The sequence below is a fragment of the Pelodiscus sinensis genome, chromosome 4, assembly GCF_049634645.1.
Source record: "Pelodiscus sinensis isolate JC-2024 chromosome 4, ASM4963464v1, whole genome shotgun sequence".
NCBI lineage: Eukaryota > Metazoa > Chordata > Testudines > Trionychidae > Pelodiscus > Pelodiscus sinensis.
Window position 1 is genome coordinate 125,051,726 of NC_134714.1, and position 68,399 is coordinate 125,120,124.

A 68,399-nucleotide genomic window follows, 5' to 3' on the forward strand; every position below is an offset into this window, starting at 1 on the left:
CCTATCATGGGTACCAAAGCCACCGTGCTCTGCTTGTTCACAGCAAGCTCAGGTGAAATCTTCCTCTGCACTCTGTTGTGAAAGCTCGCCCGTTTGTGTCGAGCACTCCTTTTAGGGAATGAAATGCTCGTCAGGCGTCTGAAGAAGGATGTGAAAGTTATTCATATTTCCTTTCTTGGCAAAGACAAATGATTTCTAGTCCCCATTGCATAAGCTGACAAACTGTTCTACCAGGACAATCCTTTATCTTTATTTGTCAAGAGCACACAGCCACCTCTGCTTCTTGTTTCTCCCTGGAGACTTTCTTTCTGGTAGATTTTGAAATCCCTCAATGTGTTTCAGGGTGCAAATAGACGTCCAGAAAGACGCACACAATACACAAACGGCCTGACAAAGAGAGAAGTGTCTATTACTTCTACATATCTGAGGTAGTCACTGTCCAGTGACCAGCCTTGATCCAAGACTTTAAGAAAAATAGTTTTTATTATTTTAGGTATTAGATAATACGTGTTTACTTAAATATTACCCACTTCACAACGATGGTCACAACCAATAGGACACTGGCTCTCAATAGCCTTCAGTGAGCTGACCCTTCAATGAACTGTATGCAGACAGCCATCTTAGAGGATCCCTTATAAACCGTGAGGTCCCCCTAGGCCCTCTGCCAGAGGACATCTAAGGCTCCCTGGGTCACAGGGCCATGCTACATACAGTGGATAAACTGGGGATACAGAGGGGCCTTCAAGTGCCCAGGGCTATGCTGTGGGGGCACCACAAATTCATGGAGAAACGGTTATTCGCATTGTTGTTTTCGCCCTGCATGTGCAATCTCCAGCTCCGGAACATATTGTTTTCTCTCTTACAGGCACCAAGGTCTGCTGATCCTCCCCCTCTGGGAACCAGGCCAGAAAGGCAGATTTGGGGGAAAAGGAGCCCTCACACATGTCCACAGACACACTTCCTGTCAGCGCCGAGCTGCCAGAACAGCACTGAGTTCCCCTGTCAGGCTCCCTGCACTCCCGCCCACCCCTGGACACCGGCCAACAACCTCTCGAAAGCTACCAAGGCAGAGCGAACCCTGAGACACAACACAGCAGCCACAGCACAAGGCAGAGTAAGTGAAGGCAGCAGGTCAGCCCCCGATGCTCACTGCACTAGGGAGCCCCTGGGGAATGGGAGATCCCCAAGCAACTGGGGGGTGATTGTTAGGTTGGTGGCAGGGGACAGAGAGAGATCTCCAAGCAGCTTGGGGGGAATTATTAGGTTGCGGTGGAGCTGTGGGTAGAGGGACATTCCCAAGGAAACCGCGGGGGGGAAGGGAGGGGGAGGAATTGTTAGATTGACACTTGCATTGTAGCCTTTTTGAATCCATCAAGTGTCCTGAAAGTGTCTTTGTCGACTTCCCTCCTGAGTTGATCATTTCATTTCTCCCTCCAGCCGCCTTTTTTCCCTCTGTGCTTCTCCTTCCCTGCTCCAGCTCCTGCGGTCATATTGCATCTCTCTGATCTGTCCTCCTCCTCCTTCTCACCACTCGCTGTATCCCTCCCTCCCCTAGGGAGCTCTGCTCCGGGGTCCCCATGGCTAGCAGAGCCGTGCGATCTGGTCTCCTAAATACTTTGTCTCTGCTCCTCACATTTCGTCTTTCCTTTTTGTTTTCTTCTCCCGTCCTGTTGCTTTTCTACTGTGGCTTCCCCTCCCCGCCAGTTCAGTTTCTCTCTCTCCCCCTGTTTCATTTCTCACACTCTTCCCCCCATCTCTCTGGTGTGTTCCCCAGACTCTGCTTTCTCCCAGCGAATGGCAGGGTGGGGTCCTAGTTCCCTGTTTTGGCCTCTCTCAAACCCTGCCCACCCCTTTATGCTGATCAGGGGAGGACCCGGGAATTTTTTCTCCCTTTGCCAAGGCAGGGGGCATGATGGGAAGTAAACAGTGTTTGGCAGGGAATGGATCCATGCTGCTGTCACAGGTCTGTGGCATATCCACGCTTGCTTTGATCCAACTAGCGTAGAGCAAATTGCCCTGAAGATGTGGCAGGCTCTAGTGTGAGCTGCCCACGCCTGCCCTGGGTCCTAGGGATGTTCTCGTATTGCCAGTCTGCCAGTCATCACCGCGGTCTACCCAGAGAGGGGTTATTAGCCTGCGCTCCATGACCTCCTTCCCGTACCCCAAAGCCTGTAGCCTGATTACTTCCAGGTGCCTGGGATAAGATCTGACCTGCTGTCCCCACAGGATGCAGCCACAGCCCCTATGAGCTCCCTCCTGGGATCTCTCCCCCAGGATCCTCTGGGAAGGAATCAGCTGCCCCTTTCCACTGGCAGGAGGCAGAGGCCTCCCCTCTACTTGATGTCCACTGCAGGGAGCTGTTATTCCCTCGGCCCCGTCTTGTCCTGCTGCTGACCCCAACTTGCCTCTTCTCTCCACAGCTGGCACCAAAATGGCCACCACGGTGACAGAATCCCAGGGGGTGAAGCTGGTCACGGAGGTTGTCTCACAGACCGACTCCCGGGCTGCTCAGCTGGCCTCAGTGGTACCACAGCCCACCTCAGCCCAGGTCAAAGGCTTCCGGAAGGCACAGCCCAAGGCACTGGGGGTGAGAGTCTGATGTTTGTACCGGACGAACGGGTGACTGAGGGGGAAGGACAGAGAGCGAGGGGCAGATGGGCCTTTGTCCAGGGTCACTGGGAGACTAATGGACTCTCCTGCCCTTCACTTGCAAGGGTGCTGTGGGTTAGGCCTAGAGAAGCAACAATTAACTCTTCATTGGGTGGAGGGTGGCAAGAGGTGGCATCCACGCCCTGCACTTTCAGTCCTTGCCTGGCTGCTGAAATGGCCCAATTAGCACTAGCTTGAACGGTAAGCGTCAGACCCACTAGTTGGTCACCCTTGCCTCCCTGAAGATCCCACGCTGCGGCTCCTCCAGCTGCCAAAATGCAGCCACCTCTGGAGTGGTGCCAGCAACTGTGAAGCAGCTATTTCCAGGTGCGGGGAAAATCTGGGGAAGGCAGCAGGTAATTGCATGGGCCAGGATGCCTGACCTATTCCCGCATTGGCATCCTGAAAGGCCAGAGCAACCTCCCTTTTATCTCTGCTCCAAAAGGTAAAAGCCTCACCAGGGATGAACATCTCTTACATTTCTTACAGGTGCTGTTGGGTTGCAACACCGCCCCCCCTTTGGCGGGTGTGAGGGGCTTAGAGCACAAGTATGTGTGTGAATGGGGGGGTAGGCTTTGGGCAGTTCTAGTAGGTGGGCTCAAAGTTGGGGCAGGCCCAGTCGTGGTCAGTTACCTAGTCCCTGCCTTGTGCTGTTCCTGTTCCCAGCCAAAGGGAGTTGACGGTGTGAGGGCGCTGCATGCAGGCAACAGCAGTGGCATGTGGCGACCCCCTGTCACTTCCTTAGCCCGCCTTGTAGGACTACCATACCATAGGGACAGCCTGGTAGCCCCACCGGGAGCTAGCGGGAGCACACACTTCCAACTAAAGCTGAGCCCTCCAGGACAGACCCCTTTCCCACCAGTGAGGCACTCTGGGGCACATGGGCCTACTTTCACCTTTGCCACTTCTCCCAGGCAGCCGCTTTTCCAGAATAAGCTGCACGCTGTCTACACTGGCCCCTTGAATTTCCGGAAAAGCACTGACGATCTACTGTAAAATTGTCAGTGTTTTTCCGGAAAAACTATGCTGCTCCCACTCGGGCAAAAGTCCTTTTTCCGGAAAGCTGTTCTGGAAAAGGGCCAGTGTAGACAGCCCAGTAGTCTTTTCCGGAAAAAAGCCCCGATCGCGAAAATGACGATCGGGGCTTTTTTCCGATAAAGCGCGTCTACATTGGCCACGGATGCTTTTCCGGAAAAAGGGCTTTTCCGGAAACACATCCTGCCAATGTAGACGTTCTTTTTCCGGAAATACTTATAACGGAAAACTGTTCTGTTTTAAGCATTTCCGGAAAAGGGTGCCAGTGTAAACGTAGCCCTAGGGAGCAGATCTGAGGTGAAGCCCAAATGAAGAGTTCCCCTATTGCATCCTCAGCCTCCCATGGCATTATCAACCCAGCTGAGCCCCATTTAGCTGGTGAGACTATTATGGAAGAAAACAAGCCTACAGTCTGCATTTGTGAGCAATGAGTAGTCAGAGACAGTTTATTTGAGCAATATTGCAAGGGAAGAAGCCGCTGCTAGTCAGATCGTCGAATACAAGCAATTATGAAGCAGTTTATATACTAGCCATTAGATATAATAACATTAAACAATTAGGCTGTGTCTACACTGGGCCACTTATTCCGGAAAAGCAGCCGCTTTTCCGGAATAACTTGCCAGCTGTCTACACTGGCCGCTTGCTTTTCCGGAAAAGCAATGACGATCTACTGTAAAATTGTCAGTGTTTTTCCGAAAAACTATGCTGCTCCCGTTCAGGCAAAAGTCCTTTTCTGGAAAAACTGTTCTGGAAAAGGGCCAGTGTAGACAGCACAGTAGTCTTTTCCGCAAAAAAAGCCCCGATCGTGAAAATGACGATCGGGGCTTTTTTCCGGAAAAGTGCGTCTACATTGGCCATGGACGCTTTTCCGGAAAAAGGGCTTTTCCGGAAAAGCATCCTGCCAATGTAGACGCTCTTTTTCCAGAAATACTTATAACGGAAAACTGTTCTGTTTTAAATATTTCCGGAAAAGGGTGCCAGTGTAGACGTAGCCCCAATGTAGACATGCTTTTTCCGGAAATACTTATAACGGAAAACTGTTCCGTTTTAAGCATTTCCGGAAAAGGGTGCCAGTGTAGACGTAGCCATTGACTCCTTCCCATTACAAACACCAATGGTTAACAGTTATTTTAATTCCACCCAGATGCTCCTTATCTCAAGGTCCCTGCCAGAGTCAGCATTCTATCCTTATCTCCGTATGGAGGCGAGAGGCGAAGGCAGCATCTTATTACAGCTCTCCCGTTGTCAGGCCACAAACTTAGCCTTACTCTTGCTCTCTTGCTAACACAACCAAGATAGCTGCACACAAATTCCTTTATTCCCTTTTCCCTGCCTCCACACTGGCAAGCACACACCCTAAGGTGTGACAGCTGCAGGATTTCCCAATTTAACCCTGGCACCCAGAGGCATAAACATCTCCCCATGTGTCCAGACAAGTGCTGGCCAGCCAGGCAATGGAAGAGAAAGGGGAAAGCTCCAAAGGTGGTTTTTGGTGCTTCAAACCTGATTTCCCCTAACTGATTTCATTCTATTGATAAGTTTAGGGTCTGTGGCTAAGCACACCAGGGGTTCTCAGGAGACTTGTTCCTATGGGAACAGAGGCCCAAAGTGGCAATGTGATGGGGAGCTGCAACTTGTTCCTGAGGCGGAGGGGTGGTGAAAAGGGGAAATAACGATAACAGCAGCAGTGAGGGTGTTGGAGATGGAAAAGACGATAGTTAGCATTGGTGGTAAGGGTGAGGGCAGGGGCAATGTTGGCAGGTGAGGGTGATATTAGTGGGGGTGACGACAGTTGCAGGATGATGAGGTTAGCAAGGTTGATGGCGGTAATGATGTTCAATGGGTATGTGATTGGTGGCAGTGATGACATTAGCAACGCTGGTGGAGGCGATGGGGGTGATGTTGGCAGGTTGACAGAGTCAGTAGGGGTGATAACGGTCACAAGGTTTGTGGGGTGATGGTAGTGTTGATGTTGGCGGGGTGATGGGGTTGGTGAGGGTAATGGCAGTGATGATGTTGGTGGGGTGACAGGGTTGGTGGTGTTGATGTCGGCGGGGTGGTGAGGATGATGGTGGTGACGGTGATGGCGGTGTTGATGTCGGCGAGGTGGTTAGGATGCTGGCAGAGTGGCGAGGGTGATGGTGGTGTTGATGTCAGCGGGGTGGTGAGGATGATGGCGGTGACGATGTTGGCAGAGTGGTGACGGTGATGGTGGTGTTGATGTCGGCGGGGTGGTGAGGATGATGGCGGTGACGATGTTGGCAGAGTGGTGACGGTGATGGTGGTGTTGATGTCGCCGGGGTGGTGAGGATGCTGGCAGAGTGGCGAGGGTGATGGTGGTGTTGATGTCGGCGGGGTGCTGAGGATGATGGCGGTGACGATGTTGGCAGAGTGGTGACGGTGATGGTGGTGTTGATGTCAGCGGGGTGGTGAGGATGATGGCGGTGACGATGTTGGCAGAGTGGCGAGGGTGATGGTGGTGTTGATGTTGGCGGGGTGATGGGGTTGGTGAGGGTGATGACATTGACAAGGTGATGGAAGGGTGATGGAGGTAATTATGTCAGTGGCAGTATCTATGGTGATAACAGCAATGTCATAAATCATGGCAGTGCTACCACATGCACTGTGTATCGGTGGAACCGAGCCCCATCTCCTCTTCCCTTTTAGTCCATACAGATCATGTCCGGATTCACGCACATCTCCTTTGGGATTGCCTTGGTGATAATACAATCCTCAACCCCAGCCCTTACTGTAGCCAGCGGAGTCTACTTCTGGATCGGCTTCCTGGTAGGCACAGCCAGCTGCAGGACTGAAAGCTTGGCCCTCTGACCCAGTGTCAGGGGCAGCTGGGGGTGTCTCTGCAGATCTGCTTTGGGATATTCCCTGGACTCCAGTGCTGAAGGCTTTGAGCATAGCCAGGCAGGCTTTCAGAATAATGGAGGGGTAGGGGGGTTAGCACTGAGCCCAAGGAAGAGAAGATAGCAGTGACCTTGCAAAAACTTTCACCCCTACATTCAAACAGGCTCCACAGTGTATACACCCCAGCCTGAGAGATGAAGGATCTTTGCCTCCCTCGCAGTAAGTGTGCCCCATAAGGCACTTCTAAAACTGATACAGCCACCCCCGGGGACTAAATTGGCCCTCATTTCTAGATCAAGAGCCTGATGTGATTTTTTTCTGTGGGTCTGAGGCTCAGAGACAGCTGCACATACAAATGTTAGGCTCCTGTCTATCTGGCATGGAGGAGATGGATCCAGGTGGTGACACAGAAGGAAAGCAAATCCCTTTTGGAGAACTTCAGAGCGACCCTGCTATACTGAAACACGTACTGTGGGACCTGATTATGGGCCTTCAGCTTCAGAGAACTCTTCAGAGAACTCTTCAGGGCCCCTCTGCAGTGGGATCAGAGGAGAGGGGGTCCCACGAACTGGGACTTGAGAGCCTGAATTTGGATCTCATACCTCAGTCCTAATGAGGATCTTTGTGTTATGGGGACAGAGCTTCCATGGCCCATAATCCTGTGGGACTTGTTCCACATAGTTCTCAATGTGCATGTGATTTGAGGTGGGATGGAAACTTGCCAATGAGTCTTCCCCTGTTGCTGTTCCCTCGGCAGCTTGTGTCCTCGGGGTCCGTGCTGGTGGAGGCTCAGAGAAGAGAAGGCATGTGGCTGGTAAATATCCTCCAAACGTTTTTGTTCATGGGCGTGGGTCTGGCGAGTGGCTGCACTCCAGCTAGCCTCCGCTCCCAGGAGGCCCCATGTAGCCTGGACACATTTTGGTAGCCTGGAGCCTGCCAGGTAGAGGAACATGCACTGGGTCTGCTCGATCTGGCATGCTGGTGGCAGCACAAGTTATGGCTCCGAGTCCAGTGCTGTCCGAGATCCCTGTCAAGATCTGCCCGAGCGGGGAGCCACGCTCCTCAGCTGCTGTGAAGATGGACCCTTACGCAAAGTGCCAGGAAGTGCAAGAGTGGCTTTAAACCCACTGGCCACCCTCTCTGTTCCTGCATCCAATGGAACGAAGACTTGGGACTTCCCTGGGAGTTCATGAGGCTCTGAGCCTCACAAAATGGGGCCCTCTGAATCTAATCCCACAGCTGCATAACCGTACAGCCTCAGCCCCAAGCCTCACTGTCCCTGCTAGAACAGACATGCTGCGGCCTCCAAGTCAATGCACTCAGACTCCGTAGGACCAGCACAGGATGTTCCTTCCAGACCCCAGAGCTCCCCCACATGGGCCGCTCAGCCCCAGCTGTCCCACCCCATAGATGTGGCAGAGTCATGTGTCCTCCCAACTGTGACGTGTTGTGTGAGAGGACGTGGACACAAACGGACCGCCTGCCTCTGCACAACAGCAGGATGCTCAGAGATTCACCCCAATGCATTTGCCGTGGGGATGGGCTTTGTGGTTAAGACTGTGGCCTGGGGCTCTGGAGAGCCGGCTTCTTTTCCCAGTTTTGTCACAGATTTGACCTCACCTACCATTTCTGTGCTCCAGGCCCACACCTGGAAAGTAGGGGGAGAGTGTAATAATAGTTCTCTCACCCTCTCTGCCTGGTCTGTTTGGACAGTCAAGGGTATGTCTAGACTACATGGCTCCATCGACGGCATAGGCAAAGAAATCCCCACTTCATTAAAATAAACATGGCCACCACTCTGTGCTGACGATCAGCTGATCCGGCACAGCGCGGCAGTGTAGACGTGGATCAGTTGGCTGGGGAAGCCTTTCCCGACAGATCCTGTAAGCCTTGTTTCACGAGACATAAGGGATCGGTCGGCAAAGGCTTCCCCAGCCGACTGATCCATGTTTAGACTACGGCACTGTGCCGGATCAGCTGATTGTCGGCACAGAGCAGCGGCCATGTTTATTTTAATGAAGCAGGGATTATTTAAATCCCTGCTTCTTTGCCTATGCTGGGTAAACTAGGGTACGTCTAGACTACCGGGTTTTGTCGACAGAAGTTTTGTCGACAGTATCTGTCGACAAAACTTCTGTCGACAAAGAGCGTCCAGACACATTGAGTTCTGTCGACAAAGCAAGCTGCTTTGTCGACAGAACCCTGTAGTCTAGACGCAACCCTACAGGCAATAACACCTTCTGTTGACAGAACTCAGCGGTAGTGTAGACGCTGGTATAGTTTGTCGACAAAAGTCCACTTTTGTCGACAAAATTCAGTAGTCTAGACACACCCCTAGTCTACATGACCATGTAGCCTAGACATACCCTAAGATCTTTGGGGCAGGGACAGTCTCCTGGGGTGTGCGTAGGGCTGCCATCACCGTGGGGTGCTGATCTTGGTGCATCTGTAATGATTAGATTTGTGCCCTGCTCTCCTCTGATTGGCTATGATTGATCCAGGTGAAAGTCTGCTGCATTATCAGCAGCATAGTCATCGTGGCCACCCTGATGGCCGTGATCATCCACGGCGTGGAGATCGGCCAAGCCATTCCATGGTGCGACACGTTCAAGAACGACGACGGGACCGTGATGAGGTGCTCCAAATCTGCCTACGTGGGTACCTCTGCCACGCCCCCCACTCCTGCAGCAATCCACAGCCACTTTGCAGGGAGCTGACTGGATCTAGAGCACTAGGAATCCTTCTCAAGACCCACCTGCCATGTAACCTAGGGAAACAGCGGAGCCAACAAATCCCCCGGGCAAGGAGGGGGGTAGGCCTGGCTCTGCACCTCCAGAAGGGGCAGGGCTGCGATTAGCTTCCCTCAGGCAGCCTCAGCCCAACCTAGAGACTGCTGCACGGGGCTCTGTGGTGATTTAAAGGGCCTGGGGCTCCTGGAAGCACTAGGGGCCCCTTTGAATCACTAGGCTCCATGGCTTTTGCCCCTTTGCTCCCCCGTCGGGAGGTCTATGAGGAAACTCAGCAAAGAGCATTGAATCCATCTGTCCACCTGGTGAGGAATGAGGACTGAGCAGGGTTTCAATCAAGCAGGAGAGGTGGGAAGCTGTAGTAGTTATTCACTGGACCAGGGTGGGTCAGGAGATCTCAGCTCTGACACTGACTTGCTTTCCAACCACCTCTGTGCCTCAGTTTCCCCATCTAGGAAATGGGGCTAGTTGTGTCTTCCTTTGGGAGCTAGCCATCATAATGGTTTTGAAGCCCTATTGAGAGGCTCAGAGACAAACCATGCTGCTGTCTCTTGACGTTTTAGTTGAGTGGCACAATACTTGGTGTTCTTCTTACAGCCCCCATTGATTAGGGCCGATTTTCACCTGCCATAAAAAAAAAGTTAAGGTTCCTCTGCCCTTCCTGTTTGCAAGGAACTGGGAGACAAATAAAATACACCCTACATTTGTTGTGTTTTTTTTTAACAACATTGTGATTTTTTACAACAATATTGCAACTTTTTTGAGGCCTGACTCCTGATTTTTGCTGGCTTGGGGTAAGCAATACAGCTAGAGAGGCACTAAAAGGTTAACAGCAGTGTTATCTCAGGAATGGAGGTTGGATCACTCAGAAGCTGTATGGCCTTGTGGGAGGCTCAGTGTGTGGGTGTTATGGGCCCCCTCAGCACCTGGTGCACAGGAGCTGCTTGAGACCCAGCTCTTTAGCTAGACCACTGTTTCTTAAAGTGTGTTCTGTGGCACACTGGTGTGCCGTGAGGCAGTCGGAAGTGTGCCGTGGAGAACAACAGAATTCAAAATGGCCGACCTTAAAGGAGCAGGCGACTTTTTTTTTTTTTTTTGGTCAACAAAAAATCCTTGGTGTTCCTCATAAAAAAAAATTATTGTTTAAGAAACACTGAGCTAGATCTTTAAAGATTTAACAATTTAGAGCTGGGGGTCCTCAGGGAACAGAACTGGGGGACTAGCATAGATGATGACTCATCCCCTACAATATAAAGTAAGCACTTGTAATGTTAACACCATTTTCAGTATCCCACATGCCAGAGACTCCCAGCTCAGGCCCTGGTGTTGCAGCCATTACAAGGGCTGTTGTGGGGGGAACAGCACAGAGGCTTTGCTTAAATACATGGCTTTGGAGGGGACCCATAGCAGGAGTTTCTTCAGCCTGCCCTGATCCAACACGGCACCCCCTGCTACGGCATCCCTGCCCTCTACCCTGTTGCCAAATCCTCCTCCCTCAAACTCGTGAGATGGGCCACTGGGTGTGCCCTGGCCCTGGCTCCTGCCAAAGCTATTAGCATCTCAGCTTCATGGTCGAGTGAGAACTGGGGGCAGGAGACAAGCTAGAGAAGAAGGAGGGGTCCCTGCTAGACTCTGAAACAAGACAGGGAGGAAAAGGGTTCTCTTTGTCTGCCCTGGGACACCCACTGCCCCTGGCAGCCATCTTGAGTCTTAGACAGTGCTACACAGGGCTATACCCATAGTATGTCTGGCCACTGGATGGCTGGGCCTTAACGCCAGGCCCTGCCCCGTGTCAGGGCATGTAGCAGAGTTCAGGAAATCCTCACCCCCTCGCTGTGCAGTAATGACACCTCCCAGCTGGGGCTCAGGCCTCCCCCCAGCAAGAGGCACCCCCATGCAGGAGGGTTGCCGGATGAACTCCCCTGGGCTTGCTTCCCCACAGATTCTGAGCCACGGACTTAACTCGATGTTCATCCTGCTTTGCCTGCTGGAGCTGTGCACGGCCGTCACCGCTCTGGTGTACGGCTACAAGGCCATGAAACAACAGGACTACACGCAGATGGTAAGGATGGAGCCCAGACACACTCCCTGCCCTCCCTCCAACTGAGCAACTGCACAACATTCAGTGCTCCTCCTCATCTCGGGCCTGATCCATAGCCCATTGGCATCCCATTCCCTCCGCCCTGGAGAGACCTCCTGTCCCCTTGCTTGGACGATGGCGCCACCAGCTGAGCCCACGCCCTCCCCGCAGACATAATGAAGGGTTTGTCCAAGGAGTTCAACCGCAGCAGTGGCAGATCCCTTAACCCCTTTCCTTGGGGAAGAGAGGAATTCATTGCTCGTGTCAGATCAGTCTGGCACTTTGCCTCTTTGTGGCTCCACCGATGGTTTCCAGCTCTGCTGCGGACCCTGCTTTCCTGGCGTGAGAGGAGAATTCCGACCCTGTCAGAAAAGGTGGAAGCGGGGAGGGGCTGAGGCCACGTTTTGATGTGATCCTGAGGTGATAGGAAGGTGAATTCTGTGCTGTGATTATTCCCCAGGTGCTGTGATGGAGCAGAGGCCAGCTTCACTCTTCCCACCGCCCAGGGGCACTGAGAACATGATGGAGACATCCAGCATTGGAGACCCAGCAACATGGACCCTTGGCCACTTCTTCACCTTCCCAGGCAGGATGGTGAATGGAGCAAACTCTGAGCCCCAACATCTCCTGCAGTCCACCCCTTTTCCCAGTCTCCTGTGTGGTAGGAGTGAAGGATAGGCAGACACCACTATCCCTGAGCCCCACAACTGACAGATGAGAGCCGCTTTAACACTCAAAGGGTACGTCTAAACTACATGCCTCTGTCGGCAGAGGCATGTAGATTTGTTTGTTCAGCAAAGCTAAATGAAGCCGCGATTTAAATGATCGCAGCTTCATTTACATTTACATGGCTGCCGCACTGAGCCGACAAACAGCTGATCAGCTGTTTGTCAGCTCGCCGCTAGTCTGGACGTTCCCCCTGTCGACATCAAAGCCCTTTGTCGGCAGCCCCGGTAAACCTCATTGCACGAGGAATAACGGGGCTGCCGACAAAGGACTTTGATGTCGGCAGGGGGAGCGTCCAGACTAGCGGCGAGCTGACAAACAGCTGATCAGCTGTTTGTTGGCTCAGCGCGGCAGCCATGTAAATGTAAATGAAGCCGCAATCATTTAAATCGCAGCTTCATTTGCCTTTGCTGATCTGTCTAATCTACATGCCTCTGCCGACAGAGGCATGTAGTCTAGACACAGCCAAACTGTCCCCTGACTTCCCTTGCAAACACTCTGTCTGTAACATGCAATCTATGACCTCTCTCAGGATCTACCTTACAGAATCCCATCGTGGACTCTGAGCCCTGAACCTCCCCCCCATTTCCTGCTCCCGGAACTAGGAGACAGGAGTTAATGCTGCCCCTCAAAGTCTCCACTTCCCCTCCTCTGATCCCCAAAGTCTCTAGCCTCTCTGGAGAGGGTGAAAATAAACACTGACCCACACACCTTCCTTGGCCCCTCAAACTCACCATTCAGTAACAGGGGAGGCGAAGGAATGAGACTGAACCCAAGTCCCCCTCTCACCTTAAACCCTCCTATAGTCTTTGGAACTCTCTGCAACTGGAGCCCAAGACAGCAAACTTCAAAGCTGCTCCTTCTGTCTTGCTTACACCTCTCTCCCAATTCCCCATACTCTCTCATCTGTGACTTGCACAGATATACAAGACGGGGATGGGGAAAGCAGTAGGAGTCAACACAATTATGGTGTAGAAGTTGATCCATCCCTTTTCTGTCTTTGCCCCTGATTCCTTCTCTGCCCCAACTTAATCACACCAAGGCAGACAGTTCATATTTTTTAAAATTTGTGTTACAGTAAAGGATTGCAGTAAACAGTGAGCTGTGGGTGGAAGGTAACAGATTCTGTGGCCAGATATAAACACATCCGTTACATGCTGGAACATACAGAGCAGCATGTAATATGATTTTTTTTTTTGGCTGTGTTAATCTGAGTTTACAATATTATTAAAGCAAATCTTCCCACAGAATGTTATGTCTCCCTACATCCCTATCTGTCCATTCCAAACCAAGCTTACATCTTTGATTTGTGCAGTGTTTGCTAGAGCAGAGGTTTTCAAAGTTGGGTCATGGGCCCATCTGGGTAAACCACTGGCAGGCTGTGAAATGTCTATCTAAGCATCCATCAGCATGCAGCCTTGCAATTCCCATTATCTGCAGAGATTTATTGCTGCATTTCAAAAAGTAGATTTGCAATAAAAATGTTCAATGCATTTCAATGTAAATACTTTCATTGCAGCTTTTGAAAACTAAAGAAATTGGGTTGGTTATTCCTTCTCGCTAAAGAAAAAGAGGAAACCGGTTGAGAAAAGTAAAAATAAAATAAGGAAGCATCTTTTCATACTTTTTTCAGTTGTAAAGGAAAGTACAAATAGTGAAAGTAGCACTTTTAATGACTATGTTTTTTTTTTTACTTTTTCACATTTTTTCAGTTCACAAAAGCTAAAAAGTGGGAAAGAGCTTTTCAGTGTTTTAACTCCTTTAAGTTGCAAGAAGTTTTCAACATTTTTTGCTTCTTCCTTTGAAATAACAAGGAGGAGAAAGTCACCAAAGGGGGAACAAAATATCCCCAAACCCAAAGGAAAACGGAACTTTTTAGTATTCAAAATAAAATAGCGTTTTAAATAAAAAATGAAAGAATAAATGTTCTTTTAGTTGTGGAATGTCAGCAAAAAAGGGCCTGTTGCAAAATGTTACTTCAAAACAGCATGGACCTTGCTCCCTTAGAAAAAGCTTGTTTACATAAAGAAATTGACCAGAATAACTATTTCAGAAGAGCTCCCCATCTGGACATTCTGTTTCAGAATAAAAGCCACTTTACTCTGAAATGTGCTTCCAAGGTGGAGTAACTATTTAGGAATTAAATTACTTTTATTCTGAAATAGTGTGGCCAACCATTCTGGTCAATATCATAGTACCAACAAACTGTAATGTAAGGGAATCAGGAAAGTGGTCACTGGTGACAATGTGAACTTCATAAGCAGTTTTACATATATCCATTCAGAAATAACTGGGTGAACTTCTCAGGCCTATGTTATTTTAATCCTTCTGCCAGGTCACCAGCATCAGCCAGAGTGCCTCTCTCAGTTTGAATTAGCGTGTCTTCACTAGACCCGCTAATACAAACCCTGGAAGATCAACAGTGGCAGCTTCGATCTTCTCTGTATTGTAGACATACACTAGGGGTTCCTCTCCATCCATCCAATACATCCCAACTGGCTCAAGCCCCCATCCAGTAACCTGGGAAATTCACACATCACCCCTGAGTGCCTCCGAGAGGTAATGCTTCCCCCCACTTGCACGCACAGAGCCTGAGGGCAGCAAAGAAACTTTTATTTAAAAGGGAGGGAAGTAGCTTGGCATTTTAATTTGGGAAAATTCATAAACATAAATTTTGAGTAAATGTCTCACCCCAGCTAAGTTGGGCAGTGTCTTTTAAGTCCAACATTCTAAATGCCCCCTTCTCATGTTCAACCCTTCTCTGCACCCCACTCTCTCTTGATACCCTTGGTCAGAGCAGACCCAGAGTTCAGCGGTGCATCCACAGAGTTCACCTCCCAACCTGATTTGAGGGGAGATAAAGAGGCATCTTAGGGCATGTCTACACTGTTTCGAAATAACAAGGCGAGCATCTGCTCTACCACTCCTGTTATTTTGAAATAATAACTCCTGCTTGTGAAGAGGAATAACACTATTTTGAAATGGTTATTTGGGGAGTTGTTATTTCAAAATAACTCCTTATTGTAGACATGCCCTTATTGATTCCTCTGGTCACTTGCCATCTGCCTGCTTGCTGCTCTCTGTCACCTCCTAGCTAGCAGAGGCCATTCATCTGCTGCTGCCCAGCTGGCTCTCACATCTACTGCCCTCTACTTCTTGGCTGTGACTTCTGCCCATCAGACTCAAGTGATTTCAGCTCCCAGTAATTACAACTCTTAGCAAGCAAGGTAGAAGAAACACACAACTCCAACACAATTCATGTAGAAAGAGACACTTAACGATACCTATTTAACTCTGTTCTTCAAAGGAAGGGGGACAAGGAACAGGTCAAACCAGTCCAAATTGAATGGAATCACCTCACCTCTGTCTCTCTCATAGAGCTCTGAAAGTTGAGTCCTTGCTTAACAAGATCCTGCTAACTATAAGCCCCTTCATTTGGAACAATTTAGCACAGTCCTACTTTTCTGTATTCCCACAAAATTACAAATGTTGGTAACCATATGTCAGCTATCCTTGCATTTACTGCAAACATAGCTGGTGTTGGGTCACAAATTAAGTTGAGCAAATACCACTAATGGACAAAATATCACTCCATCTGCTGAGTATCTAATAAATCTAAGCAAAGCAGGAGCAAGTGGTATTTACATAGACACACCCAGGGACTCTCCTCACTTCCAGCTAGCCATAATGGCCACATTCTTTCAGATCCTGCTTATGTTATATAGGTCGGACTAGAATGTTATGAATCTAAATCTTTGGAAAATGAGATCCTTGGACATTCTGCCTTGTTTAAGCAGGTAAATGATCTAGTTTCAGGAGTCTACTTAGAACTCATGCCTTTTCTTTTGATAGGAGAAGTGGGCTGTGCCCACAAATGCTCATGATACCATCTATATGTTTTGTTAGTCTATAAGGTGCTACCAGACTATTTGTTGTTTTTTAAGTTTATCTTGTATAGACTAACTCAACTACCCCCTGAAGCCTTTTCTTTTGTCAGCCACAGAATGAATGTCTTTTCTGCATGGCTATATCGGCGTTAAGAGTTGAGGAGAATAACCACATGTTGCAGTACATACCTGCTTCTCCCCATGCAATTCGCTTTTCAGATTAAAAGTGATACTATTTTGTGAAATGTTTTGTTCATCATTTTGTCCCCTAATCATCACCTTCCCCGTGATGGAGGGAGAGGGCAATGGAGGAAGGGAGAAAGGAGGTATGGATGGAGGGAGAGAGTGGAGAATGAAAGCAGCAGTGATCAGGGAGAGGATGAAGGAGGCAGAAGCTTTGCCCTGTATGGTTTATCATCAACTCCCCTCTGTTCCTGTGTTAATGTCACCATAACAACAAGAGGCTGGAGCAGTGTTTGTGGATTCTTCAAGGCACAATGACCACACACAGTGGTTCTCAGACTTTTGTACTGGTGACCCTTTCACACTGCAAGCCTCTGAGTCACCCTTCCTTTAAAAATTAAAAACACTTCTAAAATATTTCAATATTTAACACTATTCTAAATGCTGGAGGCAGAGCAGAATTTGGGACTGGAGGCTGAAGCTTAAGTTGCTAGTCTTTCTTGTTTCACAGGGAGTCTTCCAGAATCAGATTCTATCTCCCGGAGAGGCTACTGAAGCCAAAGCAGATTTTAGGTAGCTAAAAGTTCAGCGGGACTAAGGCAGGGTCCCTGTCTTTCCCCCTGGAACCACATTGCTCCCAGAAGTGGCCGGCTCATCCCTGGCAGACCCTGAGTGGGGTGGGGTAAGATTTCCATACTCTGCCCCAGCCTTAAGTGCCCACTACATTGCCAGGGACTGCAGCCAATGGGAGCTGCATTGGTAGTGCCTGCAGGAAAGGGCCGCATGCAGAGCCACCTGTCCCTCTCTTCCTATCCACAAGGGGTAACACTAACAGGGATGTGCCAGCTAGTTCCGGGGGCAGCACAGAGCCAGGGCAGGTAGGAAATCTGCCTTAGCTCTGCTGCACTGCTGACCAGGATCCCAACATAAGGGCTGCTGTACCCCAAACCCTCTACTGCACCCCAACTCTAAGCCCCCACCTGGGAGCCAGCACCCGCAACCCTTCCACACTCAAACCTCCAGCCCTGAGCTTCCTCTAGCACACAAACACCATCCCAGAGCTTGCAACCCCTCCCACACCCCAGCCCTCTGCCCCAAACTCAGCCTGGAACCCCATCCCACTCTCTGAACCAGTGTTCCCTGTAAGACAGGGGTCTCAAGCTCACAACCTGTAGGCCATCTACTGTGGGGGAGGGAGGGCAGCGTAGTCACAAACTGGCTGGGGGGGGTGCCCATTTTGCCTGGGTGCACATAAAAAACTCAATCCCCACATGCATGGAAAAGATCAGAGGGAACTTTGCTCTGCACCCCTGGCCCCAGCCCAGAGCCTGCTCCACCCCCGCCCCCACAACCCAGCCCCAATTCCAGCCCTAGCCTGGGGAGGCGGGGCAAGCAAGGAAAGGGAGGTGTGTGAGCAGTGAGTGGGATGTGGATTTGCATAAGGGGCGGGACCTCAAGGTAGGGGGCGGGGCAGGGTCTTTGGGTCTGTGTGATTGGACAGTTGGCAACTCTACTGACAGCTCTGGACTGCCTGTCTGAGAACTCCCGGCGTAGCAGGACACTGCTCTGCGCGCCCCTCACAAACATGGCGGACAGAGGGGCGGAGCTCTTCAACGGTGCCCCTCACAAACATGGCACCCTGGGCGGCCTGGCTTCTGCGCATGCGCACACTTGCGAACGCTTCGTGTCGCGGGCCAGTGACGCCACTGGCGGCCGCGCCGCGCGCGAAGGGAGGGAGGCGAGCGAGCACGTGGGGATGGAGCCGGCTCAGGGCGACGGGGCTGGGATGCGGCTGCGGAGGAGCCGGCGGCTGCGGGCGCAGGGGCCGGAACCGGCGGGGCCCCGCGAGGAGCTCCCGGCTGCGCCGCTCGGCCCCGGGGACGCGCAAGCGGCTGCCCCGGGGGATCCCGGCCGCGGCGAGACGCTGGGAGCGGCCCCGGCCCCCTCCCCTGCTCCCGGGCTGCAGCGGCGGAAACCGGGCAGGGAGGCGCCGGCGGTTCCCAAGGGGAGACCCAAGTCCGGGCGGGTGTGGAAGGATCCCGGCAAGAGGCGGTGAGAGGCCGGGCGGGAATAGGGGGGCTGGGGGAGCCCGGGGGTCTGGGGCAGCGGGGCGGGGGGAGAGGGGGAGGCCCGGGGTCTGGGGCAGCGGGGTAGAGGGAGGGGGGGAGCCCGTGGCAGTGGGGTGGCGGGAGAAGGGGAGCCCGGGGTCTGGGGCAGTGGGGTGGCGGGAGAATGGGAGCCCGGGGTCTGGGGCAGCGGGGCGGGGGGAGAAGGGGAGCCCGGGGTCTGGGGCAGCGGGGCGGGGGGAGAGGGGGAGGCCCGGGGTATGGGGCAGCGGAATGGAGCAGGGGTTAGGTGGGGTGAGGGCCCTCGGGGAAGAGGAGCCGGGGGGGGATGGGAGGAGCTAGAGTTAGGGTTCAAAGTGGCATAAGGCACTTGAGGTGCTGGTATTTGGGCAGGCGTGTACTTGTATCACAAGTGGACAGAGTTGGAGATGGGCACTGATGCTAAATGAGCACCCAGGATGAAAGCTGCTACCCCTTGTGGAAGTGCTCTGGAATCTGTTCCTGACTCTGGCTTGTTGCTGTGTGAAGTTCCCTTTGTGCAAATACTTGCTGTGCTGATGGCAGATGGTAATTTTTTTTTCTCTTCCTCTTTTTTTAGGTTTTCCCATATGATTCAGGACAAGCCCCTCCGCACCTCTTGGGAGCGAAAGATGAAAGAGCGCCAGGAGAAGAAAATAGTCAAGGAATTTGCCCGGCATCTACAGGAAGAAAAACAAAGGGAGCGAGAGGTAAAGGGAGGGGATTATGAAGCAGAGCTTTGTACCCAATTATCCTAGCCCTGTGTGTGTCCCATCCTCCTCAAACTCTATCACAATGGTAAACTAGGCTCCAGAAGGTCTGCAAAGGAAAATGAATCCCAAGATCTTGACATTGGAATTGCCACCCCTCTGCCTGTCATTTTTCCAGTAGAAGAGAGAACATTGACGCAGTATGAGTGTAATCAAGATGTGACGTGGAGATATTTATAGTCTCCATAAGCCTGGCAGAATTAATTTTTTAACTTTTTATCATTTTATTAGATAATGTCAATGTTTATTTTAAAATGTTTTTCCATTTTTTATTTAAGTATGCACAATTGTGGCATATTATTGGGGGTCGGAATAATTATTTAGAGACACACTGGGATTTAAAGAGCTAAAGCTTTGTTAAAACAAATTGTCAACATAATGTCCAAATATGTAAAGTAAGTGGCTTTAAATCAAAACCAAATAAGTTCTCAAGCAAGATTTGTTCTTACATTGCCCATCTGTACTCTTGGATTACTGTGGCTGGGAATATTTTTTCATTAATATCAGCACGTATAGTAAAATCAGCATTTACTGATAAATATCTAGCCCTTCCAGGCTTAACCATACACCAATCCTGGAAAAGAGTGGTCAAACCACATACAAGGCAAATTTCTCCTTCCAAGAATTTCTGTGCCGCACCAGTGCCTGGTTTCCAGAGAGCAACTCTGTCTTCAGAATTGACTAATTGGAGCAAAGTACCAACTCTTACTGCTCTTGTAGCTTCCTCCTTTCCAGGACCACTGCTACCGGAACTTTGCATGACCAAAACTTAATGACCAAAAGTTAATGTCTTTCTAAGAGTCAGCTTGTTTAAAGAAATGCTCTCCAGGTCCAATATGTTATGCTGCAAGCTACCACTTGATCTCTTTATCAGTCTGTAGGTACCTACTTAAGGAACAGAAACTTGATAACAGAGGAGTCTTTAGTAGATAAACATATAATATGACTAGAAAATGAATCTAGGTAAATGCAGACTAGAAAGAATGTAAGTGCAAATTTAAGCTAAGATTATATGATCACAATTATCTCATCTGGCTTTAAATTCTATGAATCTGCAAGACTTTCTATCAATCTGCAAGAAAATAAACTTGCTGGCAAGTGTAGAACAGTGCTACCTCCTGGAATAGCTTTGAGAAATTAGCGCAGCAGCTGGAAAGAGATCCATCTTATACATAACACGGCAGATTAGTGCCACAGGTCCCCACAAACTCATCACCCCAGTTTCTTTATTTGCTGTCTTTTCTGGCCCCTATTGGATACAGAGTGCAAAGCAAGGGTCATGTCTTGCTATTCAAAGCTCTGGGTGGGGCTGTCTCTGGCTTCCTGAGATCTCTTCTTCTTCCTGCAACCTTGATCCCAGAATTCCACTGAATCAATGAAAGAACCACCCAGTGAGAAAGATTTACGAAAAGAATCAGAATTTCCCTCACAGAGGTCCCTAGAATTATTCAGCTCTCACCCACTCACTGTGCTGGCTTTCCTATCCCCCAGGAAAGATTGCTTCACATAGACACTCAACTAGTTACCAATGTACCAAGAAAGAACCTCTCGGGGTCTGGTGCAAGAGCTTTCTTTTCAGCTCTTGCCCTTCCTGTGCTCTCTTGCCTCACTCTCTCCATCTTTCTTCAAGTCTTTGCTGGGGACCTCTTACTTTTTCTGCCTCTTCCACCTCTGCTCCCATTCCTGAGCATGACCTTAGTGCACTTTCCCTGAATGGCAGGATATAGAATCAAAGCTTCACTCTGCTGTTTTTGTAGGAGAAAAAGCAGCGCCGGGAAGAGAACTTGAAACGACGCCTAGAGAACGAGCGGAAGGCAGAGATCGTACAAGTGGTGAGTGTCCTGGCTTTTTAGCCTCTCCTACAAGGAGATCCAGAACCCGCCCCTGCAGCATGGGGAGGGATTCTTTTGTGTGGACAACAGGGAACTCAGCTCCTTTCTTCTTTCTGTACTCATGGTGACCCCATTGTTGTTCAGGAGAACATATTTGTGTTAAGGCCTGACACATGCACATATCAGAGTTTTGAGAGTTGCCGGGGCCAACCCAGTTTTTCTCCCTGCAGAGACAGGTTCTTGTTGAGTGTCCACAACTGGGACAAGAAGGTGAAAACTAGCTGAGGGAAAGAAGTCCAGATTGATTGTGGGGAGAACCACCACACAGTGGAAGCTATGTGCCTCTGGAATAGTCTTGCTGGTGGGGGAGCCAGTCACTAAAATATTCAGAGCTAGAATAGCTGGCAATACTTTATGGAACAACTCTGAGATTTGTGACTTGCCCCTGTGCTATTGGTGGCCGAAAGCTTTCCACTAAATTGAAAAACTGAAATGTTTCAATTTGGAAAAGCTGCTGTAGTGCCTTCTAGGAGCTGTAATTCAATTACCTCGTGCTCTCATTTGACTTTATGGGCTGAATTCTCCTGCCAGACTATATTTCCCATGATGCACCACAGGCAGGGCTGTCCATGATATATAACTTAACAAAGGGACACTGCTGCATCATGAGAGTTGTACCCTTATCAGGCTGCCCAGCTTATAGAAGTGAATTGGGATTATGAGACACCTGCAGCATTTTTTTGATCAGCTGTCCCCAATAGGTGCATTGTCCCTGGTATGTCTTGCGCCATGGCTGTTCACATCTTTTCTCTCTTGCTCCATCCCGCCAGATCCGGAATCCGCTCAAGCTGAAGCGTGCCAAGAAGAAGCAGCTGCGGAGGATTGAGAAGCGGGATACGCTGGCTCTGTTGCAGAAACGCCAGGCACAGCGCAAAGAGGGCAAGGAGTGAGGCAGCAGAGAGGGTGGGAATGACATCTCAGGGCTGCTTTTTCTCTGGGATCTGTCTGTCCTGATGCTGCTTTCTCAGCTCTCCTGCCCACCACTGCCTCCTGCCCTGAGTGGGCACTCCTTATCACCTCCCCTCCCTGCTGTGGACTGATTGACCATGCTGGATACACGCTACCAGATCACATGCAAGAGCAGGGAGCTATACAAACCCATGGGCTACACAGCTGCTCTTCAGTGGAAACCTACATTGTCTTCTAGCCCAAATAAGTTCTGTAGTCCATGATGCTAGAAGGTGTCATAAAGACCCCTGATGGGACAGGGTTGAGGTGTTCTCATGTTACCTGACTCGGGGCAAAGAAACCAAAGACCATGGCAGCTGAGCTAATGTGTGAACTGAAGCTCTTGGTGCCAAAGCTCTGTATCTTAATTTGCACATGTCCACTTGTTTGTGCAGCTGGAGGGGGGAAGGGAGCTGCTTCTGGTGTCTGTCTTGACCTTTGCCTCAATAATTTGATCTTCTTTTAGGAGGAACCATATGGAAAAAGATTTGGGTTTGTCCAGTAGGAACCTGGGTTGTGGGGTGGGTGCTGAATCTGTTGTGCTGTCTTTTTTTTTTTTAATTAAAGGGCTGTTGTTTTGCTCTGTGGTAAAGGACAGGTGCCCCCCCCAACCCAGAGTAGGCTAAGCTTCTCTTTCTCCAATCGGCATCCTCACCAGGTTTGAGGGAGTGTTTGTCCTCTGTGCCTTAGCCAATCATTGGCCTTTCTGCTTGGACTGACAATCAGGAGCCTGATTAATAAATGCAAGGGCAGGTTTTTATTGTGCCTGACGGCCACTGGAAATCAGGCAGAGGTGACCCATTGCCTCATTGGCAACAACTAGGGGAGGAGGTGAGGGGAAGATTGCTCCCAGCAATGGGCTTAAACTGCAGCAAGGGAGGTTTTAGTTGGACATTAGGAAAAACTTCCTGCCTGTCAAGGGGGTTAATCACCAGAATAAATGGCCTAGGGAGATTGTGGAATTGCCGTCACTGGAGATATTTAGATAGAGCGGTCAGGGATGAGATAGGGCAACTCAACTTTGGAAGTCCCTGGGGCCACACTTCTACTCACAGAACATGCTGAGGGCCTTGATTTAGATTAAGGCAAGACTATACAACACACAGACCCCATTTAAGTCAGTTCAGCTGATACTAAAAAAATGCAACATTTCCCTGATTTCTACCCATGTGACAGCACTTTTCACAAGCAATGACAGTCCAAGAATTTAACTACTAAAATGCATCTCAACAGAAAACCATTACATTGACTCCTTTTTTGTTTTGGCTCCCACCTGCCAGTCACTTGTTGATCCCCACCTAACCCCAAACCTCACCACGGGTCACAAACAAACTGGCTGTGGGCAGCATGCGGCCCACGGGCCATGTGTTGAGTAGCCCAGGGTGCTTGGTCCTACCATGAGGGCGAGGGACTGGACTCAAACTCTTGAGGTCCCTTCCAGCTCTAGTGTTTTGTGATTCTATGCTGCCCACATGGGGTTAGATGGGTGCTGGTGCCCCTTAGAAGGGATGGGTCCCCAGAGCCCATCCATATCTCTGTGAGCCAGCCTGTGCCTCCTGCCCTGGGACCGAACTGGAGTCAGCATGCCCTAGAGAGACCCTGTAACCTCCTGAGCACCAGTGGGATTTTGGTGCCAGGCCCCTCCCTCAAATGGCTCCCTTGAATTGGGGGTCAGGCCCTGTTCTCTGCCACACTTTGGGGTCCCAGGGGCCGGGCCCTGTGGTGCTTCTAGGCAGATGTTGTGGTGTGTGGGGAGTGAATTGGCTAGGTCTGAAAAATACCCCCAACAGGGCTCAGCAAACCTGGGGGCGGGGCTCAGCAGATGGGAGAAGTGGGCTGGGGATGGCTGCTGGGTATCAGTCTCTGCCCCTCACTGCCGTTAGTTGGGCTGCACTGTGGGCCAGCAGGCAGCTCCCAGGACTGTCTCCTTTGAGCAGGGGCGGCTTGATCGCAGTACAAGCTAGCCAGGGCATGATTGCTGAAGCCCCCCCACCCTGCGGTTGTTCCCCACATTAGTCAGATTGCAGTGAGTCGGGTTATGCCAGGCTGTGCTGCGGTCACGTCTTCATTACCTGAACCACTGGAAACTGAACTTCCTAGTCCAGCCTGGTGTGTGACCTCAGGCATGTCACAGCACCCACTGTGCCTCAGTTTCCTCAGCTGTAAAATGGGAACAATGCTGGCCTCCTTGGGAAAGCCCTCTGAGTGCTACCAATGGGCGGAGTGAGGGATGGCGAGGTTTAGCCTTGCCTTGGTCAGGTGGGCTTGGTACTGTTCCAGTGGGCGGGTGGTGCCATCAATTGCTTGACAACACTGGCTATGTCTACACTGGCGCGATCTTGCGCCAGAGCTATGCAAATGAGGCTAAGCGTGGAATATCGCTGTCTCATTTGCATATCTAATGAGCCACCATTTTTGCAGAAGAGGCTCTTGCGCAAGAAGGAGCTGTCTACACTGCCCCTTCTTGCACAAGAAAAACCCTCTTGCGCAATGCCGCTACGCTGATTATTTTCAGGAATAACGGCGTTGCGCAAGAGGGTTTTTCTTGCCCAAGAAGGGGCAGTGTAGACAGCTCCTTGAGCAAGAGCCTCTTCTGCAAAAATGGCAGCTCATTAGATATGCAAACGAGGCGTGGCAATATTCTACGCTTAGACTCATTTGCATACCTCTAGCGCAAGATTGCATCCTTGTAGACATAGCGTTTGTGTCCATACGAAATCAAGTGAGGTAGTCCAGTGACAGGCGGGTGAGTGGCTGAAAGTCAGTGGGCAGGGAACTGGGTGCCGATCACTGACAAATTCAGCATACGGGGAAGGGGGCTCCCCACACCTCCGGTCTTTGCACTTTTGGGCGACTTCACAAATGAAAAATCTCTTCTCACTTCCCCGCCAGCCAAGCCATCACTTTACTCCAGGTCCTTAACACTGCTGTCCCTTGCCGGAATCACAGAAGTGCCCACAAAGTGGGGTTGGGGGCACCCAGACCTGTGAGCCCCCACCCTGCTGTTCTTGCCCCAAGGCCCCCACCCACACACTGTCCCACCCCCAAAAAATGCTCCTGAGCTACCTTTTCCTCCCAAGACCCACCCCCCACTTATGCTCTAACCCTGCCATTGCCTGCCCTTACATGCCTCTGGCCCCCTGCCCCCTGGCCTGCCCGACCATGAGCTGCTGCTGGAGACGGGCAGGTTTTCTACCAGCTGATGCCAGAGCCAGGCACCCCCAGTGCCTCCCACAACCAAATCCCCCTCCCTCAGAGCCAAGCAACCCCAGAACTGCCCCCCCACCAAATCCCCCTCCCTCAGAGCCAAGCAACCCCAGAACTGCCCCCCCACCAAATCCCCCTCCCTCAGAGCCAAGCAACCCCACAACCACCCCCACCACCAAATCCCCCTCCCTCAGAGCCAAGCAACCCCAGAACTGCCCCCCCCACCAAATCCCCCTCCCTCAGAGCCAAGCAACCCCACAACCACCCCCACCACCAAATCCCCCTCCCTCAGAGCCAAGCAACCCCAGAACTGCCCCCCCACCAAATCCCCCTCCCTCAGAGCCAAGCAACCCCACAACCACCCCCACCACCAAATCCCCCTCCCTCAGAGCCAAGCAACCCCAGAACTGCCCCCCCACCAAATCCCCCTCCCTCAGAGCCAAGCAACCCCACAACCACCCCCACCACCAAATCCCCCTCCCTCAGAGCCAAGCAACCCCAGAACTGCCCCCCCACCAAATCCCCCTCCCTGAGAGCCAAGCAACCCCACAACCACCCCCACCACCAAATCCCCCTCCCTCAGAGCCAAGCAACTCCAGCCCCCCAAGCAAATCCCCCTCCCTCAGAGCCAGGCATGAGAGGAACCAGTTGGGTAAGTTAAATCTTACTTTTAAATGAGGCTGCTCCTGCCAGCTGCCTCTGCTTGCAGTGTGTTCTGGGTGGCAGCACGTGACCCAGCTTCCTGCTTGCTGATCTAAGTGTCAGGTGGGCCTGCGCGGCGTGTGCTCTGCTCCCACCCCGGCCCAGTGCCCCCCTAGCATGGCACCCGGGGGAAATTGCCCCTCCCTGTCCCCCCCCCCCAGACACCTCTGCCGTGGGAAGACCCAGATGGGGCCCAACCCTGGAACAGCAGCGGCTGTGGGACAGAACTGAGGGGCACTAGCCGAGCTGTGTGTGGGGGGAGAACCAGGGTTGGAATAGCAGGGAGCGGGATTGGGGTGTGGGGGTAAGCCCATGCTAAAATGGCAGGTAGCTGTGGGTTGGGACTGAGGGGCCCTGGCAGTGCTGCGGAAGCTGTGATTTGAGGGGCAGTTGCAGGCGAGGAGACCGGGCTGAGGTGTGGCTTGGGATTAACAGGCATTGGCAGCGCCATGGGAAACACAGGACTGGGATAGGAGAGAGGCAAGTCTGAGGTTCGTTGGCCCCTCAGTCAAATGGAGTCAGAGGCATCTCTCCAGCTTTGATTGTGGTTCTGGGACAGGGCCGGCTCGAGCCATTCCTGCGCCCCGGGCAGTGGGCACGCGACGCTTGTGCAGCTCCGCCCCTGGGTGCATGCCACATGCGCAGCCCTGCCCCCAGGCGCGCTGCATACCTTACAGCTGCAATAGGGCGCGTGGCACCTGATTACAGCTCTAAGGGGCGCCGTGCGGCCGGGTGCGAAGCATCCCTTACAGCTGCTATCAGGTGCCCCCCCATAGGTTGACGCCCCGGGCAGATACCCAGCTAGCCCCCCCCCCTTAATCCGGCCCTGCTCTGGGTTAATGATTCTCTCAGCTATTGAGCGCAAAGGGCATCCCACAGGGCTGGGGGGATATAAAGTCTGAACGTGAGGTGTCTGGAGTCAGATGAAGAACAAGGGCTGGATCTCACGCACCCTTCTCTTTGCTGCACCTCTTGTTCCATTGCAGACTCTCCGGGGGGATCCTGAAAGCAGCCTCATCTCGGTGGGAATCCTGGCAATTCCCAGCACTCAAGGAGCTCACCTTCATTCAGTCCCGTCTGGTAAAAAAAAGACCTTGATTTTCCTCATGGGCTCAGGAACAGTCCCCCCTGGGGCTAGCCGGGCCCCTCACAGCGGTATCTGAGCTGTCTGGTGGCTGGAGTTCTCAAGTTGTGAGAAGCCTCCATTTCCCCTGAGGCCTGTTGTGCTGGGAAGGGAACAGGTTGAATGTGGGTGGGATTGTGGGCCTCTCACTGCAGATTTCCTTCCCTTCTCCGGCAGAGATGCTGGGACAGTGTGTCCAGGGGGGGGTGCTGAGACCAAACATTACACCCTGGCTGTGTCTAGACTGGCAAGTTTTTCCGCAAAAGCCCCTGTTTTTGCGGAAAAACTTGCCAGCTGTCTACACTGGCCGCTTGAATTTCCGCAAGAGAACTGACTTTGTAATGTACAAAATCAGTGCTTCTTGCGGAAATACTATGCTGCTCCTGTTCGGGCAAAAGGGCCTGTGTAGACAACTCAGATTTGTTTTGCGCAAAAAAGCCCCGATCGCGAAAATGGCGATCGGGGATTTTTTGCGCAAAAGCGCATCTAGATTGGCACGGACGCTTTTCCGCAAAAAGTGCTTTTGCGGAAAAGTGTCCGTGCCAATCCAGATGCTCTTTTCTGCAAATGCTTTTAACGGAAAAACTTTTCCGTTAAAAGCATTTGCGGAAAATCATGCCAGTCTAGACGTAGCCCCTGTGTATAACGACAACCACACTGAGCCAGTGGGGGCAGCAGTAACCCGAGTTTCAGTGCCCAGGAGAGAGAGCTGCCAACAGTGAGAGTCATGTGGGGGTGACGTGCTGGCTGAGCACATGGACGTGTGTCTTCTCCCAGCTGCGGCAGCCCTGACTACTTAGTGACACTCTGTGAAGTTGGTCCTTTGAGGGTATGTCAGGTTTGGGTATTGGTGGTGGCAGGTTTGATTCCTGGTGATGGTTGAATATGTAGCAGCAGGGGTTCGATTGGATACACGTGGAGTTGCTGTGTCAACCAATTCAATCCAAACATCCTGGCTCCGTCACTTAGGGCTAGAACACACTTGCCAGCTGCAGGCCATTTGGATGGAGGAGCATCTGTCTTTCCCCAGCTCATGGATCATGCTGGGCCTCTAGAGGGAGGCAGCAGCCTGCACGTTAAAAGGCAGAAACAGAGGTGCCTAACTAATCTCTACTGCAGAAATGCAGGTGCCTAATGCGTTTAGGCTTCTAATCTAGAGGGTCAGAGGGGAAGGTGACCGTCTGTCTCTATGTGGTCCCTTATTTAAGTCCTGTCCTGGCTGTCACATCTTAATTGGTAAAAGTGAGCCTTGATTGGTTGGGAACAGCAAACGAGGTGAGGCCTCCTTTTGTCAAAACCGTGCGGGGCAGAAGCCAGGTGGGAGAGAGGGTGATGAGCCCATACAGGGTGGGGACAGGACTGGCGCGGAGCACCAATGCCAACCCAATCTTTGAGAAATATGGTCCCCTACCTAACCTGTGTGCTGCTGCTCACCCAAACTCTGCCTGCCCCTGAAAGTGGAGGGGGCTTGGGTGAGCAACTGGGGCTCAGGCGTGTGGCTGGAGCCTCCCTTTGGTGGGAGAAGAAGGTCTCAGGCCAGCGCCATACACTGTCCGGTTTTCCTATTGGGAAATGTGGCCATCCAAAGCATCTATGACTTGGGCCGCTATGTCTCTTAGTGACTCTTGCACCTAGCCTTGCTGTGCCTCAGTTTCTCCATCTGTCCAATGGAAGCATTTAAAGACTGGGACAGAACTGCGGGCATTGGCAGAGGGGATGAGTTCAGATGCTACGGTAATGGAGGCCGTGTAAGTACCTTGGTTAGATCCCCCTGTAGCAGGGCTACACGCTGTTGCGAGTTAGCTCAGTGCCCTTGGACCTCTTAGAAGCAGTGGGGTCTTAGAAGCCAGTGGGGTTCAGTTCAGTGAACTGAACTCTCCAGGCCCCGTACCAGCCATGATTTCAGCCTGGACCAGTGGTGCAGGGAAGGGGCAGGACTGGATCAGAGCCAAGGGGATCCAGGTAGCCCAAAGGAGGCCAGCACCTGATGCGTTAGAGGAAGGTAACCCCCATCCTGCCACTAGTAGCAGTATGCATCAGTGGTAGCTCTTATCCAGCTCTTTCCATCAGCAGATCTCAGAGCACGTCATGAAGGCGGGCCGGGACTGAGGGAGTTTAAGCCACGAGGCAAGGGGGTTGAATATTCCTGGAACTTGGCACAGGAAGGGCAGGGTTGGAAATAGCCTTGTAACTCGGGATCCCCTAGCCACAGGGGGGAACAGCCCCACTCTGCCCTCACGCATCGGAAGGGAGGAGAGACCGCACTCTGCAGGGTCACAGGGTGTGGGCTGCGCTCTGCAGGGCTGTCTGGCCTCTGGAATTGGGGGAAGCTCAGGATGTCCCCAGGGATTGGGAATGGGAGCTAGTGCCCGAGGGAAGCCTCAGGTGCAGGGGAAGGGGAGTTCCCACGATTGGAGGAAGGCAGGGGCCCCAAGATGTCCTGGGGCTGGGGGAGACATGGGGAGCCCCATAGGAGATGTAGGGGTGCTGAAGAGATGAGCTGGGGCACCAAGGTGCCCTGGAATAGTGGGAGAGTCAGGGGGCGCTGAGCGGCCCAGGACTGGTGGAGTAAGGGTAGGTGTTATGGGACCTGGGGCCGGAGGAGGCGCTGAAGGGGCCTGTCTGGGGCTGGAGGGAGAGGCAAAGGCGTCAAGGGGTCCAAAGGAGGAGGCGAGGGTGCTGAAGGCACAGCTGAGGTGACAGGGAGCCCTGTTTTTAGATTCACAAGCGCTGAACTGAGTGCTCGGGTGTGGGACTCAAAGCTAAGGTACCTGCCGTGGGAAGTCAGGCCCGGTGTGTTTGAGGGGCAGAGGGTGCCTGCCATCGGGTACAGCACGTCAGGGAGCTTAGGGCCATGGAAGGAGGGTGCTGGCTCTAGTCACCCATCTGCCAGCATCACTGGGGGAGGTTCTGGTCTTGCTGTCTGTTGCCCCCAAGCCCAGCGACTCCATTTTCACTGCCTTCAGGAGGCTGAGGTACCAGGGGGCTGAGGAGGGACGGTTTGTGCTGCTCCCCTCCAATATTTCCAGGCTTCTCCCATTGACAACAGCTCCCCTTCCACCATTGCCCTTTACTCTGTTCCCCTTCCCAGGTCCCAGCACCCATCAGCCATGATCCAGCTACAGGTCACCCCTGAGATATCGCTGGCTGACAGGCCGGTGAAGATCCACGTCTCCGGCCTAGCGCCTGCCCAGCTGGTGACCCTGCAGTCGTCGCTGACGGATGAGCAGGGGGTGCACTTCGAGGCCCGAGCCTTCTACCGGTCAGATGAGGCTGGAGAGGTGGACTTGGAGCAGGCAGCTGCCACGGGGGGCGACTACGTCGGCGTTTGGCCCATGGGCCTCTTCTGGTTCCTCAAGCCGGAGAAGCTGTTCCACAGGCTGATGAAACGGGACGTGATGAGTTGCCCCTTTCGCTTCCAGCTCGACCTCTTTGATTCCTTCCAGCTCCAGCCCTCAGACAAGATCGCGCCGCTGGCCACGTGCATTGTGGAAAGGTGGTACGTGCGCCCCGAAGTGGAGCGCATCCCAATCAAGGAGGGCCGGGTCCGAGGGGCCCTATTCCTGCCTCCTGGTAAGCAAACTGGCTCTTCACATCCCTGCCTCCTGCATCCCTTATCCTTGTTCTACTCCCTTCCCAGCCCAACCTGGCAGCCCCTTCCTCCCGCCCTCTGGTGTTTGTCTTCCCTCTTTGCCATACACTAGCTCCTCTTGCACCGCTACCCCAGCCTCCCCATGATAGGGCATGACTCATCAGGTAAGCCCATTATGGACTCTCTCCCCCTCCCCTGTGTCTCAGGAGCAGGGAGGCCGACAGAACAGCTGGACAGTAGGTAACGGGTGGGTGTGGGTGGGGGGGGGGGGGCTTTGTGCTTCTGGAAGGGGCGGGGTTTCAGGCAGAGGGGCGGGGGGATGCGACTTGAGCTACCGTTCCTCTGCCAGCCCTTCAGCACCGCCAAGGGTGCACCCCTCAGCACTCCAGTGGCGATTTAAAAATTCTGGGGCTCTGGCTGCTGTGGCAGCACCGTCTGGGAACCCTGGGCTCTTTTGAGTCACCAGGCCCTGAGGCAACTGCCCCCTTTGCCCCACCCTGTTGCAGGCCTGCCCTGCAATGCCAACAACTGAGTCCCATCCTCACTGTCCGAGCGCCCGCTGGTGGGAGGGTGGGGAGGCACGGCTGTAGGCTCCTCCTCCTCCATGGTACTATGGAAAAGCCACCCACTGACACACCAACGTGTATATTCAGCATAAAGCCAGACTAATCCCCGGTCTCTTCCTAAATCACCCTGGCTATGTCTAGACTGGCATGATTTTCTGCAAATGCTTTTAACGGAAAAGTTTTTCATTAAAAGCATTTGCGGAAAAGAGCGTCTAGATTGGCACGGACGCTTTTCCGCAAAAAAGCCCCGATCGCCATTTTAGCCATCGGGGCTTTTTTGAGCAAAGCTGTACTGTGCTGTCTACACTGGCCCTCTTGCTCAAATGATTTGCGCAAGAGGGCTTTTGCCCGAACGGGAGCGGCATAGTATTTCCGCAAGAAGCACTGATTTCTTACAGTAGGAAGTCAGTGTTCTTGCGGAAATTCAAGCGGCCAGTGTAGACAGCTGGCAAGTTTTTCCGCAAAAGCAGCTGATTTTGCGGACAAACTTGCCAGTCTAGACACAGCCCCTGAGTCCCTGCCATAGTGAATACTAAGCCCTTCCTGATCATGGGGGCAGAGGGTGGGTCTCACAGTAACAACCTCTTTGAGGCAGGCTGGTTGGTCTCCCAGGCCCTGCATTCACTGGGAGATCTGGTCACTCATAGAACCACCTTTGCTGATGAGATTTATTGTGCCCTCGTCACAGCAAGAGTAGTTTGTATTCTCCTTGACCCCGAGCAGCAGGCTCATTTGCTGAAGGCCATCCACTTAGGGGGAGTATATCATTGCTTTAAGCTGAGCTAGTTCAGCCCCATTACCCTGCAGCGACCACAGGTTTGGACCAAAGATTTGGTTTAGATGGTTCTTATAAACACACTTTGTTTTTTATTGGTACATAAGAACATAAGAAGGGCCATACTGGGTCAGACCAAAGGTCCTTCTAGCCCAGTATCCTGTCTGCCGACAGTGGCCAGCACCAGGTGCCCCAGAAAGGGTGGACCGAAGACAATGATCAAGCGATTTGTCTCCTGCCATCTCTCTCCAGCCTCTGACAAACAGAGGTCAAGGACACCATTTTATCCCCTGGCTAATAGCCTTTTATGGACCTAACCTCCATGAAATTATCTAGATTCTCTTTAAACTCTATTTTAGTCCTAGCCTTCACAGCCTCCTCTGGCAAGGAGTTCCACAGGTTGACTACACGCTGTGTGAAGAAGAACTTTCTTTTATTAGTTTTAAACCTGCTACCCATTAATTTCATTTGGTGTCCTCTAGTTCTTCTATTTAGGGAACTAATAAATAACTTTTCTTTATCGGCCCTCTCCACACCACTCATGATTTTATATACCTCTATCATATCCCCCCTCAGTTGCCTCTTTTCTAAACTGAAAAGTCCCAGTCACTTTAACCTCTCCTCATATGGGAGCCGTTCCAAACCCCTAATCATTTTAGTTGTCCTTTTCTGAACCCTTTCCAAGGCCAAAATATCTTTTTTGAGGTGAGGAGACCACATCTGAACACAGTATTCAAGATGTGGGCGTACCATAGTTTTATACAGGGGCAGTAAGGTATTCTGGGTCTTATTTTCTATCCCTTTCCTAATAATTCCTAGCATCCTATTTGCCTTTTTGATCGCCGCTGCACACTGCGTGGAAGTTTTCAGAGAACTGATTTCCCCAGATATGTACAAATGGATAGAAAATATTTCCGATAATAATCACATTTGCTGATAAGCAAAGTAAGAATAATACGACAGAGAACTTTAGAGTTTGATTGAAGGGTAGTTACATATTTAGTTGTCATGTTAATTGTTTTTAAAGTTTTAACTTTTTGAATGTCAGCATCTGCTCTGCTTAACTAATCATTATCTGACCCTCCCCCATAATTTCCCACAACAGCGAAAATGCTGATAACATTTACAAATGCTTAAAGTCCAAACATTTTGCACAATTGTAAAAATGTAAATCAATATAAACAGAGAAAATGCTTAAAAGTAAACATTAGTGTTATCTGTAGATATTACAATTGCACCTCCTTACATATAACTGCATTAAGGCTCATCACTAACTTAGTTCTCTTTAGACAATTTTCAGAGTCAAAACTTGCAAGCTAATCACTCAGCCCCTCAGAAACAATATTGCCAACACCAGCCATTCAGAAATCACAAGATTGGCTTAAAAACTGAGATTAAAAACATAATGAATGCACTTTATACTTAGCCATCTGCTTTTTAAACGTGTATGGGTCACATTTAACATTTCAACACTGGGGGCTAGAAACTTCAGAAAAGAAAGTTGGGATCCTCGGGAGCATGACAGAAAATCCCTAAGGATCAGGAGATCTCAGGATAAAATGGTGAGAATTAGCAATAGTCCTGTGGCACTGGCTTCAGTGGATGATCAGCAGGAAGATGGAATTGCTAGCCAGCCTTTTGAGGCAGTGGCCCGGATCAACAAAGGTATTTAGGTTTTTAGAGTTTCTGTTAATGCCCAGTTCAGTGGAAGATGTTTTCACAAGTGAAATAGATTCCCGTCCCTGCAGCACCTCCTTCAGCTATCTACCTCTCTGCAAATACCTACTGCACATGAGCCCTACCGAGTTTGCCTTGGAAAACAAGCTAGGCCTTTACCTGTGGGGCTGCCAGAACTATCCGTGCTATGCTTTGCCCTTTTCCTACAATTTCTCTCGCCCCGTTCTCTGCAGGGCCGGGCCCTTTTCCAGGGGTGATCGACATGTTTGGTGGGGCTGGAGGGCTCATTGAATTCCGAGCCAGCCTGCTCGCCAGCCGGGGCTTTGCAGCGTTAGCACTGGCCTACTTCGCCTATGACGACCTGCCGCAGGTGCTGGTGGAGGTGGACCTGGAGTATTTTGAGGAAGCAGCCAACCTGCTTTTGAAACACCCCAAGGTATGGCCTATGCCCTACTCTTTCACTAGGTTCCCTTCAGAGCCACTTGAGCAGGGGAGCCAGGCTCCAGTGTAGATATCTGACATGTAGCAGGCCCTACCATCATCTGTCATCCCTGGGATCCTCCCTTCCCTGATATCACAGCGCCTCCTATTGGAAAAGATGGGACTGGGCAGTGCAGGCTCTTCCCACTGTCCCAGGGTCTCAGTACTCAAGTCAGGAGGATAGAGCAGTGCAGTACAGATTCCTCCCTCAGGGTCATAATGCACCTTTGGAGGTTGCGGGGGTGGGGGGAGCATGACTGAGTAGTGCAGGTTCTAGCTTCATCTGTGTCACAGCACCCCCTACAGGTTCCCATCCCGTGCTGGCTCCAAACTGCAGATTCCCAAGCTGTTGGCCTGATTGTTCCAATGTGGCTTCTCTTTGGTTTTTCAGGTGAGAGGTCCAGGCCTTGGCGTTATTGGGGTGTCCAAAGGGGCAGAGGTCACGCTGGCCATGGCTAGCTTCTTAGAGCAGGTGGTGGCCGCGGTCTGGATCAATGGGACGGGATTTATGAACGGCACGCCGCTGCGTTACAAGGGGGTCCACATCCCCTACATCCCCTACTGCCCCGAGTGTCTGCTCATCACAGAGATGGGAGCCCTGGACAACTACCACGTCTTCCAGGACCCCCGGAACCCAGTGCACGCAGCAGCCGCCATCCCTGTGGAGAAAGCTCGAGGTGAAGTGCTTTTCGTGGTAGGAGAAGCTGATCGCAATTTTAACACCAAGCTCTTTGCTGAGATGGCCATTGAGAGGATGAAAAGCCATGGGAAGAAGAACTACACCCTGCTGTCCTACCCCGGGGCTGGACACCTGATCGAGCCACCGGGGTCCCCACTGTGCAGCATCTCACCGACTCGAGGTAGCCCCAAACCTGTGCACTGGGGGGGTAATCCAGAGCCCCATGCTAGAGCCCAGGAGCATTCCTGGCAGGAGATCCTGAAATTTCTCGAGTGCCATCTTGGTCCCACCAGCAGCCTGTAACAGCCAAGGAGTGGGCCAGGCAGCTCTACCCCTGCCACACTAGATGCTCCTAGAATCATAGTGTAGCGCCCCTCTCCACCTGGTTACCTTCTTGAATGCCAATCTCCTTACAGGTTTTATGGATAGGTCTGGGTTCTTCTGGAACCCGCCACCCACTCAATTTTATTTTTCCTATGGATTTATTTGGCGATGCCTCCACTCCCCTCACTTCTTCCTGGCAGGGTCACCAGGGCAACTTGGAAGGAAAATTCGAACCCAGGGGAAATCCCACGTACTTGCCAGATAGTTGAAAACTCCCAGAAAATAACAGGCTAGGACTAAAATAGAGTTTAAAGAGAAGCTAGATAATTTCATGGAGGTTAGGTCCATAAAAGGCTATTAGCCCGGGGATAAAATGGTGTCCTTGGTCTCTGTTTGTCAGAGGCTGGAGAGAGATGGCAGGAGACAAATCGCTTGATTATTGTCTTCAGTCCACCCTCTCTGGGGCACCTGGTGCTGGTACGCATACTTTGTTGGTGCGCTTGATGACTTATGACCACAAAATTCTTCTCTGCAGTGGTTTAGCAGTGGGGCTGACTGGGTCCAGTACAGCCCAAAGGACTCACAAGTGGGAGAAGATGGTAAATCCCTCCACAGGTTTAATATGCAGCAGGTTATAAAATCCCCAAGCAAATTCCCTGACTGACTAACTACAAGATGGTGCACTCACACACTCCATGAATGAGCCTCAGGTTCAGAGATAACTCAGTCACTGCAGAGGGACTGGTCTCTTCTGGCAAGGATCCTCTTTGGGCAGGAATCAGGCTGCTTTGGTCCCAGAATTTCCTCTCACCACACAGGGGTGCAGGGCTCAAGGTGCAGGTTACACAACTGCACTAAATTCAGACTGTAATCTCCTAGGCCAGCATTCAGACCCACACAGCAGGCAGCAGCCCTGAACTAGCAGACAGCAGAGCTGACCATGTGGTGGCTGGTCTCACCCAGGGAGCTGTAGAGCTAACTCAGCCTGGCTGGGGAAGTTTCCCAGCAAACTCTACAAACTGGGACTCAACAGCGGAGACATAAAACCCAGCTGAGGGATCCTGCCTTAAGGTCCCTAGAGGCTAGTTCTCAGGGGGAACCCTGCATGCAGGCCTGGGGCTTACTTGCTCCCACACAGCCAGTCCTGCTGGCTGGCTGGCTCCAGACTCCCAACAATGGCTTCTCCTCCCCCTCCTGAACTCTCTGGGAGGGGCATCTCACTCCCTATCCCTCATGAAATAAGGGATAAGGGATCTTTCGAAAAAGGCTTTATTTTTCGAAAGATCAGTGTCTAGACTGGCACTTTTCTCCGACAAAGCTCCGTGCCGAAAAAAACCGGCAGCCATTTTTATGCTAATGAAGTGCGGGAGATTTAAATCCCTGCTTCATTAGCAATTGCGGCACGTCTAATTTACATCCCTTTTCCGAAAAAGGGATGTAGTCTAGACGTAGCCTCTGTGTGTGGAGTTAGGGATCTGTATTCTGTATGGAGACTGGAAGTCTCTCTGAATGTGCTTGAGTAATGGGCTAGGAATGTTTGCCTATGGACATGCTAATGAGCAAAGCTCCAGGGAACAATGGGCCTATGAAGGCCAAAGACACACCTGGCCACTGGCCATGTGATTCTAGCCAGCCTGGAAGAAACCAGGAAGAAGGTATAAATTGGCCATGTGGCCATCTCCATCTTGTACTCAGCTCAGCTCTTCATCCCAGAGGCAGCAGTGCAGGGATCAAAGAGCCGGAAAGAACTGTGGACCCATCCTAACCTAGGATGTGCAACAAGGACTTTTAAGCCAGCAGCTATAACATCTCTGCTAGAACCTGCATGGAGAACTGGGAGATTCGGTGCATGTAACGTATGATACTTTAGCAACCTCACTCTCATGCTTTTCTTTATTGTAGTAATAAACTTTTAGATGGTAGATTCTAAAGGATTGGCTCAGCGTGGTTTGTGGGTAAGGTCCAGAGGGTAAATTGACCGGGGATCTGTGGCTGGTTTCTTGGAACCGGAACTTGTTCGGGGTAGATGAGATTGGGTTTTAAGATCCCTCACCTTTGTATGAGGCCCAGGGCCATCTGGGGCACGGATATTGCTGGGGTGCCAGAGGGGTTTGCTTGTGAGGCTTCAGGCAGGCAGCTGAAGCGCTCTGTGTGACTGGTTTGTGGCCCGGTTGGAAAGGTCATCAGTCTGGGGGCTGTAAGGAGCCCTGAATTTGAGCAATTCGCTCTGAGCGGATGCCCTCAGCTGTGCCCAGACTCGGCCCGGTCCATCACAGAGGGCTATATAGGGGAGGGCTCTGCCTTGAATGGAGAAGGAGATGCCTTGCATTTATAGGCAGGGCAATCGGTGGGAGAGAATTAAGCTTAGATACAAGGGAATAGGTGCCCTCTCCTCCCATTAGGTTAGGCCAACTTCAAAGCGGATTAAGCTGCAGCTATTGCACCAGATGTTACATTAGATCTTCTCATGGCTGGTGAGTGAACTTAGGGCTGGGAAAGGCAAGCCCAGGTCCCGCCTGTTCTGCCCGAGGCCTTGCCCAGGAGTGCAACCCTCCCTCCCCCCACTCCTCTTCTGGGAGTCTCCCCGGCTCTGGAGCACAGACAGGGCGCACCGCTCCATCATCCTCAAGGTGGCTGAAACCTGGAGACAGCCCGGGAGCCACGCTGAAGCAGGGAGTATTCTGGGGGCGGAGTGTGGGTGGGGTCAGGCTGGCAGTTTGGGAAGGCGGATCTTCTGGTGTCCTGACCCTCCGCTCTCAGCTCCAGAGAGGTTTGGTGACTGTGCCTTCCTGGCTGCTTGGTTTCCAAGGTGATTCACCGAGAAGGATGTGAAAGTGAGACGGCACGGGTGCAATGGTCATTTACAGAAAGCCGTCCCATCCTCACTGGTGTGAATGAACTGTCACGCGAGCCCAGCCGTTGCGATTGCTGCCTCTGGCCAGCCACGGGGCCCGCAGAGCAAGCTTGCACATCTGCAAGGGAGGAAGGTGATTCACTGAATCACTTCTCTAAGTAGCCACAGACCGTACTCCTCACATCCAGGGGTGCCCCAGGCCAACCAGTGACAAGCTACTCTGCTGTGGGCGGGAGCAACTGAATGAGTCTTGGGGCTGATTAGAAAAGAGAATGTGTTAAAGAGGCACGACCGTGTTGGAAACCATCCTACCTTAAAAGCCACACAAACAGCCTGCAGTGCGTTGCTTTAATTCTGACAGAAAAAAAATGTCTAAGTGTCTCATTGATTCCCAGCAGGACGTTGGCTTATTTATAATTTTGTCTCCTTTGGCAAAATGACAGTTGGTTTGTCAGGTCAAGGCTGGGGGGGGGGGGAGGTCTGTTTGATCAGTGTCATCTCACAACGCCTGTCTCCGTTACAATGGCCGTTAGCACAACGCCTGTCTCCGTTACAATGGCCGTTAGCACAACGCCTGTCTCCGTTACAATGGCAAGAGTCAAACGACTCGCTCACACCGCCATTAACATTTCAACATGACCCTGGATTGGAAGGAATGGCCCACGGGTTTAACCCAGTTCCAGGGGAACAGAGCTGGCCTTCAACCACCTTCCTATTCTGCCAACCCCTGGAGCAATCGCAGGACGAGTCTAAATTCTGCTGGTGTCCCCAGCCATGGAATGTTGAAACACACGGTACGATGGGTACACCCACTCGGGCCATGCTGGGAAGGAGAGTAGCTTGAGATCAAAGCAAAGTGTTATTTACTCCCCTTCATATAACTCATGAGCCAGGAGGTCACCAAATGCAATCAGTAGGCAGCTGGTGTAATAGAAACAAACAGAACTGAACACAAGGCACAGTGACCCGTGAACTTGTTGGCAAAGGGTGTCGTGAAGGCCAAAACCCACAGGGGTATAAAAAACCCCTTAGAGACAGTCATGGAGGAGAGGTCCATCAATGGGTATTAGCTAAGAGGGAGAGGGAGGCTCTATATTTTAATTTGCACATGCCCACTTGTTTGTGGAGCTGGTGGGAGCAGGGAGCTGCTTCTGGTGTCTGTCCTGACCTTTGCCTCAATAATTTGATCTTCTTTTAGGAGGAGCCATATGGAAAACAAGGTGGGTTTGTCCAGTAGGAACCTGAGTTGTGGGGTGGGTGCTGAATCTGTTGCTGTCTTATTTTTTAAAAGGGCTGTTTGTCCTCTGTGCCTTAGCCAATTGTTGGCCTTTCTGCTCGGATTGACAACCAGGAGCCTGATTAATAAATGGGAGGGCGGGTTTTTATTTTGCCTGACTCTCACTGGAAATCAGGCAGAGGTGACCCATTGCCTCATTGGCAACAGCTGGGGGGAGAAGGAGGGGGGAAGATTGCTCCCAGCTGCATCCGGGCTGCATGGCTTTGATCCATGCAGAAACACTGCAGGGAGCATCCACAGCACATGCTGTAATGGGGATGATGGGGCAGAGCCAGGCACACTGTGCAGGGGCCTTCAGGGTGGTAAGGCCGTAGCTAAATTGCTTCAGGGACACGAGGGAGCAGGGGGCTAGAGAGGAATGGGGGAGAGGGACTGTATGTAAAGTGAATTGCTGTGGGGAGAAGTATGCAGGTAGGCAGGAGATAGATGTGTGAAAAGGCAGGTCTAGGCTGGTGGGATGGGCCTGAAGTGAAAGAAAAGGGGGTGTGGTGAGGAATAAGACTGGGCATGATGGATGCTTAGAGGGCTGGCTGGATGTGTTTCCAATAACAGAGCCTTTGATCCTTCCTGCCAGGCTGATGCCTGTAGGCAGTAGACCAGAGCTGGGCAAGATGCAGCCCAGGGGCCAGATCTGACCCACCAACACCGATCTGGCCTGTGGACTACGTCCGACTGTTTTCTACTTATAGCCTGCTGCCCATGCTGCTGAATTTCTAGGCAGTGGCTCATGCAGCCAGATCCTACATAAATGGCTTCTGGCCACACCACTATCTTAGAAGGGGCTGGAGCTGCGAGCACTTTAAATTGCCGCAGCAACCCCGGGCAGCTGCCAGACAAAGGGGTAGCGGAGGGAAGCTACTCCCCTGCCCCTCCCTTTCTGCCCTGGGTCCCACCCCTTCCAGGGGGTGGAGCCAGCCCATGACCATAAACCAGCATTCATTAAGTGGCCCCACTTATACTGTTGCTCACCCCTGCAATAGACTGTCCTGTCACAGCTGCTGGACTTCCCATGCCCAATAGTGCATCCTGCCCCCTTGCTGCACCAGCAGCCTGCTGAGCTGCTGCTCCCATCCCACAAGGAGAGTCCTGTAGCTGCCATAAAAACAGGCCTGTGTCAAAGAGCCTGATCAGGTTCACTAGGATAAGTATGGGTGGTGGAGCCCATTGTGTGGGGGCAAGTTGGCCACTGACACTGAGTTCTTGCTTTCCCCGTGGGCATTGAGTGGATGTGGCAGCAGCCCCAGTGTTCTGCCCTGCTATGCCCTCAGTTTGTCTCTTAGGGCAGCCATGTGGCAGCAGGGTGTGTGGTCAATTGCAGGGTGCCTCTGTCCCTGGTGAACGCTGCCCTGCCAGAGAGCCGACTCCTTTGCTCTCACGAAGGAACGGGCAGGGAGGAGCATTCGGAACAAACCTGGGGCAGGAGGCACAGGAGCTGGGGGCTTCATGTCCAATCCTGGCACCAGGGCTCGTTAGGCTGAAGAGGGGCTACTGAAGTGATATATAGTCCAGAAGGGCGGAGTGAAAATGATGCCCGACACAATCCTGAGATGTTCCTTCATGGGCTTTGCACCATGGAACAAATTAGGCTATTGGACAAGTTCATGGGTCTACTAAATAGGAGTACAAGAGCCAGCTGGGTGGTGAAGAGGTCTGTGGTTGCAAAAGAGCTGAATAACCCTGGCCTGTTTGTGTGAGAGGAATCTAAAAGGTTAGAAGATTCCTGAGACCAGATTCAGCAATTGTAGCAGCTGGGGGTTGATGTAGGGGAGAAGGCTCCACATGAGGATTCCACATCACAAGAGAATGGTGCAAAGCGCAGGGGGGGGGGACCTTTTTGGGGTTGGGGGCTGCTGACCTATGGAAAAGTCAGGGGCTGCACAAAAGTGAGAAGCACTTCCCCAAAAAACCTCGCGGATGTAGCCCCCAACTGAGAAGCAGAAACATTCCCCTGGCAGACCAGAGCCTGGGGCGGGGACAAAAATGAGAGGCTCAGTGTATGGGAGGGAGCTGCTGTGAAGCAGTCTTGAGGTGTGGGGTCTAAGCAGGAGAGAGAGAGTGCAGTAGTGGGGGCCAAGCCAGGCTGGCCTTCAGTTCCTCACCTCTGGCGGAAAGCATGTGCTGAAGACAAGCTGTAAGGCATTTATGAGAACTAGTGGCTCAAAGTACAGAGGGAGCAAGATAATCATTTAAGGAAAACAGCCACAAAGGTGGCACTAAATGTGGATCTGAACCTACCCAGCCAGCAGGCTCTGGCTAACCATGCCTATTGCTAACAGTAAACTGCAGCTCAAGGAGCAGTGCTATAGTGAATGAGGTTTGCAGGGACGTCGGAATAGCAAGCCTGTTACAGAATCATAGAATACTACCTCGAGAGGTCGAGTCCAGTCCCCTGCTCCCGTGGCAGGACCAAATACTGTCTAGACCATCCCTGATAGACATTTATCTAACCTACTCTTAAATATCTCCACAGATGGGGATTCCACAACCTCCCTGGTCAATTTATTCCAGTGTTTGACTACCCTGACAGCTAGGAACTTTTTCCTAATGTCCAACCTAAATCTCCCTTGTTGCAGTTTAAGCCCATTGCTTCTTGTTCTGTCCTCAGAGACCAAGATGAACAAGTTTTCTCCCTCCTCCTTATGACACCCTTTTAGATACCTGAAAACTGCTATCATGTCCCTCCTCAGTCTTCTCTTTTCTAAACTAAACAAACCCAATTCCTTCAGCCTTCCCTCATAGGTCATGTTCTCTAGACCTTTAATCATTCTTGTTGCTCTTCTCTGGACCCTCTCCAATTCCTCCACATCTTTCTTGAAATGCGGTGCCCAGAACTGGACACAATACTCCAACTGAGGCCTAACCAGTGCAGAGTAGAGTAGAAACTGTTATTTTGAAATAACAGGCTTGCTGTTAAGACATGGGATGGCTATTTCGGGATACCTCTGCTATTCTGAAATAGCGTTGCAGTGTAGATGCGGCGCTTCAGAGTTTGGGATAAAGAGAATGCTAAAAACTGCCTTAAGAAACTAGTGAGTCATCAGGTTAAGGATTGGAGCTGAAAATTTCCTTTAATATTACTGGCCATCAGAGGAACAGTCACGTCACACGGAGTAAGTCTGTTTAAAGACTTTATACTGACCTGGCATAATATGAGATTGCCTGAACAATGGTGGGTGGTTGGAACACCTCCAGATGAATTACAACCCAAAGTACTCACAGATCACGGAATGCAACACATTGCTGAAACATAAACAGGTAGTAGCCCTTGTGCTCAAGGGCAATATTAAACAAATGGATACGGCTTGATCCTGCACCCACAGGGATGGTAAACAGGTGATACAGTTATGACAACGCAGTTAGAGTCCCCCCGATCCTGCAGCCCCGTAGTAGTACGAACAGACTCCACCAGCCAGTAGAATAGAGGGCGTTTATTGCTTCTCCAGGATACAGCACAGCATAGATGTAATCAGGTTACAGGAGCCAGGGCTAGGATGCCTCACGCCCCTTGCGATGGGGGTGACTGGGCCCCTACAATGCCAGCTCCCTGCTTAGACTGTCTGCTCCTTGGCTCCAGCCAAGACTGGCTCTTTCCCCAACCCCCGAGTTCCTTTGTTCATCCTCTTCCCTTCTTGTAGAACTGGTTTTGGCCACTGCCCTGGGGTGGTAAGGCGCCCCCTGCTGGGCCATGCTTACAGACAGCTGCCAGTGGGGGTCACCCACAGCCCGAGCATAGCAACCAGCAAGGAACACTACACCACACTGGGTTAATACACATTTGGGTGAGTCAGTGAGAATCTCACATCCCAGTGCAGGGGGACACCAGTTACAGAACAGACAGCACCCCCACTACGCCACAAAGGACTATCAAAAGAATCAAGTATTTAGTTCAATATGGATGGGACCATTACGAATGGTGAACAAGGCCAGGCCTACAGTATAGCAACTTGATACTTGTCAAAGACAGGGGTTTTTTTTTTCCAGAAAAACCCTCTGTAGTGTAGACATACCCCAAGTGAATGAGCTTTTGACTGTGTGATTCGGTCCTATGATGGTGTCACCAGGGTAGATGTGTGGACAGAATTGGCAACGGGGTTTGTTGCAGGGATTGGTTCCTAAATTAGTGTGTCTGTTGTGGGGTGTGAAGTTGGTGGTGAGTTGGGGGGTTGTGTGTAAGTGAGAACTGGCCTGTGAGAGTGAGGAAATCATCATCTATGATAGGTTGTAGATCCCTGATGATGTGTAGGAGAGCATTTAGCTGGGGGCTGCATAGAGTGGTCAGAGGTGTACTGTTGCTTTCTTTCCAGAGTCTGTCCTGTAGCAGGTGACTTCTGCATATCTGCCGGACATTATTTACCTGTAGACAGGAATCCCTGCCGACAATGTAAAAAGAGATCTCTCGACACAACTCTAGTAGGGGCGGGAACAGGTCGTGGCGTGTTAAATAGATTGTTGTAGAAGTGTTCGCTAATAAATTAAATGCTTTGTCTAAACCAGTGGTTCCCAGACTTTTCAAGCTTATGGACCCCTCTTCAATCTATTGAAATTTCATGGACCTCCCACCCTGCGAGAGGAAAGGAAAGGAAAGGAAAGGAAAGGAAAGGAAAGGAAAGGAAAGGAAAGGAAGCCCAATTCTTACTTTTAAAATTTCCACAGACCACCTGCAGTACCGTCACGGACCACATGTTGGAAACCACTGGTCTAAACCCTTAAAATATCTTTAAATGAGAGAAGCACTAACTATCCTCTGATAGCTAGTTGGCTCCCTGGATGGGAGAAGTTACAAGAAGTGGATCACTTAGTAGTATCACAAACCGGGTGCTACTTCAGAGCAATGCAGATACAGTAAAACTCCATTGGTCTGGCATCCAATGCTCCGGCACTCCTGATGGTCTGGCACCATCAGGAACCCGGAAGTGCTCCAGCTGCCGGACAATTGGAGCTGCTCTGCGCCTGGCTTCCCCGATTCAGCTGCTGCTGAAACTGACCAGCAGTTGAAGCGGGGAAGCCGGGGGCAGAGCAGCTGGGGTGCTGCCAGGTTGGTCCCATAGCGCTGCCCCTCGGGGCTGCGGGACCAACCTGGCAGCACCCCAGCTGCTCTGCCCCACGCATCCCCAAGTCAGCTGCTGCTGAAACTGACCAGCGGCTGATTCTGGTCAGCCGCTGGTCAGTTTCAGCAGCGGCTGAATCAAGGATGCCTGGGGCAGAGCAGCTGGGGTGCTGCAGGGTTGGTCTCATAGCGCCCACTCCTCGGCACTGCGGGACCAACTCAGCAGCACCCCAGCTGCTCTGTCCCAGGCGATCCCAAGAGCAGCTGGGGTGCTGCCGGGTTGATCTTGCAGCGCCGAGGGGCGGCGCTACCGGATCAACCAGCAGCGGCTGAATCGAGGACGCCTAGGGCAGAGCTGGAGTATCGGAAGGGAGAGCTATGAGGCGTCTGGGGTGGCACCCCCCCCACCCCAAACCTCTCAGATCCCCCCCTTCCGATAGTCTGGCATATCTGATAATCCGGCACCCCCTGGGTCCTAAAGGTGCCGGATTATCTGAAGTTTACTGTATATAGAAAGAATAACCTAATACCCTGCTGTCCTTCAATAAGGAAACTCTGACCTACTAATGAGCCCTAAGTACTGGGGCAAAGAGGGCCCTGTGATAATGAACCACAGCTTTATTGCCTTCCTATCAGGCTCAGCTCCCAAGGGGATCGGTACAGTATAAAGTACTTGGATGGATAGAGAGATTAGATAGCAAAGCGCTGGGGTACAGTATAAAGTACTTGGATGGATAGAGAGATTAGATAGCAAAGCGCTGGGTCATAAATACTTCACGCCGGGGGCAGTATTCACCTCACAGGAGGGAGGGGGGGAATGGTCTGGCAGGCTCTGAAGTAACCAGATCCTTCCACCGTTAGAGACTTGAATGTCTCTGGGAGCTGGCTGGCAGCACAGCACAAGTGAGATTGCCCCCAGCCTGCCCTCTTTGAGGTGGGATCAGGAAGTTAGGTGGAGCAAGGGGCTTTTGCCAGTTCCATGAGGCACCTGGCTGCAATTGTAAGCACCTAATGCCTTGGCAAATGTGGTGCCTACTTTGTTTTTTTTGTGGGAATGAAGTGCCACAGCACACTGGGGGTACGTCTAAACTACATGGCTCCGTCGATGGAGCCATGTAGATTTGTTTTTTTGGCAAAGGCAAATGAAGCTGCGATTTAAATGATCGCGGCTTCATTTAAATTTACATGGCTGCCGCGCTGAACCGACAAACAGCTGATCAGCTGTTTGTCTGCTCAGCGTGCTAGTCTGGACGCTCCCCTGCCGACATCAAAGCCCTTTGTCAGCAGCCCCGGTAAACCTCATCCCATGAGGAATAACGGCGCTGCCGACAAAGGGCTTTGATGTCGGCAGGGGAGCATCCAGACTAGTGCGCTGAGCGGACAAACAGCTGATCAGCTGTTTGTCGGCTCAGTGCGGCAGCCATGTAAATTTAAATGAAGCCGCGATCATTTAAATCGCGGCTTCATTTGCCTTTGCCTATCTGTCTAATCTACATGGCTCCATCGATGGAGCCATGTAGTCTAGACACAGCCTGGGTGTTGAATAAGCCCCAAGTGGGAGACAGAGCTGATGTCCTGAAGAGCTGATGCTCTAAAGAGGCAGAGGAAGGATGAGGCAGGAGTGAGAGGGGTCGCTGGATCAGGAACGAAAACCATGGGTCAGAGGCGTAGCGAGGGTGTTCTACGCCTGGGGGCAAAGGAAAAATTTGTTGCACAGCTGAGCCTGACCCTAGGAGGAGGAGGGGAAGGGAACTTGTACCGCATCTTCCCCCGCCCCCTCCAGTTTGGAGCTGGGCTCCCGCATGTACTAACCCGCCGGCGGAGATGGAGGAGGGTCGGGCTAGGAGCAGAGAGGCAAGCGGAGTAGAAGCAGGTGAGCTGAGGGATGACAGGGGGAGCAGAATGGGATTAAATTGGCACCTCCCTAGCATGGTGCCCAGGGGCAATTGACCCCTCCGGCCCCTTCACTATGCCACTGCTCCCCCCTCCTGCAGATCTATAATCTTATGCATGTGCAAGATCTGTGAAAGCCATCCCATGCATCTGCAGTTAGTGTCTGTGACGCCTGCTTCTGGGGGGTATCTCAATGCTGCCACATTCACTTCCAAAGAGGGGGCTTCCCAAAGCAGGCCCTTGCTGCTGACCCCCAAGGCATCCACAGGTCCAGTCCCCTTTCAATGGGCCCTCTTCCCAGGGCTCATTGGTCTTGGATCTGGCTTCCCTCCCCTAGCCAATCCTTGCAACTGCCCAGAGGTGCTCGCCTTCCGCCTTATCCATTCCCACCTCATTCACCCCACAGGGACAGTCTCTGCCTCACTTGTCCTAGGGACTGTTCTACCAAGATGTAATACAAAGGTTCCATGTAAAAGGACTCGCTACAAAGCTAAAAGCTTCAATGAGAGAACAATTAATACAGAGACGTGTCTACATCTGCTGCAGGGAGACACCTCTGCCTGCCTCCACCCCTCTCCCTCAAAGTCTACAGCCCCATTGCAAATCAGGGGAGGGGAAGGAAAGGGACTGAGGCCCATTCAACCGGGAGCCATTCCCCTGTCCATTGCTGGTGCTGCGGTGTTTCAGGCATGCTGAAATGCAGTCACCTCTGGGGTGGGCTGAACAGCTGTTTAACACCTGCACAAGGGGCTGGGGGCAGTACGGGCTGCCTTCCTGCAGATCCCCCGTCAAAACCACTGTGCCCTCCTGGCTTAGGAAAAGAATAAACAGGAGGATGGGAATCATCTCCTCATCATCTCCAGCCTGATCCTGGCCTGCATATTTATTCCTGCCTCTGGAAATTTCCACTACATGCATCTGACGAAGTGGGTCTTTGCCCACGAAAGCTTATGCTCCTACACTTCAGTTAGTCTATAAGGTGCCACAGGACTCCTTGTCGCTTTTGAGGATGGGAAATTAACCCACCCTGTCTCACGTCCCCTAGGCACGGCATGACCCATCCACATTAGGCTCCAGCTGGAGTATTGTGTCCTGTTCTGGGGGCCACATTTCAGGAAACATGTGGAGAAACTAGAGAAAGTCCAGAGAAGAGCAACACAAATGATGAAAGGTTTACAGAACATGACCTATGAGGCAAGGCTGAAGGAATTGGCCTTCTTTAGCTTGGAAAAGAGAAGACTGAAAAGGGACATGAGAGCAGCTTTCAAGTATCTGAAAGAGTGTCATAAGGAGGAGGAAGAAAAATTGTTCTCCTTGGCCTCTGAGGTTAGGATGAGAAGCAATGGGCTTAAACTGCAGCAAGGGAGGTTTTAGTTGGACATTAGGAAAAACGTCATGCCTGTCAGGGGGGTTAATCCCTGGAATAAATTGCCCAGGGAGATTGCGGAATCTCCATCACCGGAGATATTTAAGAGCAAGGGGCAGTCCCTGGCTGCAATTGTAAGCACCTAAACCCTTGGCAAATGTGGTGCCTACGTTGTCTTTGTTTGTGGGATTGAAATGCCGCAGCATGCTGGGTGTTGAATAGGCCCCCAGTGGGAGACAGAGCCTGTCCTGAAGAGCTGATGAGCTAAAGAGGCAGGGGAAGGATGAAACACGAGTGAGAGAAGGTCACTGGTTAGGGTTAGGGTCACTGGATCAGAAAACCATGCCCCGGATGGGGCCCAACCCTGGAACAGCAGCGGCTGTGGGACAGAACTGAGCGGCATTGGCAGAGCTGTGTGTGAGGAGAGCCCAGGGTTGGAATAGCAGGGACTGAGAGGCCTTCGCAGAGCGGAGGGGGAGCGGGATTCGGGTGTGGGGGTAACCCCATGCTAAAATGGCAGGTAGCTGTGGGTTGGGATTGAGGGGCCCTGGCAGTGCTGAGTGTGAGCAGTCCAGGCCTGGGACAGCAGCAGAAGCTGTGATTTGAGGGGCAGTTGCAGGCGAGGAGACCGGGCTGAGGTGTGGCTTGGGATTAACAGGCATTAGCAGCGCCATGAGGAACACAGGACTGGGATAGGAGAGAGGCAAGTCTGAGGTTCATTGGCCCCTCAGTCAAATGGAGTCAGAGGCATCTCTCCAGCTTTGATTGTGGCTCTGGGTTAATGATTCTCTCAGCTATTGAGCGCAAAGGGCATCCCACAGGGCTGGGGGGATATAAAGTCAGAACATGAGGTGTCTGGAGTCAGATGAAGAACAAGGGCCGGATCTCACGCACCCTTCTCTTTGCTGCACCTCTTGTTCCATTGCAGACTCTCCGGGGGGATCCTGAAACAGCTTCATCTTGGTGGGAGTCCTGGCAATTTCCAGCACTCAAGGAGCTCACCTTCATTCACTCCCGTCTGGTAAAAAAAGACCTTGATTTTCCTCATGGGCTCAGGGAACAGTCCCCCCTGGGGCTAGCCGGGCCCCTCACAGTGGTATCTGAGCTGTCTGGTGGCTGGAGTTCTCAAGTTGTGAGGAGCCTCCATTTCCCCTGAGGCCTGTTGTGCTGGGAAGGGAACAGGTTGAATGTGGGTGGGATTGTGGGCCTTCCACAGCAGATTTCCTTCCCTTCTCCGGCAGAGATGCTGGGACAGTGTGTCCAGTAGGGGTGCTGAGACCAAACGTTACACCCTGTGTATAACGACAACCACACCGAGCCAGCGGGGGCGGCAGTGACCCGGGTTCCAGTGCCTGAGAGAGAGCTGTCAACAGTGAGAGATTATAGGGGGTGACATGCTGGCTGAGCACATGGAAGTGTGTCTCCTCCCAGAGGCGGCAGCCCTGACTCTTTAGTGACACTCTGTGAAGTTGGTCCTTTGCGGGTGTGTGGGCTTTTGGTATTGATGGTGGCAGGTTTGATCCCTGCTGATGGTTGAATATGTAGCAGCAGGGGTTGGACTAGATACACGTGGAGTTGCCGTGTCAGTGACCGTATGGGCCCTGGTGAACAACCGGTTCAATCCAGATATCCTGGTTCTGTCACTTAGAGCCAGAACACACCTGCAGCTGGGCACACTAGGCACCTGCATTTCTGCAGTAGAGATTTATTAGAGGCCTCTGTCTTTCCCCAGCTCATGAATCACGCTGAGCCTGAGGCACCTGGGCTTCTAGAGGGAGGCAGTAGCATGCATGTTAAAAGGCAGAAACAGAGGTGCCTAATAAATCTCTACTGCAGAAATGCAGGTGCCTAGTGAGTTTAGGCTTCTAATCTAGAGGGTTATATGGGCGGATGACCATCTGTCTCTATGTGGCCGAGAGATTCCCTTATTTAAGCTCTGTCCTGGCTGTCCCAACTTAATTGGTAACAGGAAGCCTTGACTGGTTGGGAAGAGCAAATGAGGTGAGGCCTCCTTTTGTCAAAACTGTGCAGTGCAGAAGCCAAGTGAGAGAGAGGGTGATGACCCCATACAGGGTGGGGGCAGGACTGGGTCGAGCACCAATGCCAACCCAACTTTTGAGAAATATGGTCCCCTACCTAACCTGTGTGCTGCTGCTCACCAAACTCTGCCTGTCCTTGCAAGCGGAGGGGGCTTGGACGAGCAACAGGGGCTCAGGTGCGTGGCTGGAGCCTCTCCATGCACTGTCCTGTTTTCCTGTTGGGAAATGTGGCCATCCTAAGCATCTATGACTTGGGCCCCTAAGTCTCTTGGGGTATGTCTACACTACAGCACTAATTCAAACTAACTTAATTCAAATTAGTGCATCTAGACCTAAAAACTAATTCAAATTAGCATTTTGCTAATTCGAACTAGCATGTCCACATTGAGTGGACCCTGAACCAAAGTTAAGGCTGGCCGGAAGCAGTGGCAGCAGGGCATCAGGTTAGGACTTAGAGTGTGGAACTGCTGCCTGCTTATAGGGACCTGATCCCCACCCCAGACAGACAGTTCTCAGGGTTCCCCGCTTGCTTGTCTACTTCAATGAGGGACAGCAAAGCAGTCCTGACTTGGAGTGCCCTGAGTGCCCTCACTTGGCACATCACAGCACTCGGCCATCAGCCCAGCTGCACTTGCCACAGGCTGCCATCCGGGGGGGTCAATCGGGGAGCTGTCAGGATCCAGGAGGCCCTGCAGGAGAGCTTCCACCCCGAGGAGCCCGCAGAGCCACCCCAGTCCTCCCCATCAGGGGCTTGTGCCCTATTCCTCCCTCACCTCCTTCCACTTTCCCCTCCCTAGCCCCCCTTCCTGATGTAAAAAATAAAGGACACGTGTGTTCAAAAATAGAAACTCTCTTTATTTAACAAAACTGGCCGGAGGGCCGGGGGGGAGAATTAACCTCTGGGGAGACTGAGAAAAGGAGGTGGGAGAGGGGAAGAGAGAGAGTGGAAGAGGGGAGGGGGAAACCTGGGAGGAGGGAGCTGGAAGGGGGAAGCCAGGGGAAGAAGGAGGAGGGGAAGTATAAAACTATGGTACGCCATATCTTCAGTACTGTGTACAGATGTGGTCTCCTCACCTCAAAAAAGATATTTTGGCCTTCGAAGGGTTCAGAAAAGGGCAACTAAAATGATCAGGGGTTTGGAACAGGTCCCATATGAAGAGAGGCTAAAGAGACTGGGACTTTTCAGATTAGAAAAGAGGAGACTGAGGGGGGATATGATAGAGGTCTATAAAATCATGAGTAGTGTGGAGAGAGTGAATAAAGAAAAGTTCTTCATTAGTTCCCATAATACAAGGACTAGAGGACACCAAATGAAATGAATGGACAGCAGGTTTAAAACTAATAAGCAAAAGTTCTTCACACAGCACATAGTCAACCTGTGGAACTCCTTGCCACAGGAGGCTGTGAAGGCTAGAACTAGAACAGAGTTTAAAGAGAAGTTAGATAAATTCATGGAGATTGGGTCCATGGAATGCTATTAGCCAGGGGGTAGGAATGGTGTCCCTCGCCTCTGTTTGTGGGAGGCTGGAGATGGATGGCACGAGACAAATGGCTTGGTCATTGTCTTTGGTCCATCCCCTCCGGGATACCTGGTGTTGGCCGTTGTCGGCAGACAGGCTACTGGGCTAGATGGACCTTTGGTCTGACCCAGTATGGCCGTTCTTATGTTCTTATGTTCTAAGCTCAGGGCTCAGGGTCGGGGGCCTCATTGAACCAACTTGATTTTCATGCAGACCTGCTCCTGGGTTCGCATGTGGCCTTTGATGGCCAGGCTGGCAGCTATCCTGCTCTACATGGCTGCATTCCTGTGCCTAGTGCGGAGGTCATGGACGTTGGAGGCCTCCCCCCAAACCTCAATGAGGTCCATGATCTCTGCACTAGACCAGGCGGGCACCCACCTCTTGCGGCCCCGGGCAGACTCCTGGGAGCTGCCAGCCTGGTCCTGGGAAGAGGAGGAGGGCTGGATGGCAGCGGGTGGCTGGCTCATGCCGTGCCAGGTGCAGGGTCTGCTGGCTGGGTGCTGGCAGGCTTGCAACTGGCACAGGCATTGTAGCCAGACCGTGCCCCTTTAAGGGCTCCGGGGCTGGGAGGGGGGCAGAAAAGTTCCCCTGGTTTGTCCCAGAGGGGCCACCAGGGCAACCTGGGAAGGGCTAGCCTCCCACTAGTTCGAATTAAGTGGCTACACAGCCCTTAATTCAAACTAGGCGTTAGTCCTCATGGAATGAGGTTTAGCTAGTTCAAATTAAGTGCTCGGCTAGTTCGAATTAAATTCGAGCTAGTGGTTTGCATGTATAGCCGCTATTAAAGTTAATTCGAACTAACGGCTGTTAGTTCGAATTAACTTTGTAGTGTAGACATACCCTTGGGGACTCCTGCACCTAACCTTGCTGTGCCTCAGTTTCTCCATCTGTCCAATGGAAGCATTTAAAGACTGGGACAGAACTGCGGGCATTGGCAGAGGGGATGAGTTCAGGTGCTACGGTAATGGAGGCCATGTAAGTACCTAAGCTAGATCCCCCTGTGGCAGGGCTACACGCTGTTCCGAGTTAGCTCAGTGCCCTTGGACCTCTTAGAAGCCAGTGGGGTTTTCAGGGTTGAACTGAGCTCTCCAGGCCCCGTACCAGCCATGATTTCAGCCTGGACCAGTGGTGCAGGGAAGGGGCAGGACTGGATCAGAGCCAAGGGGATCCAGGTAACCCAAAGGAGGCCAGCACCTGATGCGTCAGAGGAAGGTAACCCCCATCCTGCCACTAGTAGCAGTAGGCGTCAGTGGTAGCTCTTATCCAGCTCTTTCCATCAGCAGATCTCAGAGCACGTCACGAAGGCGGGCCGGGACTGAGAGGGAGTTTAAGCCACGAGGCAAGGGGGTTGAATATTTCTGCAACTCGGCACAGGAAGGGCAGTCCCTTGTAACTCGGGATCCCCTAGCCACAAGGGGGAACAGCCCCACTCTGCCCTCACGCATCGGAAGGGAGGGGAGACCGCACTCTGCAGGGTCACAGGGTGTGGGCTGCGCTCTGCAGGGCTGTCTGGCCTCTGGAATTGGGGGAAGCTCAGGATGTCCCCAGGGATTGGGAATGGGAGCTAGTGCCCGAGGGAAGCCTCAGGTGCAGGGGAAGGGGAGGTCCCACGACTGGAGGAAGGCAGGGGCTCCAAGATGTCCTGAGGCTGGGGGAGACATGGGGAGCCCCATAGGAGATGTAGGGGTGCTGAAGAGATGAGCTGGGGAATTGTGGGAGAGTCAGGGGGCGCTGAGCAGCCCAGGACTGGCGGGACAAGGGTAGGTGTTATGGGGCCTGGGGCCGGAGGAGGCGCTGAAGGGGCCTGGCTGGGGCTGGGGGGAGAGGCAAAGGCGTCAAGGGGTCCAAAGGAGGAGGCGAGGGTGCTGAAGGCACAGCTGAGGCGACAGGGAGCCCTGTTTTTAGATTCCCAAGCGCTGACCTGAGTGGTCGGGTGTGGGACTCAAAGCTAAGGTACCTGCCTTGGGAAGTCAGGCCCTGTGTGTTTGAGGGGCAGGGGGTGCCTGCCATCGGGTACAGCAGGTCAGAGAGCTTAGGGCCATGGAAGGAGGGCGCTGGCTCTAATCACCCGTCTGCCAGCATCACTGGAGGAGGTTCTGGTCTTGCTGTCTGTTGCCCCCAAGCCCAGCGACTCCATTTTCACTGCCTTCAGGAGGCTGAGGTACCAGCGGGCCAGGGCCGGCACTAGGCACCAGCAAATCAAGCACGTGCTTGGGGCAGCACATTTCCAGGGGCGGCATTTCCAGGTAAGCAGCTGCCCCCGGCAATACCTGGCCCCACCCTGCCAATTTGAAAGAGCTGCGGGAGATGCCACTACTCGCTGCGCAGCGCTGGCACCATGTGCGCCCGGAGCCTGCTGGCCGCCCTCTGCCTCCTGCTGCTGCCCCGCTCCCCCGCCTACTTTGGGTTAGCCCTGCCCGTGGGGGGCCGGGGCAGGTTCGTGGGGGGATGGCCCTGGTGCATGAAGCCCAGTCTCCACTGCGGCCAGAACCATGGCGGCTGCAGGGGGTTCGGGCACCCGCCGGGGTCTCTCTGCCCTGGGCACGTCCACGCAGACCTTGCTGGACAAGGCCCTGCAGGCGCTGGAGAAGCTGCAGGTACTGGTGGAGCAGCCGGGCTTGGGGCTGAGGGCTCAGCAGGACCGGCTCTGGCGGTAACTTGCTGCTTCGTGTGAGGCCAGGAAGCGAGTGCGGTGAGAACGGCCTGGCCCAGCTGCCTATGGACCAGCCCACAAAGCCCGCGGCTCGCCTTCCCCGCACCAGCTCCACGGCTGTGCGCCCCACAGGTCCCGCTCCCCCTCCCCCTCGGCACTGCTGCGGGACAGGGTGCTGGGGGAGATTTCCCTGAAGCAGGTCAGCAGTCTGTCCAGGGGGGAGCTGTCTGCAGGTTCAATAATACAACCCCCCGTCCAGCATCAGGATGGGGCATGTCATGGGCCCCCGGGGGATTTCAGGAGCTGGCAACATCCACTCGGCCCAAACATTTTTAGGTTAAAAAGAGGGCGATTAAGATGAATTGAAAAGGGTCAAATCTTCATGCTCTTTCTCACTCTGCCCAGCCCCTTTCTTTCCCAGAAGCACGTGTGGGAGTCACAGGCAGCGTCCGCCCCTCCCTGCCCAGATCCGTGGTCCGCCCATCCCCACCCAACGACACAGCCCCATCCACTTCCCACTGAGTTTACACCTGATCACCTAGCCCTTTCTCGGCTTCTTGTCTCCCCTGCCGCGCACATTCTCCAGGACCCCGGCACCCGTCTCGCCTTTCCCAGGACCTGGCTCTGCCCCTGCCTGCCCCAGCTCCTGCCCCTCAGCACCTGCTGCTGATCCAGGGCCAGCCCGGGCCCACCCTAAGCCACCTCTGGGAGGCTGGCTATTTCCCCATCTTCATCAGCAACCTCCAATGCAAAGCCAAGCAGGCCACCAAGCTCTTCACAGGAGACCCTGAGGGAATTTGTCAGGAGGGGTCGGCCCCAGGTACTGGCCCCCGGACAGTGGGGGCAGGACGAGGCAGGGATGCCCAGGGCTGTGGGTTGGGGGTGAGAGGCACTGGCAGGGCTGTGGGTCAGGAGTGAGGGGCACTGGTAGGGCTAGCCTGGGCTGGGCTGTGGGTTGGGAATGAGGGGCACTGGCAGCTGGGGGGAGACCAGGGCTGGGCTGGCTGTGGGTCAGGGAGTGAGAGGCACCAGCAGCTTGGGGGGGGGGCCAGGGCTGGGCTGGCTGTGGGTCAGGAGTGAGGGGCACTGGCAGCTTGGGGGGGGGCAGGGCTGGGCTGGCTGTGGGTCAGGAGTGAGGGGCACTGGCAGCTAGGGGGAGGCAGGGTTGGGCTGGCTGTGGGAGCTGTGGGTCGGGAGTGAGGGGTGCTCGTCCATAGGGAGGGACTGGACAGAGCCAAGCCGCTGTTAGAGGGATAGTTGGAGGGTTTCGGGGAGGGGGTGCCCCTGCCCTGGTCTGGTCATTTCTGAGCAGAGCCCAGCCCCCTGCGCCTAACCAGCACCGAGCCCCAGTGCCCGGCTAGGCCGTGCCTGGGGAAGCAGCAGCCGGGGGTCTGAGTCTTGTCTCCCTGCTCCGTGTGGCTGGTGGGGGCTGGAAGAGAATTTGTGCGGGACGGGCAGGGAAAAGGCTGTTGTGAGCACAGTTTCTCAAAACTGAAATTACTAAAAAATTATTTGAGGTCCACCATGTCTCAAAATCATTTATCAGGACTCGCATTCATTTCAATTGAAAGAACCATTGCAAAAAATTTAGATTTTAATGAATTATTAAAAGGCTACGCAAGTATAAAACCCAGAAAAAATTCAGTTTGTATAAATTCTTTTAATTTATGAGAAACTGGGCGCACCGGAAGAGACTAACGTTTTTCATTACAGTGTATAGTTGAACCCAAATTGTTTGTAACTGATTTTGTTAAAATAAAACGAGTACACTAGTAGGAAATTGTTTTATTTCACTAACTACACATTTTCTGTTTTCATTTTCTTTTTAATTTTGAAGTAAAAACAAAACTAAAAAAACCCCACCATTGCAAAGTGCAAACGTGCAAAAGCCAACAAAAAATGGCGCGGTGGAGAGGGGGGGATTTTTTGCTTGGGGCAGCAAAAAACCTAGAGCCGGCCCAGCAGGGGGCTGAGGAGGGACAGTTTGTGCTGCTCCCCTCCAATATTTCTGGGCTTCTCCCATTGACCACAGCTCCCCTTCCCCCATTTCCCTTTACTCTGTTCCCCTTCCCAGGTCCCAGCACCCATCAGCCATGATCCAGCTACGGGTCACCCCTGAGATATCGCTGGCTGACAGGCCGGTGAAGATCCACGTCTCGGGCCTAGCGCCTGCCCAGCTGGTGACCCTGCAGTCGTCGCTGACGGATGAGAGGGGGGTGCACTTCGAGGCCCGAGCCTTCTACCGGGCAGATGAGGCTGGGGAGGTGGACTTGGAGCAGGCAGCTGCCACGGGGGGCGACTACGTCGGCGTTTGGCCCATGGGCCTCTTCTGGTTCCTCAAGCCGGAGAAGCTGTTCTACAGGCTGATGAAACGGGACGTGAGTTGCCCCTTTCGCTTCCAGCTCAACCTCTTTGATTCCTTCCAGCTCCAGCCCTCAGACAAGATCCCGCCGCTGGCCACGTGCATTGTGGAAAGGTGGTATGTGCGCCCTGGAGTGGAGCGTGTCCCAATCAAGGAGGGCCGGGTCCGAGGGGCCCTATTCCTGCCTCCTGGTGAGGAAACTGGCTCTTCACATCCCTGGCTCCTGCATCCCTTATCCTTGTTCTACTCCCTTCCCAGCCCTGCCTGGCAGCCCCTTCCTCCCGCCCTCTGGTGTTTGTCTTCCCTCTTTGCCATACACTAGCTCCTCTTGCACCGCTACCCCAGCCTCCCCATGATAGGGCATGACCATCAGGTAAGCCCATTATGGACTCTCTCTCCCTCCCGTGTCCCAGGAGCAGGGAGGCCGACAGAACAGCTGAACGACGGGCAAAGTGTGTGTGGGGGAGCTTCAGACCAGGGAGACGGGGGGAGATGGGACTGGAGCTACCCTTCCTCCACCAGCCCTTTAGCACTGCCAAGAATGCACCACTCAGCTAGCGGTGACTTAGAGTGTGGGGCTCTGGCCGCTGTGGCAGCACCGTTTGGGAGCCCTGGGCCCTTTTGAATCACCGGGCCCTGGGGCAACTGCCCCCTTTGCCCCACCCTGACGACAGGCCTGCCCAGCAATGCCAACAACTCAGTCCCATCGTCACAGTCTAAGCGCCCCCTGGTGGGAGGGTGGATAGGCACAGCTACAGGCTCCTCCCACTCTATGGCGCCACGTAAAAGCCACCCAATGACACACCAACGTGTACATTCAGCATAAAGTCAGACTGATCCCCGGGCTCTTCCTAAACCCCCTGAGTCCCTGCCATAGTGAATACTAAGCCCTTCCTGATCGTGGGGGCAGGTCTCACAGTAACAACCTCTTTGAACCAGGCTGGTTGGTCTCCCAGGCCCTGCATCCAATGGGAGATCTGGTTACTCATTGAACTTGGCCACCTTTGCTGATGAGATTCACTGTGCCCTCATCGCAGCAGGAGGAGTTTGTATTCTCCTTGACCTCAAGCAGCAGGCTCATTTGCTGAAGGCGGTCCACTTAGGGGGAGTATATCATTGCTTTAAGCTGAGCTAGTTCATCCCCATTACCTTTCACCACCACAAGCTACTGGTCTTCTTGGACCAAAGATTTGGTTTAGATGGAGCTTATGAACACACTTTGTTTTTTATTGGTAAACACTGATTTCCCCAGATATGTACAAATGGATAGAAAATATTTCCGATAATAATCAAATTTGCTGATAAGCAAAGTAAGAATAATATGACTGAGAACTTTAGAGTTCGATCAAAGCATTGTTACTTTGCATATTTTGTTGTCATGTTGATTGTTTTTAAAGTTTTAACTTTTTGAATGTCAGCATCTACTCTGCTTAACTAATCATTATCTGACCCTCCCCCATAATTTCCCACAACAGCAAAAATGCTGATAACATTTAGAAATGCTTAAAGCCCAAACATTTTGCACAATTGTAAAAATGTAGAACAATGTAAACAGAAAAAATGCTTAAAAGTAAACATTAGTGTTATCTGTTGACATTACAAAAATTGAATTTTGCACCTTCTTGCATATAACTGCATTAAGGCTCATCAAGAACTTAATTCTCTTTTGACAATTCTCAGAGTTAAAACTTCCAAGATAATTGCTCGGCCCTTCAGAAACCATATTGCCAACCCCAGGCATTGAAAAATCACAAGATTGGCTTAGAAACCATGAGATTAAAAAAATAATGAATGTACTTTATACTTAGCCATCTGCTTTTTAAACGTGTATGGGTCATATTTAACATTTCAACACTGGGGGTAAGAAACTTCAGAAAAGAAAGTTGGGATCCTTGGGAGCATGACAGAAAATTCCTGACAATTAGATCTCAGGATAAAATGGTGAGAATTAGCAATAGTCCTGTGGCACTGGCTTCAGTGGATGAACAGCAGGAAGATGGAATTGCTAGCCAGCCCTTTTCCTGAGGCAGTAGCCCGGATTAACAAAGGTATTTAGGGTTCTAGTTGCTGTTAATGCCCAGTTCAGTGGAAGATGTTTTCACAAGTGAAATAGATTCCTGTCCCTGCTACACCTCCTTCAGCTATCTACCTCTCTGCAAATACCTACTGCACATGAGCCCTACCGAGTTTGCCTTGGAAAACAAGCTAGGCCTTTAGCTGTGGGGCTGCCAGAACTATTCGTGCTATGCTTTGCCCTTTTCCTACAATTTCTCTCGCCCCGTTCTCCGCAGGGCCGGGCCCCTTTCCAGGGGTGATCGACATGTTTGGTGGGGCTGGAGGGCTCATTGAATTCCGAGCCAGCCTGCTCGCCAGCCGGGGTTTCGCAGTGCTGGCACTGGCCTTCTTTGGCTACGACGACCTGCCTCGGGTGCTGGTGGAGGTGGACCTGGAGTATTTTGAGGAAGCAGCCAACCTGCTTTTGAAACACCCCAAGGTATGGCCTATGCCCTACTCTTTCACTAGGGTCCCTTCAGAGCCACTTAAGCAGGGGAGCCAAGCTCCAGTCTGGATATCTGATGCAGGTCCTGGCATCATCTATCATCCCTGGGATCCACCCTTCCCTGATATCACAGCGCCCCTTGTTGGAATGATTGAGGCTGAGCAGTGCAGGCTCCTCCCCCTCCCTGGCATCACAGCGCCTCCTATTAAAGGATAGGCTGAGCAGTGCAGGCTCTTCCCACTATCCCAGGGTCACAGTGCTCAGGAGGATAGAGCAGTTCAGTACAGATTCCTCCCCCAGGGTCATAGTGCCCCTTTGGAGGTTTGGCGGGGGGGGGGGGGGGGGGGGGGGCACGATTGAGTAGTACAGGTTCTAGCTTCATCTGTGTCACAGCACCCCCTACAGGTTCCCATCCTGTGCTGGCTCCAAACTGCAGATTCCCAAGCTGTCAGCCTGATTGTTCCAATGTGGCTTCTCTTTGGTTTTTCAGGTGAGAGGCCCAGGTCTTGGCGTTATTGGGGTGTCCAAAGGGGCAGAGGTCACGCTGGCCATGGCTAGCTTCTTAGAGCAGGTGGTGGCCGCGGTCTGGATCAATGGCACAGGATTTATGAACGGCACGCCGCTGCGTTACAAGGGGGTCCACATCCCTCAGATACCCTACTGCCCCGAGCGGTTGCTCATCACAGAGATGGGAGCCCTGGACAACCATCACGTCTTCCGGGACCCCCAGGATCCAGCCTACGCAGAGGCTGCCATCCCTGTGGAGAAAGCTCGAGGTGAAGTGCTTTTCGTGGTGGGAGAAGCTGATCGCAATTTTAACAGCAAGCTCTTTGCTGAGATGGCCATTGAGAGGATGAAAAGCCATGGGAAGAAGAACTACACCCTGCTGTCCTACCCCGGTGCTGGACACCTGATCGAGCCACCGGGGTCCCCACTGTGCAGCATCTCACTGATCCGCGGTAGCCCGAAACCTGTACACTGGGGAGGTAAGCCAGAGCCCCACGCAAGAGCCCAGGAGCATTCCTGGCAGGAGATCGTGAAATTTCTCGAGTGCCATCTTGGTCCCACCAGCAACCTGTAACAGCCAAGGAGTGGTGGGCCAGGCAGCCCCACCCTCTCCTCCCACCTGGGGGAGGCTCCTGCCATCCCTCCAGCCTGCTCAACACAATAAATACTGAGAACACAGCAATCATCTGTGGGTGCTTCCAAGGGGAGACTGTGGGGAGAGGGGGGAGGTAGCGCCCACACAAGGAAGCAGGCTGGCCTGCTGCTTAAGGCTTTTCTCTGGGATTCAGGAGACCTGGGCTCAAGTTTCAGCTCTGCCGCCAGCCCTCTGGGTGAGTCGCTGAAACTTTGTAGGCCTCTGTGGCTGGTCAGTAAACTGGGAGTGATGCTTCTGCCTTCTCAATGCATGCAGCAAGCTCTTCAGTGGAAAGAGCAGGTGTGTGTGCATGGGACCCAGCTCACTGGAGCATGGCTCAGAGCCGAAAGGTGCCACTGGAATGCCGAGTGGTAAAGAGGGCTATGTGGGAGTGGGGGGGCAGAGAGCACCACCTTGAAAGGAGAGTACCGCCTTGCATTTATAGGCAGGGCACTTGGTGGGAGAGAAGTAATCTTAGAGACAAGGAAAATCCCCACATCAGGGCAGCTATGAACAAGAAAGCAGAGTCAGGGAACATGCTGATGGCTCACAACCCACCTCCTCCCAGTGAGGTTCTGCTCTGAACGTAGCCCATGGGATCTGAGGACGCTGAGGAAACTTCAGAGCCCATCAGATCCCAAGCTGGGATAGCTCTGAGCTAGGCTTTAATAAGCACCTTGACACACCACAGACACATTGTTCTCCAGCGAGCAGCCTAAGCTGACCCAGTGTCGGTCCCAGAAAATCTGTGTCACTCCCATCCCATGGCAAACCAAAACCCTAAGCTGGATAATGGAAATAAGCATGGATGAGCTCAACTCCTGCTTTCCTCACGGAAAATTTCCTTTGGGTATTTGCAGGGTGGGAGGGGTCTGACTCTGAATCCAGCTTCTCCAGCCTATTGGGAACTCTCTCTTAGAAGAAGCCTCACCTTCTCCAGTCATCACTCCCAGCCTCATGTCACCCATCTCAACTCTAGATTCCCGTTTGCTCAGCTCATTCCCTGATTTGTGCCTTGCTCAGTGTCTACAACCTCCTCTCCTGCCCCATCACCTTCTAACTCCTCTGGTGCCCTCCCCAGCCGGCTGCCAACCTGCATCTGCTTGCCCATACTGCCAGCGTGCCACTTCTGGTAATGCGCTGGAACCTGTCCACCTGGTTACCCCTGTTGCAGTGTTCTAGAACTCCGGGGGGTAGCCAGGTTCCAGCCCCTCTTTGTTGCCATAGCTCCCCTTCTTGGAAAATTCCGGAGTCCTTCCATCTCGTTGCCATGGTCACCCCATTAAAGTCAGGGAAGCTCCGAATTGGTTGCCAGCTGCTCTGGCTGCTCCTGCAATGGCTGGAGGAGTTTTTGCCCCAGCTGCATTTGGCATCCAGGGAGCAGATCAGTGTTCTCCGATCCTCTGTCATCTGCAGAGTGGGCCAACAACAAGGACCTCAGCCTGGCAAGCACTGACCCAGAAGTATTGATTTCAGCCGCACATGCTTATTTTTTTTTTTGGGGCTCCTGTCCCAAATGGATTGTCCCATTGGCAGCACCTGACACACGCTCTGTGACCCCTGCTGGCTGCCCATCCATTTCCAGCAGGTGTTTAAGATGTTGACTTGAGCTGTAAGACACCCAACCTGCCTCAGCTAATGCAGCAGAGCTGGGAAGCACTATGTTTACTGGCAATATGTGATTTGACCACCAGATGTCCCTGTGTGTGCTGTAAACTTCCGAATGCAGAGCCTGGTCTCCATTTAATAACAACCCCTGGCTCTTGTCCTAGCACGCTTCATTTGTGGTTTCCCAAGCACCTTGCTAGGAGGGATAGGATCATTATCCTCAGCGCACAGATGGGGAAACAGAGGCACCAGGAGGGGAAAGCCCCGACTGAGAGTTCACATGGGTGGCAGGTATAAGAGGCAGGGGAAGGCAATGCTTTCCCAAACTGCAATCTGGCCCTGCCTCCCCTTCTCCCCCTCCTATGCTCTGGGGAAATCCGGGGATGCCCACTGCCTGACCTCCTTCCCCTCCCCTGTGCTCCAGCCGGGGGAAGGGGAAGGCTGAGGACCATGTGTCACCCTCGCCTCCCCCCCTACTCCTGGGCTAGAGGGAAAGCCTGAGGCGGCCCGCTGGGAGAGGGGTTGCCTGCCCTTACAGCGAGGGAATGGGGACTTGTCTCCCTTAGCCCTAGGATCACCCACTGCCCATGTGAAATACCTTTGAGGATTTGGGCTAAGGTTCCTTGCCCAGGGTCACTTGCAGGCCAGTGACAGAGGTAGAAATAGCAACACTGGGCCAGTGCTCTATCCACTAGGCCTGGGCAATAAACCCGTCCACCCCCAAAGCAGACCAGAAATACATGGGCGAGATGACCAACGCTTGCTATTACCAGAGAACGGCTGCCTTGCCCTGCAACTCCCCCATCACGCAGATGATTTAATTCATGTCTCTTGCGCCAGGGCCTACGGACCCCAAAGAAAGGTTAGGGTTCTAGTGTATTAGGCACTGTGCAAACCAGCATCACAGACTGCTCTTGTTTCAGTGGCCTCACAATCTGGGGGGTAGGCTCTGAGTAGAGGGTGAGAGAAGGTTACAGCAGACACACCCATGTGTGGCAAAGGGAGCAGTCACGGGTTTGCTGGCCATGTGCCTGCAAGCCTACATAGCAATTCACCCTGCAATCGCCTCAGCTGGGCCAGGGTGCAGAGCCCTGGGAGCAGCCCTGGCAGTACCAACCTGCCAGAGTCCTTGGATCCCAGCAACTCTGGACATCAAACTGTGTGTGAGGCTCTGGGGAGGAGGCGTGGCTATAAGGTACCAGGTAATCATCGTTAGAGCCCCGTACGGATACACAATTTTGTATCTGCAATCTCCTCTGTATCTGCAAAAATGAGCCGCGGATTCGCATGCGGATACCCACGGATATAAAGCAGGTATCTATGGATTTGCAAGGCTCTCCTTATAATGACCTGAGGAGAACAGAAGTTAGCACTATTGCTAAGACACTTGGAGCGGGGGGGGAGGGGTCTGACCTACTAGATATAACTGTCCCCTCTTTGAGCCCCTCCAATCAGGTCCTCTTTGTTTTAACCCTTGCACTCAGAATACATGAGTATAGCTGTGCTGCCTATCAAGGGCTCCTGGAGATGGCATCCCTGTACTCCCCCCCGCCCCTGTCCCTGTCTGGAATAAATTTTGTTGTGTGCATTGAGGCATGTGCCAATGTGCACCACCAATAGACACACCGCCTACCTGAATCTCTCCTGAGCATCCGCCCAAGCACTCAGCTTACAGGGAACACTGGGGGGGGGGGGGGGGTATATAATTTCCCAGGTTTCTGGGTGAGGGCTTGAGACAATGTTACTTACCTGGCCCTTTTTTGCTGCTGACAGCAGCTGGCAAGAGAGTTACATAGCTGAGAACCTGGGTCATTTGTGGAGACAGCTCTGCAGTGTCACAGAGGAGGAAGCAGCAGGGAGTAGATACCCCACCTGGCTCTCAGGGGGTGGCTAAGTAGGGAAGATTGGGGTGCGACCCCTGGTGACCGAGAAGGGGTGAAGGGAAGCGCTGGGAAGTGAGGATCAGGAGTTGTGTTTGGGCTGTGTTGATGGGAAGTCAGCCGTTCCCGAGGAGCTGTCAGTCAGACAGGTGGGGAGGGGCATTTCCATGGACGGAGTGGAGAGGCAGAGAACCAGGGAAGGCTGGGGAGGGAGAAAGATTGATTTGATCCCCCTCAGTCCCAACCTGCAGCCCCCTGCTATTTCAGCCCTGGGTTCCCTTGTGCTCACAGGCAGTCTGCGGATGGCCTTCCACCTTGACCTGCAGCCCTCTGCTATTCCATTCCTGCCCCCCTCCCGAAGCTCTGCTGACACCCCTCAGTGCCAAGATGTAACACCCCCTTTTTCTAGGCAAATACTGGACTCCCCTCTCTAAGCTTTGGTGAGGAATCTCAGCCCTGCACCGCTGTTCTAGTCCTGGGCCTTTCCCAGCTCGAACGAGGATTTCTATTGTATGTTTCCTATAAACACTTATGTTTATGGGGGAAACCCCGAACCGGGGTCATGGGCAGGTCTCACATTATGCTGGGTTCTCTCCTGTCTCACCCATAACACAGGCTTGTGTCAACATCCAAAGATCTTATAAACCAGCCCATTTACGGGAAGCCCAGAGCTTTCTATTATAATGAGCAGACGCACCCAGCAGCCACTGATGGTTTTTAATAGAGGTTTACAATCTCTGGGCTTCCAGTCTGCCTAGTAACAGCTGACGGGTGCCTGAGCCCTTGGCCATGCGCCAAGCCTGGTTTGCAAAGAGAGTTTTGAATGACGCAGGCCAAATTAACACAGTACGTGACTGCGCTAGGTTGGAGTCTCTGAGCTCCGTTCTCCTGAGTTTCCCTTCCCACCATCTAGATGTGCATGAAACTATATTCCAGGCAGTGTTTCTGTGGCACCAAAGGGATCCCCTTGCGTTGTCACAGCAATTTAAACCATGGACTAGTAAGCAGTGGCTTCTTTTTCCCAGCTTTGCAGAGCATTGTAAGGGGGTTTCACGGAGACTGGAGGCAGGGTACAGGGCTATGTTCAGAAACAAGATCACCCTAAGTGTGCTAATCCAGACTGACATGCAGATTTCAAGATTCCCAGAGGTGGGAGTGTAGGGACCTAAGGCCACAGTTTTCCCACATAGGGAGCAATTCCCTTTGACACCAGGGAGAGCTAGACGCACCCTCCAGCATGGAAATGGGGCCTCCCTGGGTTGCTCTGGCCCATTCTTCTGGAAATAAAATGAGCTAATTAACATGGGACTGGCTGTCTTAGGTAGAGATGGTGGCTGCAGGAGGTGGAATGTTGTGGCATGCAGGGTACAGCATATGGACACAGTAATCTAATCAGCTTCTTCTGTCTGTAAAGTCTGATCTATTCCTCACCTTTCATGCCAAGTGAATCAGAAGGCCCTACAAACCCTAGGGTTGCCAGGTATCCGGTTTTGAACCAGACAGTCCAGTATTTGAGCTTTCTGTTCGGGAACCAAATGGAGAAAATATAAATGTCTGTTTTTTTCTAAATAAGATGCAATTTAGATTGTGATGTAATGTCAAGTGTGTCCAGTATTTTTGTTGAAACCATCTGGCAACCCTAACAAACTCTCATCGTCGGCCCAGAAACTGACACCAAAGTGACCCTGAAGTGACACCAAAGTGCTTTTCCAGGCATCACAAAAGTTTATGGTGCTTCTGTGGCACGGTTGATCAGATCAAGAAACAGATCATGTAAGATGGGAAGTTTAGTGGCTTGGGGTCCGTCCTCCTGCTTTACGGGAGCCAGGAACTACAGCGCCCAAAGACCCTGGGTCAGCACAGAGCGAAGAGCCCAGCCACCTTGTTTATCGTCCACAAATGCGTTGGGGATAAGCAGCCACAGCGTGGTAAAGGCAACGTGGCAGAAAGCAATCAATTAAATTAATGCAGATGCCTTGTTTCCTTAAATTAATCTGTTTTCTGATCTTAGTTCCAGTGATTGTGCTTAGTGTTAGTCATTGAGGAGCTGTGTTAGTTCTAAATGAGCATTAAAATAGACAAACAAATTGTTTTTTCAAGGAGATGGATTTCTTTTCTTCTGTTCACAAGCTGGTTTTCAGTTCCTTGTCCCTCTGAGTGGCTTTTCAGATGCCAGTAGCATGATCTGTGCACAGCATGAGGTTTCACAATTGCAAGGGTTCAGATCTCATGTCTGACACTAACCTTTTCCGGGCTGGTGCAGTTCGGGGCCCCAGGTGCTTCTGCTGGTGCACCTCAACCTACTCCTGCTGCTATTCCTGTCTTGCACCCTGTATTAACTCTGCCAAAAGATCTGTCCTCATCTGTTATCAGCCTGGGCCCACTGTGCCACTGCATTTCTGTTTTCAGTTATACACTGTCAGTCTCTGATGTACACTGATTAGTCAAATGGAAACTTTTGGTGGGAAAACTTTTTCTGCTTTTGAAAAAAATCACTGAACCAAAACAAAACAAACAAACAAACAAAAAACCCTTGAAATTGTTGGAAATGTCCCCTTGTGACTTTTTTTTTGGGGGGGGGGACAACAAAAAGTTGCAATTTTATGAAACTGAAATGACTGAAGAAGTGGGTTGTGCCCACAAAAGCCCATGATACCATCTACATGTTTTGTTAGTCTTTAAGGTGCTGCTAGACTATTTGGGTTTTTTTAAGTTTTTCCAGTTACAGACTAATTTGGCTACCCCTCCGAAGCTTCAAAATTTAAAATTATTTATTAATTTTAAATGGACAAAATGGTTTCAAAATGGTAAAAGCAAAACATATTGATTGTAACAAAACATTTTTATGTTTTATCTTCGGATCACAAGACATTTTCAAGACAGGTTGGGATGGAACCATTTTTTTCAAAATCTTGAAAATGGTCCCAGGATAGGGGAACTATCAGCCAGCTGTAATACTGCTGTCCCCATGGGTTTCCCAGAGTTTTCCTTAGTGCAGCATCTTAGCCATAAAACTATCCTTTCATGGTACATACACCTCTACCTCATTCACCATGTCCTGTTCACTTCAGCTGCATAGAAGGCAAGGGCTCTACCTAAAACAACCCCATCACTACACCACCCTGCTTCCTTCTTCCATCCTGTGCACTGAAAGAGGCTGGGATTCTGTTTAAAAGAAACAGTGCATGATCCTGTAGCAAAAGGCTGCATCATAAAGCACATACACAAGGGAGCAGAGTTTAGTGGTGTGGTTTATTACTCACTCACATCTGAACTGGGTTTTTTTTCAGCAGGACAATAAAAAGTACCTGCTTGACCCCAGGGCTACCCAGCTACCAAATTTCTAGTTCCTGCTCAAACCCCCAAAGGTGCTAGGTCACTTACAAACAATTGGGAAACAGGATTGCAAGTGGAAAAGCCACTTATTGCCTCCACTCCTGTTCTCTAAAATGGCTGGTAAATGTTTCCAATCCAGTTTAGCCCAAGGCAGGAATGACTGGGCCAACCGATAGCAGGGAAGTCGGAATGAAGGCAGTTGGCTTCAGCCATGTTATAGAGCATGCTCAGTACCACCCAGGCAGTAAATCTGAGGGAGACAGGTGTGCCTGCATGCTCCTGCCCCCGTACGTCCTCTCTGTGAGGCAGGGAGCAATTATAGGAAATTCCTAAAGGGAGGGTTAAAACATTGGCAAAGCTATAAGCTACGGAAGTGCTGGTCAACCTATAGGGCCTCATGCTAGATTTGACTTTCAGCCCATTTACGAGAAACCCGCAGCTTACGGTAACAAACAGCTGTGATCAAAGGTGACCTTTGAATCATCTCCCAAAACCTGCAAAGTCCAATGTGCCTTGTGATGCTTGCAGTAGCTTCTAAGCTGGTGAGAGGGGAATCGCATGAGCATAAGCAAGGCAGTGACAAAGGAGCCTAGGCTTTTGAATCCATGCCAGGCCTCTGGGGTCTTGATCAGACCCTGACTCCGCATGTCAGGGCTTGTGGGGCAAATGCCACCCTGGCATAACGTCACTGATGGAGCTAGGTTACACCAGGGCTAGGTTTGTCCCTGTGTCTTCCCCGCCCTTTACAAACACTAGCTGATCAGCCCTGGAGCTGCCACACACTGAAAGGGGGGTTTATGGAAAGTGAAAAGCTAGATATGGAGCAATGCTCTGGAAGGAATGCTCCAAAATGTCAGGCTGAGCTCCCAGCCTGATTTTAACAACTCCACTTCCAGTTCTAATCTTAAAGTGATGGAGGTGAGCAATTCCCCTTGCTGCCACTGGCAGTTACCGGTATCCTGAGATAGGAGAATGCAGCTTCCCTGTGCTTTGCTCCAGCCTGGTATGAAGACGGTGGGGGATGGGGGTGGGAAAGGGCTGTTGGCAAAATTCAACTCCAGGCATGGGTTCAGATCTCAATCACCCGCCAAGTTCAGGGGTGTTGAGATCTGGGTCTGTGTCTTGGGCTGACAAGTGAGGTTTTAGCTTAGCCAGGGTAGAGGGCTCAATCTACCTCACCCTGCTGCCCTTCCTGTGCGTTTCTCTTTCTTGGCCTTCAGCTGGGAACATTGCCAGGGGCTTTTGGATGTGAAAGCTGTACAGAGCCAGCTGTGTAGCTTTTGCTTTCATTTTGAACGTATAAATATAACCCGATGGACTGAGAGAGGTTGGTACCTGCTAGACAAGCGACAGTGCCAGGACAGCCATGGAAGTTGAACTGCTAGGAGAATCCCAGGTAAGCAGCTGAGAGGAGGGACCTGCCAACTAACCAGGACAGAGGGAACAAAAGCTATTTTAATTTTCACTGTTGCAAACCTGCCACCACCTCATCCCACCCACCCATCTTTCTTTCTCTCAGTCTCTCCATTGTTCTGCTCTCTCTCACCCAGCCTCTCCCCAATTCCTTTCTCAGCCTCCCTCTCTATTTCTCTCCTTGCTTCGTTCTCCTCTCTCTGGAGACAGCCTCTGAGCTGCCAGAACTCTGTGAGGAGAAAAGACTCATTTGTTTCCACATCAGCTCTGAAACACTCCCCTTGACAAAGCTGATGGCCTCAGAATAGACCATGGATGAACTGATTTAGAGAGACAGAACACACCCCTTTCTGCATGGATGGACTCATGTTACCAAGAAAAACAACTTCTAAAAAATCTCAACGAGGCATCTGGTGGCAACTAATAAAAATATATATAGTATCTTGAGTTTGAAGAAGTGGGTTGTGCCCATGAAAGCTCATGACACTATATATATATTTGTTAA

At 52.0% G+C, this 68,399-nt stretch overlaps 4 protein-coding genes across 8 annotated transcripts; all 4 read left to right on the top strand.

Moving 5' to 3' along the window:
• The first annotated feature begins 955 nt into the window (after positions 1–955).
• On the top strand, positions 956–13,589 carry LOC102461505 (membrane-spanning 4-domains subfamily A member 4A-like). 4 transcript variants are annotated; one of them, XR_012903699.1, is made up of 8 exons: positions 956–1,114; positions 2,421–2,587; positions 6,352–6,471; positions 7,301–7,357; positions 9,045–9,197; positions 11,233–11,352; positions 11,831–12,110; positions 12,543–13,589. XR_012903699.1 is itself a non-coding variant. In XM_006111749.4 (7 exons), exons 2-7 carry the CDS (start codon positions 2,432–2,434, stop codon positions 11,837–11,839), a joined length of 615 nt encoding a protein of 204 aa, XP_006111811.1. In that variant the 5' UTR covers positions 956–1,114; positions 2,421–2,431; the 3' UTR covers positions 11,840–12,201. The 4 variants fall into 4 exon arrangements, 3 of the variants coding, with proteins under 3 accessions (XP_006111811.1, XP_075784505.1, XP_075784504.1); XM_006111749.4 differs by lacking the exon at positions 12,543–13,589 and having other exon boundaries at positions 11,831–12,201; XM_075928389.1 differs by lacking the exon at positions 12,543–13,589 and having other exon boundaries at positions 970–1,131; positions 11,831–12,202.
• A 4,313-nt stretch (positions 13,590–17,902) lies between these two features.
• CCDC86 (coiled-coil domain containing 86) lies at positions 17,903–23,101 on the top strand. Its single transcript, XM_075928388.1, has 4 exons — positions 17,903–18,218; positions 18,831–18,960; positions 20,778–20,852; positions 21,683–23,101. Exons 1-4 carry the CDS (start codon positions 17,923–17,925, stop codon positions 21,800–21,802), a joined length of 621 nt encoding a protein of 206 aa, XP_075784503.1. The 5' UTR covers positions 17,903–17,922; the 3' UTR covers positions 21,803–23,101.
• Positions 23,102–25,774: 2,673 nt separating this feature from the next.
• On the top strand, positions 25,775–36,916 carry LOC102461871 (bile acid-CoA:amino acid N-acyltransferase-like). The gene is made up of 5 exons (XM_075928391.1): positions 25,775–25,832; positions 26,756–26,849; positions 29,984–30,465; positions 33,736–33,938; positions 34,374–36,916. Exons 3-5 carry the CDS (start codon positions 30,003–30,005, stop codon positions 34,962–34,964), a joined length of 1,257 nt encoding a protein of 418 aa, XP_075784506.1. The 5' UTR covers positions 25,775–25,832; positions 26,756–26,849; positions 29,984–30,002; the 3' UTR covers positions 34,965–36,916.
• Positions 36,917–48,290: 11,374 nt separating this feature from the next.
• On the top strand, positions 48,291–61,423 carry LOC102461463 (acyl-coenzyme A amino acid N-acyltransferase 2-like). 2 transcript variants are annotated; one of them, XM_075928392.1, is made up of 4 exons: positions 48,291–48,463; positions 56,081–56,207; positions 58,308–58,510; positions 59,007–61,423. In XM_075928392.1, the coding sequence occupies exons 1-4, from the start codon at positions 48,308–48,310 to the stop codon at positions 59,595–59,597; spliced, it is 1,077 nt and encodes a 358-aa protein (XP_075784507.1). In that variant the 5' UTR covers positions 48,291–48,307; the 3' UTR covers positions 59,598–61,423. The 2 variants fall into 2 exon arrangements, with proteins under 2 accessions (XP_075784507.1, XP_006116714.2); XM_006116652.4 differs by having other exon boundaries at positions 48,332–48,463; positions 55,729–56,207.
• Positions 61,424–68,399: the final 6,976 nt, after the last annotated feature.

Bases quoted from the DNA above. Each gene is read 5' to 3' on its own strand.
- LOC102461463 (XM_006116652.4), top strand. From the start codon at position 55,748: ATGATCCAGCTACGGGTCACCCCTGAGATATCGCTGGCTGACAGGCCG. The intron at 56,208-58,307 runs GTGAGGAAACTG...CGTTCTCCGCAG, and splicing joins GGCCCTATTCCTGCCTCCTG to GGCCGGGCCCCTTTCCAGGG. The intron at 58,511-59,006 runs GTATGGCCTATG...TTGGTTTTTCAG, and splicing joins TGCTTTTGAAACACCCCAAG to GTGAGAGGCCCAGGTCTTGG.
- LOC102461505 (XM_006111749.4), top strand. From the start codon at position 2,432: ATGGCCACCACGGTGACAGAATCCCAGGGGGTGAAGCTGGTCACGGAG. The intron at 2,588-6,351 runs GTGAGAGTCTGA...CTTCCCTTTTAG, and splicing joins CACAGCCCAAGGCACTGGGG to TCCATACAGATCATGTCCGG. The intron at 6,472-7,300 runs GTAGGCACAGCC...TTCCCTCGGCAG, and splicing joins ACTTCTGGATCGGCTTCCTG to CTTGTGTCCTCGGGGTCCGT.
- LOC102461871 (XM_075928391.1), top strand. From the start codon at position 30,003: ATGATCCAGCTACAGGTCACCCCTGAGATATCGCTGGCTGACAGGCCG. The intron at 30,466-33,735 runs GTAAGCAAACTG...CGTTCTCTGCAG, and splicing joins GGCCCTATTCCTGCCTCCTG to GGCCGGGCCCTTTTCCAGGG. The intron at 33,939-34,373 runs GTATGGCCTATG...TTGGTTTTTCAG, and splicing joins TGCTTTTGAAACACCCCAAG to GTGAGAGGTCCAGGCCTTGG.
- CCDC86 (XM_075928388.1), top strand. From the start codon at position 17,923: ATGGAGCCGGCTCAGGGCGACGGGGCTGGGATGCGGCTGCGGAGGAGC. The intron at 18,219-18,830 runs GTGAGAGGCCGG...CTCTTTTTTTAG, and splicing joins AAGGATCCCGGCAAGAGGCG to GTTTTCCCATATGATTCAGG. The intron at 18,961-20,777 runs GTAAAGGGAGGG...CTGTTTTTGTAG, and splicing joins AAAAACAAAGGGAGCGAGAG to GAGAAAAAGCAGCGCCGGGA.